The following is a 72,089-nucleotide window of genomic DNA, read 5'->3' as shown; positions in this document are numbered from 1 at the left end:
CATTTCGCGTTCCTCTCCATCTTTCAGCTCTCACATTCTTTCTACTTCCTCTTCCTCAATGCCCCCTGGATCTTTGCAGGGGGTTGATAAAGATGTCTCATTCATAGTTGAACACCCACAATGGTTTATTCTCAGCACTTTGACTAGTTATGCCTTTCTCCATGAACAGCTGCCCTGCCCCCCAGGAGGGGGGGGGGAGTCAGCAAAGTAAAGAGCTGTTCAGGTCCATGGATATAAACATAAGCATTTAGAAGGCAATGTGACGACATGACCATTAGACCATTAGCAAGATAACAATAGTAGGTCTCCCTCTAGAGCCTATGACCTCCACATCACTGAGCTTTTGGCCATGTTCACAGCACCAAGCACGAATTCCTTTCTGTGGAGCAGGCCTGGAATACAATCAGAAAGTTATTGGTTACAATGTAACAGTCATGCCACTACAGCCACTGCGGGCACATCTTGTGCTGACAGGTTATAGCCCTGGGCTAGGCAAGTCCATTGATGTCTTTCCCAACAGTAGCACCTTCCAGGCAGTAGAAAGCATCTGAGAAGAGGAGACATTTCTGGTCAGTTTGAGATTCATTTCTCTGTCTTGCAGCTAAAATGTGTGGTGTCTTCAGCAACAGGGTCTTATTGTGTAGTTATACTGGTTAACCAATGGTAATGGCAATAGTTCATATTGCTCTGGAGACCTATGCAGTTTCCCTGAGTGAAAATCTTTTTCAAGAACAATTATTTTTATTTAAATTTGAAACAAGCTCGTTTTACATGTCAATCCCAGTTCCCTCACCCTCCCCTCCTCCCCTGCCCCCCCACCAGTCCCCAGACCATCCCCTTTCTGCTCCCCAGGGAGGGTGAGACCTCCCAAGGGGGATCTTCAAAGTCTGTCATTTGGAGCAGGGCCTAGGTCCTCCCCAATGTGTCTAGGCTGAAAGAATATCCCTCTATGTGGAATGGGCTCCCAAAGTTCATTCATAAACTAGAGATAAATACTGATCCATTACCAGAGGCCCCATAGACTGCCCAGTCCTCCCAACTAACACCACATTCAGGGAATCTGGGTCTGTCCTATGCTGGTTTCCCAGCTGTCAGACTGAAGTCCATGAGCTCCGCCTTGTTCAGGTCAGCTGTCTCTGTGGGTTTCTCCAGCCTGGTCTTGACCCCTTTGCCTATCATTCCTCCCTGTCTGCAACTGGATTCCAGGAGTTCGGCTCAGTGTTTAGCTGTAGGTATCTGCTTCTGCTACTAGATGAAGAATCTAGGATGGTATATAAGGTAGTTGTCAGTCTTATTATCGGGGAAGGGCATTTAAGGTAGCCTCTCCACTATTGCTTAGATTGTTAGTTGGGATCATCTTTGTAGGTCTCTGGACATTTCCCTGTGCCAGATTTCTCTTCAAACCTATAATGGCTCCCTCTATTATGGTATCTCTTTTCTTGCTCTCCTCTTAATCCAAAACAATTTCCTAATCTCCCCTGACTGAATTCCTCTTTTCTTTATAGATACACCACCAAATTGTTGTCAACTCTTGAGGTGAGAACAACAAACTGTAGACTCATACAAGATGGAGTGTTCTAGAGGAAATGAGTCACATTCAATCACCTAAGAGCATGCTTTCTGGAGTCATGATTCCCCTGACCTTTCTGGATAAATGCACGCCTCCTCCAAGAGAGCAAACTGTCTGTGAGATCATGATGCATTCACCCAGGTGCAATACGCTTAAAGCTAGCTGCTGTCAACCTCCCTTTCTCCTTAGAGAGTGTCTCCAGACTCCCAGAAGGGTCTTAGCTTGTCTATTTGGTTTTCTGATTTTATTCTATCTATGTGTGTGCCTATGTGTGAAGGTCAGACGATTACCTACGGGAGTCAGTACAGATGCTCCTTCTGCTATGTGGGTCCTAGAGTTGGGCTCAGGCCATTCTATCTCACCAGCCCTTAGCTTGTTTTAAAATGTGGTCTTAAGTTTTAACAGCTAAGGCTGCAGAGGGTGACTGTGCCTCCTGCAGCCGTCTCCTCACAGTCTGACCCCAGTTGACTGCTTCAGTGATGACATCACTGAGGTATTATGGTGTTATTGCGCTCAAGCAAAGAAGCTGGCCCAGAGTTCACAAAGTTTCTTCGGAGGATGGAAATATCTTATCCCCTAGAGTTAGCTAATTCCACTATAATTAAAATAAGATTTAAAAAAAAAACTCCGTATTTCCAAAAATAGAATGCAAAGAAAATTCTGCCAGCTCCACAGTATGACTCTCTCTGTTCTACCTGGTCTCCCACACAAAATCAAGGTTCTCCAACACTCTGCACACCTGTCTGGGAGGCATCCATTAGTCCAAGTACGTCAGCACCGTGGCCCTCCGGCTGAATCCACATCTTTTTGTCAACATGAATGTTAGTTCCTTTAGTCTCTAAAAATAATGACTATCTGAATCTACTGAGATCATCTGTGCTGGGGCTCATCGTTAGTTTCCCATTGCGCCAGCCTTAAAAGACTCAAGCCCAAGGCCTAGTAAGCTCAGTGTAACTTCCTGACCCTGATTTGAGTCTCTGGCCAGCGACTTCCCTATCCGAGTGATTCCGCATAGCCTGCCCCCCGCCTAGCTCCTGCTGACATGGTGAATCATAATTGGCCCCAATACCTCACCCCTTCCTAAGGTTCACATCCCCGGCCCCCAAAGCTATATAAGCAGTTACCTGTTGTAGTAAAATGAGATCCTGCTTGGACAGACTCCTGGCTCAGTGACTGGGGAGGTCTGAGTCGTCTGACACTCACCATCCCTCTCAGCCCTGAGAAGGAAATCGGCTGGACCAGTCCTTAGCCCTACCTGCCGGAGGGTCTGGCAGATGCCTCGATTTAAGTGATGGTACTATTTTCTGAAGATCACAGAGAATCTAACCCGAATTAACTTGGGTCTAAAGTATGAGCCCTCTCCATCACCCCACTTCACATGCCTGGCACTGAGGTAGATATTAAGTAAAGGAAAGTAAAACTCAGTTTCGCCTTCGGGGTGGAATCTTGCAGATGGACCTTGAGCTCCTGGTGTGTCCTTCAGGTCATAAGGCTGGAAGGGGACAGGAGAAGGATGTGGGAGGGTTAGGTCAATAGGTAATGTGGCCATTGTACTATAGTAACAGAATTTTGTGTGATTTTTCATTTTGTTTCATCTTATTTTCTATCCAATGTGACTTCCTGAAGAGCAGGTTGACTGTTCAGAAAAGCTCCATTTTTATTATATCATTTAGGATATTTCAGGAGCAGAGGCGATGGCTCAGTAGTACAGTGCTTGCTGTAGAAGCATGAAGACCTGAGTTTGACCGCCAGCACCCACATAAACATCCAGGTACGGGAGCATGGTTGTAATCTCAGCACTGGGGAGGCAGATGCAGGTGCATCCTTGAAGCTGGATGGATAGTCTAACCTACCTGATGAGTCCCAGACCCCAATGAGAGACCCAATCCCAAAACACAAGATAAACAGCTCCTGAGGAGCAATGCCTAAAGATGACCTCTGGCCTCCATCCACACGCATACACACGCGCGTGCGCGCACACACACACACACACACACACACACATACACCATACACACACACACACACATACACACACACACACACACACATACACACACACACACACACACACACACACTAAAACCATTATTTAGTGTTTTTATATACTTGGCTTTTATTTCTTTTGACATCTATGAAAGACATATGCAGATTGGAGAAAAATTAAGATAGGGTTCCAAATCCTGCTCTCTTCTTAGAGTAACTCAACTCCCTAGCATATGGTCAAGTCACCTGTGATGATGGCAGGCACTACTTACTGGAAAAATACATTTAATCTCCCACTATAATAATATTATTATAAAATTATTATTTTTATAGTAATTTGGGGGTTGAAATTGTAACTACATCTCCCCATCGCTTCCCCCAACCGGCCAGGTTTTCCTCCTTTGCAGCCTACTCAATCCATATAATGCTATATGAGCTCAGGGCTGACCACTTGATATTGGATAACCAACTGGTTTGCTCTCCCCTGGGGAAGACTATTTCTTCCATCCTCCACATTCCTTAGTTCTTTGCCTACGTTGATGTCTCATGAGCTTTACCCCCTCCACACATTAGCGTGTCTATTGATGTCATTTTTCTTCCAGTCTTGTTTAGGCAGCCGTGTTGATGAGACTCCATGGGTGTAGCTTCTCTAACTTGACTAGAAAACACAACCCCAAAGGAACTTCCTGTTCCTTTGGCTCTTACAATCTTTTCACCCCCTCCACCACAATAATCCTGAGCCTTACGTATACAAGTTTTGCTACAGATGTATCAGTTGGGAGTGTGTTACAAGTAGGTTTCCCCCCCACAAGCCTGGTCCCTCAGCCGTGCCAGCCCCAAATACCACACAGAGACGCTGTATTAGATATAAAGCTGTTGCCCTGTTACTAGCGTTTCTTATGGGCTAGCTCTGTCTTAAATATTAATGCATTTCTAGTAATCTAAGCATTTCCACGTGGTCTTCTCTTACCGGAGAGTGGATCCAGAGCTCTCTCTCTCTCGGTCCTACATGTTGAATCTCCCCCTACCTTCTCCTCTAATCTTCTTTGTCTCCTAGTCATGCCTATCTTGCTTTCCTATTGGCCACCAGTGCTTTATTCATTAACCAATAAGAGAAATATATGTACAGAATGATATCTACCATCAGGACTGGGCTCCGTACAGTCTTTTTTTTTTTTTTTTTTGCATTTTTTTTTTTTTTGCATTTTTATCAGGTGTAATTTTTTTTCTGTAATGGTGAGCAGTCATTTATATTTTGTTTTGTTAGTTTGTTTGTTTTTGAACAAGGTTTCTCTCTGTGTAACAGTCCTGGCTGACCTGGAACTCACTGTGTAGACCAAGCTGGCCTTGAACTCACAGAGATACACCTGTCTCTGCCTCCTGAGTACTGAGATTAAAGGTATGCACTACTACCACTGCCCAACTATCATTTATATCTTGTAGTCACCCGGGATGGATATCGTGGCTGTTTCCTGCTTTGAACTAGCCTGAATAAAGCTTCTATTAATGGATTTTTATTTTCATTTACGGGGGTGGGGGAGGGGGGAACAGGTGCTTAGGAGTGGAGTGGGTCTATCAGAAATCGCCCAGAACATGCATGGAGTCCAGAAAACACCCCAGGCTCCGATTGCGCCAGACTTGACCAGCCGTTAGAATCCATCCCCTGGAGAGGATCATCTCTCTCCAGGGTCTGTTGCTTTTGTTTCAGTTGGAAACTTTCTCAAGAAGAAACTTACTAATGAAATATGTTTATCTGCTAAAGCAGCAGAATCATACACTGTAGCCCAGGGGCTCCAGAATAGCTACCCTGCATCCGGGGAGTCAGAGCCAACATGCACAGGAAATTAAACAAACATGCTTCTTCCTATTGTTGCCAGAAGAATAAGCCATAAGCACAGTTAAGTATATTTTGATAGTATCAATCAGGGGCTTGTTAGGAGCTTTCAGAAGTGATACCACCACATCAACACACCAATCCTTCACAGAGTTGGAGCACTCTCCCAGCATCAGCCCCTGAGCCATGGTTCTGAGTCTTAGGGCTCCCCCTGCTGGCGGGTCCATACCATCACAAGCTGTTGGTCCTTTCCGCTAGCATGAGGAACACAACATTGGAGGGAGAGTCTAGCACCAGACTCTCTTCCAAGTGTCCTGCCCTCAGGGATTGGGGGACATCAGAAATCTGTCACTGGCCTCGCAAACGATATTTCCCAAAGAACACAGCACTGGAGCTGAGCTTAAGGAAAGCGAGAGAGCAAAAATATTCTCCGGGGTGGAATTACTTCCCACACAGACCAGCTTCCTCACAACAATGGTCCACAAACTTCCCGACAAAACTTGTCAAAAGCCAGCTGCGAAGAACAGATATACAGATGTCACAGGAGAGGAGACCCAGGTGGGCCCTGTGAGTCTCAGGAGGGGAGAAAGGAAGACAGAGACAGACGAGACAGGGGTGTCTCATGTGGGAGTGGGTATTGAAATGTGTTCAGTCAATTCTGAATATGTGAAATCGAGCGTGTACAGGGGTATACAAGATTGTGTCTGGAGAGCACATGTGTGAGTGAGATGCCCATGCCTATGTGAGCACGCCCCAGTCAGCTGGCTCCCCGACAGAAATGATGGATAGGCAAGGGGAGCCTCTCCAAGTGCTGGCTATCAGTTTCCTTCAGTGTCCTTACCCTAAGCAGATGGAAGCAGCCACAAGTGTCTCTAGTGTCTCAGGCCCTCTGTTATCAGGACCCTTGGCAGCGGCTGGTGTTTCAGCTCTCGGAATATTAACCCTGAAAGGCTGGCAATTTTCTCTACTCCTCTGGCAACCAGGACCTGCAGATTCTCCTCTCTGGCTTCTTACAGGGTATTCTCCATTCTCTACAGGGTATTCTCTGTTCTCTGCTCTCTCTCATCTGCCTTGGCTTCTGAGCTTCTTCCTGCCTGGCCATTCTTAAAAACAAAAGCAAACAAACAAAAAGTCTTTTATTTATTCTTTGTGTCATCCACATCATGTATCTCCATCCTATTCATTTCCCCACCCGTTTGTATCCACCTTCTGTCCTTGAACCCCTTCCCCCGCCCCATAAAATAAAATTTAGGAGAAAAAGAAAACTCAGTCTCATCATGGAAGCTGTAGTGAGACAAGGTGAGTTAGGCAGTAAGCCCTTTTATGCGCATATCTTTACTTGCAATGGTTCATTGCAAAGAGTCCTTAGTCTGGTTTGAGGCCTATGGTTTCTGCTACACTGTCGATGCTGGGCCCACACCGAAACTCCTCTTGGATATCCCAATGTTGCCCTGTGTTGTGGAAATCCTACAGTCTTAGGTCCACAGGACCGGTCCCTTCACGTGTTCTACCAGATCACAGACGGGGTGGACTTATAACCCTGGATTTGGGCCTGGGGAGTCGTCGCAGGGTTGGTCAGCCCCCAGCGCTCCCTCGTCCTCACCACCAGGGGGAGCTCTCCTGCATTGCCCTGGCTGGTTCACCCCTTGCAGAGATGAGCAAGGGGCGGGGCCAGTTCAGCTTTCAGGCCCTCAAGGTCGGTTCTTCCATACCTGTGCCAGATGTCGAACTCTCCTTCTCCATCACCATCTGCCTGCACCCTGCCATGCTTCCCACCGTGACAATAATGGAGGAAACCTCTGAAACTGTAAGCCAGCCCCAACTAAATGTTTTCTTTATAAGTGTCACCGTGGTCATGGTGTCTTTTCACAGTGATAGAAACCCTAACTAAGACACTGGGACTGTCTCTTCAGGAACCAGTACGATAAGCTTCAGTCTTTTTGCATGAGAGTCTTGGGGTACTGGAGAAGTGTTCAAGATGCCTGTACTAGGACAGGAAAGATGGCTCAGTGGTTGAGAGTGCTTGATACTCTTGTAGTAAACCTGAGTTTGATTTCCAGCACCTGCATTGGGCAGCTTACGACCACCTGTAACTCCAGCCCTTGGGAATCTGATATCCTATTCCAGACTCCTTGAATACACACACACACACACACACACACACACACACACACACACACACCAGTGTAGACTCATCTGCTTGAATACTTGAATCTTATGGAACATTTAGGAAGTGCAGCCTTGCTGGAGGAAGTACATTGCTGAGAAATGGGCTTTGGAGGCTTACAGCCTGTCTAACTTCCTGCTTCCTGGGTGATCAACCAACTTCCTGCTTCTGCCTGTGTACCATGACTTCCCTGCCATTGCCATTGTGGACTCTCTTCCTCTGGAACCATATCTAAAGGAAACATCTTCCTGTTTCTTTACATTATGATAGTTTAACGCAGCAACTGAAAGGTAATTAATGCACACAATATTAATACAGGTAAATCTTTTGCTTTGTTTTTAGATGGCTATGCTGGCACAATATCACTCTGCTGCCTAATAGACTGCTTATTCTTTGGTTCAAGGAATCCAAACCAGCAAAGGGAAGTCTAACAGTTACCAATTAAGGAAGACAACTGCCCCTCTCCCCCCTCCCAATATCTTCACTTAGTTACAGGAAAATGAACATTCATTAGATGTATTTGTAGTTAAATAAATTCTCATTAGCGTTGGCAATTTTAATAGATTTTAACAATATCTAACACCTGCCCGCCGTCTTAAGACAGACAGCTTCCCCTGTTTTCAGACTTTTCTTTCCCGTCCACTACCAGTTCCCAAATAACCAAGATGGAGACTCAGTATGAATTATAAATGCTTGGTCAGGCTCAGGCTTGTTACTAGCTAACTCTTGCATCGAAATTAACCCATACTTCAGCTTCTTTATTAAGCCAACCACAGTGACATATATTCACCCAGTGTAAAGGGATACTCCACAGTCCCCAGTCTGTCTCATAGTGTGAGTGTGTGTCTGTCTGTCTGTCTAGCTGTGCACAGGATCTACTTCCAGCTCCCAGCCATCTCCTCGGCTCTTTTCCTCCACGTCAGGACACCACTGGAGCTTTAGTTCTAAGAAGCTCTCTGCTTAGAAATTTATGCTCGCCTCATCCACACCCGTTAGCAATGCCAGAGTTTTAATTTTCACCTTTCAGAGAAGGAAACAGGCCCGGGGATAGTAAAGAAAGGAAGCAAAGAGAAGGAGCAGCTCTCTGCTCTCTCCAATCTCTGGCCATCTACCCCTGGGCTGAGTGTTGCGGGTCCAAGGCGGCCCTTGGATGGGGATCTAGCCATTTCTCCGAACTATAAAGAGATGCCATTCCTACAACCAGAGGAATAAAGGTGCCATTTTCCCTCAGCCTCTCTGGTTGTATTCCCTCCAGGTGTGCCCAGAGTATATACTCCCTGTCTGGGGGAGCTCAGATGCTATGGGTATCTGACCCCCAAAGCCCCCATGAGGAGAAAACAGGTGCTTCTGTGTTAGATGAACCCTCATTCTTCCCAGACAGGGGGAAGCATGGTCCAAGGGATGTTCTCCTTAGATTCAGCCACTGGCATTGTCAGCCATTCAAGTCGCTTCTACTTCAGAATACCTCTCACTGCATTCTGTGCGTGTGTGATGCATTTTTGAAAGGCTTCGCACTCACCTGTCATGAATATGAAGGAGGCTTTTATCCCTTCGTGCACAGTGACAACGCCAGCTGATGCCACTACTGTATTAAAGACACTTTACAGAAAGAGGACAGACAGCATCAGGCCGGCCTGGAGCCTATAGGAACCACAAGACAAGCCACAGCAGTACCTAGCCCCACCCCAAGACTGATAATGGTGGTAAAATAAACCACTGGGGAAAGCAGCAAATAGATGCAAATGGCCTTTCTCCAAAAAAAAAACAAGCTGCAATTAGTACCCTGCTGCAGGGCAGAAATCTCAGCCCATTATAGGGCACGGAGGTGGGAAGTCCAACTCAGGCTTCTGGCAGGGTTGGCAGGATGCCCAGCTGCATCATCTCTGGTCAGACTCAATCTCAGCCACGAGGCTGGCCAGATGACAGGCTTCACATGGGGAGGAACAGAGATGCAGGGCCTTGCGCGTGCCCTTTGCCTCTGGATGAATCTGTTCAGATATTTGAGTGCCTGTTGTAAATCTGATTGTGTTCTGTCAACAGACAAATAATCAACAACGCTCATGCAACTTACACCACAGCGAGAAGAGACGCGATAAACAAGATAATGAGTAATTAGTGAGCGAGCAAGGCAGAGGGGGCCAGGAAAGAGGTGGGCGTTACATGGTGTGTCTGTCAAAAACAAAAAACAAAAAACCACAATCTTCTTGGTTGCAACGATGCAGGTGAGCCTGCAAGACTTTTTATATTAAATGAAATGGGCCACTGCTGTAGTTTGAATGTGAAACACCCCCACCCCCACCCCCAGGCTCACATGTTTGAATAACTGCTCTCCAGCTGCTGGCACTGTCCGGGAAAGCTGTGGAACCTGTAGTGGGTGGAGCCTGGCTGAAGGAAGTGGGTCACAGGGGATGGGTCCTTGAGGCTTTTAGCCCAGCCCCACTTCCTGCTCATGCTCCGTTTGCTGAGTGGTGATGCAGGTCCAGACACAAGCTTCTCCTACCCGCTACCATGATGGACTCTGCCCCTCCTCTCATAGTGCGATAAGAATAAACCCTTCTTCCATTAAGTTGGTTTTGTTGGGGTATTCTTATCACAACAAGGAGGAAGTACTTGAGAGAGCCGGACACAGAATAGCAAATACCATATGGAGCTCGGAAGGGCAGCGGACATCCCAACAGCATCAGAATCTGCATTTAAAAGGGAGTGATGGCAGAGGAAGAGGGGACGCCTCTCCATCCCACCACAGGCTACATGCGATAAAGTAGAACACACGTGAGAAAAGGCACGACTTCCAAATTCCAGAGACAGTGGGTACCACGAATATGACCTACAGTGGCTCACCACACTTGTGCCTGAGTAGTTCTAGCCTCAGACCTGCTCTCTAGCCAACTTCTATTCTCTGGGGTGCCTTGCTCCTTCCTAATAAAAGAACTATTTCTTATTTTTTTTTAATTTTTCTTATTTTACATATCAATCCCAGTTCCCTCCCTCTCCCTTCCATCCTCCCCCCAACCGCTCTCCCATCCTATTCCCTACACACACACTCCACAGGGAGGGTGATGCCCTCCAGGAGGGATCATCTAAATCTGTCATCATTTGGAGTAGGGACTAGGCCCTCCCTCCTGCCTCTAGGTTAAGGGAGAATCCCTCCATGGGGAATGTGCTCCCAAAGTCCTAAAAGGACTATTTCTATCACTATTCATGTGTCCCTAGTCCAGTTCTTTCTTCGGGGACACAAGAACCTGGAAATCTCAGCAGGCGCCCTCTGGACTCTGATCCAGGCCTGCAACATGATCTCATTCATACTGGGATTTTGTAGAAGTAGAAAGTAGATTGGTGGTCTCCAGGGGCTGGGGTGGGAATGGGGAGGTGGTATTGGCTAATGGGTACAGAGGAGCTATTAATGAATCGGAATAGGTGTGGGTGCCTTCCATACAGCAGGGTGGGCTGTCCTCAACAATAATGTCTCCTGATTCAAAATAGGTAGGAGATAATATTTGGAATGTTTTGCCCCAGGTAAAAGGTAAATGTTTGAGCTGTTAGATATATCCCATGCACCAAACACCACATTTTAACTTAGGAGTATACATAACAATGTATCCATTGAAGTAAGTTGTAGATTGGGGATGGGATGTCACTCAGTTGGCCAAGTGTTTACACACACTGAGCTTTAGGTTTGTCCCCAGAGTCAGATAAACCAAGTGTGGACAAATGTGCCTGTAACCCCAGCACTCAGAAGATAAAAGCAGGAGGATCAGAAGTTCAAACCCATCCTCCCACTGCATCTCAGGGTCAAGTCAGCCAAGGTTACCTGAAATATGCTTTTTTTTAAAAAAAGAAAAACTATTGGGAAGGGGACAGGTGCTGTCACTCAGCTCTAGATGTCTCGCCTAGGCTGAAAAGGGCTTTGCATTCCATTAGCAGCACTAAAGTGTGCATAGGTTTTCATGACACAGTGAACTCCTGAGACAGGGTGTGTGTGTGTGTGTGTGTGTGTGTGTGTGTGTGTGTTGTCCTTTCCACACTGATGAAATCAGACACACCTCCAGTATCTGCTCTGCCCAGGGAGAGCCATGACTTTTCAGTAACACCATCTTCTATTAAAGGGTTCCATTTTCTTTTTATTTTGAAGAAGTTTGTGCTGTCTTTGATTAGTTAGCCCTGTTGGCTTTTCATATATTGCATAGTTGTTTCCTTCATAATGAAACATCCCCTCCTCTAAGACACAAGGAGGTTCTTGGGGCTCATGAAACTCACAAGGAGCTAATTAGACTTTGAAGTGACCCCACACACACAACACATTTATATAAGCTACAAACAATAGCCTGGGAAGAAGTGTCCCACTTGCAAGTTGTACAGGGAACTGCAGAAATGCATCTTTTGTGAGCATCTCTCAGGCTGGGGTAGAATTTGGAGGGATACCAGCAGCCTTTGTTACCCAAATGAACTCATTGGTTCACCAACCGAGACTTGCATGGAGTTATTTGTCCACTCTGATCTTGCCCTTCCTACACCATGGAGAGAAATAGATGGTGCAGGAAAAGCGCTACAGGTTGTCACTATTTACTCTCATTGAAGAGGAAACCCTTGCTTTAGCAGAGGCTCTTGGTCCTCCTATTGCTTCCTAATACATGGGTGACCCCCACCCATAAGATTACTTTTTGTTACTTCACAACTGTAATTTTATAGAGCACCAGTTAGGAACAGTATCTCAGATCCTAACACCATGGGAAATGTGTGTGTGGTTTTTTTTTTCTGATGGTGGCAACCCACAGGTTGAGAATCAGTAATTTAGTAGTGCTGTAACATTGAATTCTATATTTTACGGTTATGATTTCAACGTTTGAGTAATTTCTTGTTCAGCCTCTGTTGCTCCCTCTGGAACCCATGGCTGAAACCACATTGATCTTACACCCCAACTGTCAATGACTTGTTATATTATTCCATGAATAAATATTTGCAGTAATAACATGACCCGACTATGCACACTGTCACAAGTCAATAAATGGAAGTTGCTAGTTTTGATGAGTGAGTTCTTTTCCCCAAAGGGGAACGCTCAAAAGAAATGTAATGAAGCAATCTTCTGCAAAGAGAAAAAGCCAAAGACAGAGACATCAATACTGGTGGAAACAAAAGATGCCCTGGATTTCTCATGAGGCTCCAAGGTTTTATTTCACATGAGAAGCCTTTGGGAGAGGTGAATCCAGGCATCGGACTCTGAGGTGGCAATGTTTTCGTTTTAAATACGACAACTATGTATGGGTGCTATGGCAACCACAAATGAGGTACCATGTCTGAGAGAGTCTCCTATGTATACTACAATGAGGGTCTCTTCCTCCATAGAATCTGTGGTCAGCAAAATGAAGGGTGTATGAAAAAGCTCTATGGAAGCCTACAATCTTACAACTCAAGTACAAAATAAAGGAGGAACAGAACACGTGTGATATTTAAAAATAGGGGTGACCAGGAACCTCTGGTTAGGATTAAAATGTAAAGCAGGGGTCAGGGAAAGGGTAAAGAGGTGTCCTGCATAGACAGACAATGCTTCTCCCAGACGATACGAATTACTAGATATTAAATGAAACCTCGGTGCCAGGCATGGATTACCACTCTACAAGGTATTGGTCAAGAAGATCCCAGAAGCTTCCAAATCAACAAATAAGTCTGCCATTACCCTTGGTTACCCACAAGCATAATAAAACCCTATTGCCCAAGATACCACACAGACAGATTGTTCAGCACTTACGAGCATGGCTGCTCTTCCAAAGGACCCGGGTTCAATTCCCAGCACCCACATGACAGTTCACAACTGTCTGCAACTCCAGTTTCTGGAGATCTGGCATACTCACACATGCAGGCAAACCCAAATGTACATAAAAATAAATGAATCTTTCTTTTAAAAGGCACCACAGGCCTTGGCTGCAAGATATGGAGAAATCCGTCTCAAACTGAAGGCTAACTGAATGGTGCCAGGCAGACCACTGAGAAAGAGGGGACAGCAGTGGCCTTCCCCTGCACTGGACCTTGCATGCTATAATACTGACCTGCAGACCTGCAGGTGTGTTCACTGGTGCAGTAAAGCATGGTTGTTATGGGAAGAATAAACTGCTTTCTGATATGCTTCACAGGAGGAAATTCATGACTGCTGCTATAAACCTGGCCAAAGCTCATGGCTGGGGAAGTCATAGGCCCTGTGGGAAGACCTAGTGTTGTTTTGCTAAGCAGTCATCTTGTCCAATTGCCTTCTAAATGTTTATGTTTATGGCTACCCTCGGCTTGGTGAGAGAAACTCCTTATTGCAGTGAGTAGCGGTTATCATAACTAACTGAGGAACTGAGAATAAATGACTTGCAGTGAGTAGCGGTTATCATAACTGAGGAACTGGGAATAAATGACTTGCAGTGAGTAGCGGTTATCATAACTAACTGAGGAACTGGGAATAAATGACTTGCAGTGAGTAGCGGTTATCATAACTAACTGAGGAACTCAGAATAAATGACTTTGCGGGCTCAGCGTCGTCCCTATCCCTTACCTCGACCATATCAGAAGAGGGACATAGAAAAAAATGGCAGCTGAGGGGTGGGAAGGAGTTAAATGGCTTCTGAACATGACACAGAGGTTGTCTGCACTAACTTCACAGCTGCTGTGGTTACCCGTCCAAGATCAAGCCAGTTAAAGATTCCAACATGGGGCGTGGAGGAACCTCTGAAGCTCCACCCCAACTCGGGAGCTATGGACAGTTGATGGCTGCTGGGGAAGGAAAAATCATTTTTATTTGGAGGTTTACAGCTGCTGGTGGGTTGCCCACGACTTTAGTGGTTGGCCCTGTAGTATTTTATTACTCTTTGGGGGCCCACCACCCAGCTCCCAAATAATCAGAGAGACTTATTCTAACCCACTAATGCCTGGTCTTAGCTTTAGCTTGGCTTATTTCTAGCCAGATTTCCTTAATTTAAGTTATTACCATCTATCTTTTGCCTCTGGGCTTTTACCTTTCTGTACTCTACATACCTGGTTCTCATCTTACTCTGTAGCTGGTTATGTGGCTGGATGGCTGGAGCCTGACGTCCTGTCTTGTCCCTGTTTTCTCTCTCTTTTTCTCTTCCCTAGTTTTCTCACATTTATCCTCTGCCCGCCGGCCCCACCTATTTCTCTCTCCTGCCTAGCTATTGGCCATTCAGCTCTTTATTAGCCCAATCGGCTGTTTGGGGGCAGGCAAAGTAAGAGAGCTTTGCAGAGTTAAACAAATGCAACGTAAAAGAATGCAACACATCTTTGTATCATTAAACAAATATTCCACAGCATAAACAAATGCAACACATCTTAAACCAATATTCTACAACATGGCCCACACTTGGGTGCATACGGGCAACACTAATTAGACTGGGTGAATTATTGAAAAAAAAAACAATAAGGATATGATGTTGAGGTGAGCAAAGGAAGTCGAAGGGTGAGGAGTGGAATGAATATGATCAGTATTCGTTGTAGAGATGTATGAAATTCTCAAAGAAGATATTGAAATGCTAATTTTAAAAAGAGTGTCTATGGTTATTGTTGCTGGTTCGGGCATATTATCCCATTAGCATATCTATTCTTGCCTTCTCTGGGTTCCTTGTCATCATCTATGAGGTCTTATATATTACAACTAGTCTTGATGTCTGAACTATTTTAAAAAGAAGAAGAATTTGCAATTTTAACAATTTCAAGAGAGAAAAGTCCAAACACAAGTCTCCCTGAGCAGGAAAGACACCCTGTCTCTCTTCAAACTGTGAAGAGATTCCAAGGTCGAGGCTGCCCGTGGAACAGAAAACACTTAATAAGGGGCTTGCTTACAAATTAAAGGGTTAGTCCATTATTATCTCGATAGGGAGCACAATAGCAGGCAGGCATGATGTTGGAGAAGTGTGTGAGAGCTACATACTGATCCACAGGCATCGGGCAGAGAGAGAGAGAAAGACACTGGGCCTGGTGTGGGCTTTGGAAACCTCAAAGCTCACCCCCCCCCCCCAGTGACACAGCTCCTCCAGCAAGGCCACACCTCCTCATCCTTCGAATCCTTTCCAAGCAGTTCACCAACTGGTGAATTAAGCATTCAAATACATGAGCACGTGAGAGGCGTTCTCATCCCAAACACCACACCCTCCACCCCGGTTTTTCACCCTGTTATCTGGAAATTGTCTGTTGTCAGAAAGAAGGCAAGTGTAGAGGTCATCAAAGGCCACCCTCAAAAGTGAGACTCTCAACGCGAAGAGCACCACTGAGCCCTACGGAAATGGTGAAAGAAAGGTAGGTCCTAAATACACAGCCACTTAAAGGTTTCTTAAAATGTCCCTAACTGCACCCAACAGATGAGAAGCATATCTTCAATACGGCCTAAAGCTTTGGCCGAGAGGCACACACAGCGATTCCTCTGGACTACAGCTCCACGTTCTGCAGTGTAGAGGCCCCATAGACAGCAGCAGAGTCCAAACACGTGAAATAAAATATTCAAGAAACAGCTGGATGTGGTGCCACGCCTTTAACCCCAATACTGGGAGTCAGAGGCAGGTGGATCCCTGTGAGTTCAAGGCCAAGCTGATTTACACAGCAATTGCTAGGCTAACCAGGCCTACCTAGCCAGGTATGGTCTCAGAAACAAAAAGAAAACAAAATACTCCAAAATTTAAAATGCGTATATGTTAAAGTTGTCTGGTATTCTGAATAAATCTCACATAGACCAGTTTGTTCAACCCTGTGTTCCACCTGCCTGTCTGTCACAGGGACTGTAATTTGGCAGTGCCAATGCCATCTCGGGTATAGGAACATGTTCATTTACTCAATGGTTAAAAAATTAAAAGCACAAAAGAAAGTTGGCAAAACCAAATTTTATTCATAACGGAAGTAACCAAGAAAAGAGAAACTGAAGCCAGAGTCCGTCCACCATCCCCCCCAACCCCCCCCCCTGATAATTTGGGCTGTGTGGGAGGAGACTATCAGGGCAAGAGGAGCTATCCGACCTGCTTCACCACCATTCCCCTTACAACGCCCAAAACTCATTACAAGTCCTCATGCCGCTGGGGGCATCTCACATAAAAGAATTATCCAAGCCGCTGGGTATTCCATCCCAAAGGAACAAGAACTTTCACTTTAAGCACAATAGTGAGTCTCTCTCTCTCTCTCTCTCTCTCTCTCTCTCTCTCTCACACACACACACACACACACACACACACACACACACACACACACACACACACACACTTCAATATTTTAATTAGAGGCGTAAATAAACAAGCACCTGAAGCCACACACTTTTACAAGCAGAGTAAAGAAATACGACCTAAGCCCAGCATGGGCACAGGTCAAATGTTAGCCCACAGGGATCAGGGTGGAAAGTCAGCAGTCCCTCCCACCCCTGTGAATGCTAACTAGCCCTGTGGTTGGCAGCCTCTGAAAGCCCCTCCCTGTCCCTGCTCCCTGTCTGAAGGGTGACAGAAGAGTCTGCCCAGTCTCCAAAATCCACAGAGGGGCGACAGGCTGATTCTTGTACAAGGAAATGAGTTGGCTCCAAACGCTTTCATCTTCATGAAATGTCACACGCTTGGGTCCCTCTTGTCACCATCAGCCCTGCATCCCACTGGAGATCTTTGACACCATCCTAGGAGACAGATCCCAATAAGAGGCACAGCACACAGGCTAGAAAGACAGCCCCAGAGCTTGTTTCTTTCTCTACACAAGCAGTTCCAAAGGGATAATCCAGGGTTTCAGAAAACTCAGCAAATGTCTGCCAGGTGCTCCAAACAGAAAGGAGCAATCAGAGTCCCCAAGGTGGTGGAGGGGTCTCCCAGGCAGTCTGGGTCTGGAAGACAGGTGGGCAGAAGCTTCAGGTTCAGTATGAGACCCTGTCTCACCAGAGTGAGTGATTGGACACCTCATGTTCTGCTCTGGCCTCCATACATCAGGGTACACACATTCACATATCACACATACACACACACACACACAAATAAAATAATTTTAAATAAGTAAACTGTTAGTCAGGTGGTGGATGCTCAGTGGGTAAAAGCTTGCTGTACTAGCTTCAGGACCCGATGTTACACTAACATCAGGATCCGAGTGGTACACTGGCATCAGGACCTACGTTTGTATCCACCCACCTACATAAAAAGTGGCCACGGTGATGTGTGCCAGCATTGTAAGGGGCAGAAACAAGCAGATCTCAGAAGCATGCTGGCCAGCCAGTCCAGCCTGATTGACAAACTCCAGGTTTAAAGAGAGACTCTGTCTCCAAAAAAAAAAAAAGTGAATAGCAATTAGGGATACCTCCACACACATGCACACAGGCATGCATACCTGCACATATGTATACATGTGTGCAACACATGTGCACACACTCTCGCAAGAGCATTACTCCTCCTCTACCTCCCTATTCTAGGGTGGGCTCCATTCTCCAGGAGGAAAAAGGAATGAACCTCATGCAGCATGCTTCGATTTTGAAGGCTGGGTATCGCCAGCTCACTGTGGCTCATTCCGCACTTATTGGGAGTTCATACAGATAAGCATCTATTCAAAGATTTCCTTTGGTTCTTTGGGTATTCTCTTTGTGGTGTTTCTAGCTACATTTTGTGCTTGTTTTAGTTTTTCTCATCTCATTTTACATGTCTTTTACTAAATGACTTGCAGGTTTTTGTTATGTTATATATATTAAGATATATTCTCTTATTTTTTTGTAGATGAGCTTTTCCTCTCTTTTTACTCAATTCCTTTAAAAGTCCTTAAGTTTGGAGCCTGGAGAGATGTTGTAAGCTATGCAAGCATGAGGACCTGAGCATGCACATAACAAGTCAGGCTCAAAGGTGTGCATCTATAACTTCAGGGCTAGGGACCAGAGACAAAGGATCTCTGTCCTTACTGTCCAACTCTAAGTTCAGTAAGAGACCCTGACTCAGATAGATAGATGATAGAAAGATAGATAGATAAATAGATAGATAATAGATGATAGAAAGATAGAAGATAGATAGATGATAGATAGATAGATAGATGATAGATAGATAGATAGAAGATAGAGAAGAGAGATGATAGATAAATATAGATGATAGATAGATATTGATAGAAAGATAGATAAATGGATGATAGATAGATAGATAGATAGATGATAGATAGATAGATAGATACAAGATAGAGAAGAGAGATGATAGATAGATAAATATAGATGATAGATATTGATAGAAAGATAGATAAATGGATGATAGATAGATAGATAGATGAAGAAGCAATTTAGAATTTAGAAAGACATAATGTTGACCTTGTCCTCCACTGTCAAGTGTATATACAAACACACACACACTTTTTAAACTCTTGTTTCTGACACATCAAACTTGAGCATGGTTAGGGATAATGTACGAGTTTCATACAAACAGTGTGTGATGAGCATATATGGCCAGGATTTCCACCTCCCTCCACATCTATCATTGTTTCTCCCTTGGAGACTCATATGCTTTCTCCCAGTTCGTTCGTTATAAAATATGCAATAAATTGCTGTGAACCATAGTCCCTCTCTGCTGTGCTACAGACCCCTGAAGAAACCTTGCTATTTAATTGTATTGATTACCCATCATTCAGCTTCCCCATCCTTCTCATCCTCTAGTGACCACTTTTCCAGTCTCCACTAACCTGAGATCAACTGTTTGGATTGTACGTATAAGTTAGAACATGCAGTATTATTCTTTTGCGATAAAAAAAAAAATTTTAAATTTTAATGTAGCCTAGTGTATCATGCTCTTCCTTGGCATCTACTACTTTGTTTTTTATTTAAGTAATTCTCAGTTAGGCACCTCAGCACACACCTGTAATCCCAGCACCCAAGAGACTAAGGGGAAAGATCTTGAGTTCAATGACAGGTGTGTGTGTGTGTGTGTGTGTGTGAGTGTGTGTGTGTGAGTGTGTGTGTGTGAGTGTGTGTGTGAGTGTGTGTGAGTGTGTGTGTATGTGTGCGAGTGTGCGTGTGTGCGTGTGTGCGAGTGTGTGAGTGTGTGTGAGTGTGTGTGTGAGTGTGTGTGTGAGTGTGTGTGAGTGTGTGTGTGAGTGTGTGTATGTGTGTGAGTGTGTGTGGTGTGTGTGTGAGTGTGTGTGTGAGTGTGTGTGTGTGTGAGTGTGTGTGTATGTGTGTGAGTGTGTATGTGAGTGTGTGGGGTGTGTGTGTGTGTGTGTGTGTGTGTGTGTGTGTGTGTGTGTGTTTCCGCCCCACCTAGGCTACATACTGAGGCCTTCAAAAATAAGTCAAACAACAGCAAAATACATAGGTGGGAGAGTCACATGGTTCCATGAATAGAGGTGATTGCCACCAAGCCTGACTACCTAAATCTAATCCCCAGGGCACACATGGTGTAAGAAGATAACCAACTCCTAAAAGTTGTCCTCTGACTTCAACACATGAGCCATGGCACATGTATGCTGTCATCTCCCAACACACACACACACACACACACACACACACATTAGTATAACTTTAAACCAATTTTCAAATAACAACAAATAGCTCTAATTAATCTTTTTTTAATGATTTATTTATACAGTGTTCTTCCTGCAAGCATGCCTGCTGGCCAGAAGAGGGCACCAGATCTCACTACAGATGGTTGAGAGCCACCATGTGGCTATTGGGAATTGAACTCAGGACCTCTGGAAGGTCAGACAGTGCTCTTAACAGCTGAGCCATCTCTCCAGCCCTAATTGAAATTTTTTTTCATTCCTAGTGTTTATTAACCCAATGAGTTACATGGCTGTACCCAGTTGTAACCCTACTGAGAAAAATGCTACCCATCTGCCCAGAAGTAAAGAGAGCCAGGCATCAGAGGACAAGAACTCTATTTAGTATACTCTGATTCCAGGAGTCTGGAAGCTGGGAGAAGACACCAGGATTCACAGTTGTGAGCCTCATAGGAAACCAGCAAGGCCTCCCAGAGAATGCAGCTGCTGAATGCGCCTGACCCTGGCCTTGCATCCCGCTCACTCACAGGCTTTGTTAGTGGCTACACCCAGCCCATTGGCCTCATCCTGGCCTGGGCAGCAGCCTTCCCAGACCTAGGTACACAGTGGTTGTTCGGACAGGAAATGCTGAAACTGTGTCTTCGTTCAAAAGTTCTAATTTTCCCTGGCAATGCTTAGCACTGAGCAAGTCAGTGCTAAACTTATTACAAGTAAATTGCCCTAGGTAATGATCTGGACTTTAAAAATCCATTTTCCATTTCTGAAATAAGAGCTCAATTTCTCCCACGTTCTATTTGTTTCATGACCCAGATTGGAAACAGTATCAATTTTCTGCCAGCGTATTAAAACATAATTTTATTAACTAGTAATTGCAGCGAGACTTAGAAATCAGCAGCAAAATGCTTCTAGAGAATTGAAAAATATGCATTTCTTACTTAGTTAATGAAAATTGCAACTCTGTGGCCGCTGTAGTTTCCCAGGTTCATACATTCTAATACACAGTTGCATCGAGGGAATTTTTTTCAGCCTCTTCCCATAATTTCAGTATTAGAGGAACCCAAGGTCATAGGTAACTTGACAATCACCCATAAGTACACTAACTGGACTTGAGATGAAGCTTGGTGATAATACACTTGCCTGCCATGCTCAAGGTTCCAGGCTTAATCCCCAAATACTACGAAAATAGTAAGTTAGAGTCCTATCAATTTATTTAAAAGTTGACTTTGTATCTGGAGAGATGCCACACAAGTTTGGAGACCCAAGTTTGGAGGCCAAGCACTCAAGTAAATAGACATGTGTGACGGCACAGCACACATATGTGATCTCAGCACTGGGAGGTGAAATTGGGTCGGTCCCTGGCCAGCCTAAACTCATGTGCTCAGGGTTCAGCAAGAAACCCTGGCCACACTACAAGGTGGTGATTGATTGAGTAATACATAAAACACTAGACATCAACCTCTGGCCCTACATGCAGTGGACAGTAGTTAACACAGAACTCACAATTTATATGGTATGGTCATCAAAGTGGACTTGGATCCTTCAATTAAAACTGAAATACGTCCTTTCTCCTTTAAGTTGCTTTAAAAATAGAAAAAAAAAAGGACACCAACTACATTCCTGCCTAATTCCCTATGTATCCAACAGTGTCTTGTAGGATTTTATGGAGGCAAAAAAATGAGTGGCATTATCTTATGTTAATGCTGCTGGCTGCGCTTCAGCTCATGAATACCAAATTCCCAGTGACAGGCGAGATTTCAAAACCGACTGGGTTCCTATCTCTGCTGAAGCTGGTAAAATATTTATAGTCCTGAAAGCTATAGCACCATAATCCCAAAGTCAAAACTGGAAAAAGATTTGAAAATTTGAGAACCCAATTAGTTCTCAATTCACCAGAATTTAATCAGGAAAGAAAATTGAACCCACCCCAAGACAAGGGAACATCTGATTCCAATACAGATGTATTCACACCCACACCTGCATACACATCCCCTCTCCATCAGGTGTTCATGCTATCACAATATCCCCAGCGTGATGGACTCAGGCTGCTGACTATTCATCTATCGATGTGTTGGCATTAGCATCGCTATTATCATACCTAAAACCTTATTTGTTTTACTTTAAAAAGTTGCCTGCAGTGGCCAGGCATGGTGGCCTTTAATGCCAGCATGTCTCTGTGAGTTTGAGGCTGGTCTGGTCTGCACAGCAAGTTCCAGGACAGCCAGGGCTACATCGTGAGATTCTGTCTCAAAAACAGAATTGCTTTTTCTTTCTACTGTATCTTTCATGAGGTAAATTTTAAGCTAGGGAAGGCGAGAGAGACACACAGAGAGAGTCTTCAAGGATATCCTTAATCTCACTGGGGAAAGAGAAGGCTGGATTTACTTTTTAGTGGAGAGGGAGCAGCTAAACCCTCACACTAATGAGAAGCTTCCTGCGTGTTTTTCTTGGTTTTGTGTCATTACACTTCATTTCCTGAAGTGAGTAAAAACAGACAAGGGTGGAAATGACCACATCGTCTGGTGTAACTGAGCTTGTGGGGCCCTGCACTCAGGAAGCAAAGGCAGGTAGGTTTCTGGGAGTTCCAGGCCGGCCTGAGCTCTGATGTTTGGGTTTTAGCTACCAAATTGTTTAGGTATAAGACCCTTTAGTACGCCAAGTATAGCGGCGTATGCCTTTAATCCCAGCATTTGGGAGGCAAGGCGGGAGGAGATCTCTGTGACTTTGAGGCCAGCCTGATCTACATAGTGAGCTCCAGGACATCCTGAGCTACATAAATAGTGAGACCCTGTCGGGTGGGGGTGGATTCTCATCTTTCCCTCAGAGTTCTAAGGAACCATGGTGAACATCTTATGCGATAAAGGATGTTTCCCTCCGTAGTTCCGGCTGGACCCACAACATTCAGCTTAACCACGCCCTACATCCCAGACACTCAGTCGCTCGCGCTAAGCCAGGGCCGAACTCTGGCATAAGTTCTAGGACACTCCTTCGCATCCCAATTCCTTCTTCATCTTAAGACACCGGCATCCGTCCAACCGTCCACTTTAAATCTAAGGTGATCCCCGCAAACCTGACCCTCTCTTCCTGTGTAGCTACTGTTCACAAATTGTCATTTTCCTAAACTCTTCCCCTTTTGTCCTCTAGTACCAAATGCTTCCTGAGTATTTCCTCATTTGTCCCTGGCGAGGACTGTAAGTGTCACATCGATCACAAATACAGCCCTTTTCCTCCAACCAGGTGCGCAACTATAGACAAGCTGTCCTTTCTGTCACACTTCAGCATCTGCAGAGGCTCTTTCCAGAGGCCCTTTCCCTTCTTCAGCATTGGGCACTCGGCTTCTCTGGTTCTCTAGGCACAGGTTCTACTTCCCGTGTGTGAGCAGGGAGAAGGCCCGGCCTCGCGTGTGAGCACGCTTTTCCTGCCGTGGGAAGCCACCATAAGCAAAAGCTGAACTTCTTGAGTCTCGGTGTCAGGACTGCTCAGCAAACTTCAGACCTCCTACCTCATCAGACTCAAGTTCACCTGCAGCCAAAGCTCACTCAACATACCCTTTCCTCGATGCCAAAATTCTCAGAACTAAAAGAAATGAAAACCCATAGGTACACACCCACGTATAAATACTTAGACAATTGTTTTATTCAGAGAAAATTTGGATGCAAATAGACACAGTTATTCTGGGGTAAACGGTTAGCTCTGTCCGCATGGAGTGAATGGTCTTCTACAGGTCATTCCACTTATGATAGTAACTACAACAATTGCACTCTGGTAACGTTAGTTTCAATTCACCATCAAACTGGTTGAGTTCCGCCTTTGTCATTCCTTACCTTCTATAGTGACACAGGAAGTACCCAGCACACTCATAATGCCATCTCTGTCCCCTGTCCCCTAGCCCCTTCCTTACAGCACAATCATTTGTTTTCCTAAATTATAAACTTAAAATTATAAAACCACTGTTCTCTAATGAGCGTAGCTTGGCTTCTGTTGGCTTAGCTTGTTAAAATGGCATATTATCATCGATTTAAAAAGTGAACTGAGGGTATAGGGCATTCTTAAGAAAACAGCAGGGCTGAGAGATGATTCAGTGGGTGTGGCCGTTTGGATGAGGGTGGCCCGCACAGGTTCATTTATTGAAATGCTCACTCCTCAGTTGGTGGAACTGTTTGGGAAGGATTAGGAGGCGTGGCCTTATTGGAGGAGGTGTGTCACTGGGGTGGGCTTTGAGGTTTCAAAAGTCCACAATATTCTCAGTTCTCTCTCTCTCCCAGTGCCTTGTATTGCGTCACTTTCTGGAATGCAAGTGACCCACGAGCTTTCGGTTTAGTCTAGCCTGCAAGATGCTAACTATTTATGTTGTCTGCTAGGGAACTATACAGGTGAGTCAACCAATGTCCCTTGGGGCAATGGTGGCAGTCACACTCCAGGTGGCTGCAGTCAGGTCACTGAGTCTGTGCAGCAGTTACGTGGCCCCTCCCGTTAGCCAAAGCCCTTCCTCTGGGACATGGGCATGTGTGAGAAGCGCAGGTTTATATGCAGCAGCTGGAATCCTTTCTTCTGCCAGCGACGTCACTGTAGGCACCTGGGAACCTGTACAACGTCAGGGATCCCTGTGCAGCCCTGCCTCTGGCTTCCAAGTAACCCACAGTCCATGCCAGATAAGAACGTCAGTGCTGTTAAAAAAAAAACAGCACTGGAAACTGGAAAGGGTGTGTTCACGATGTCTGGAATTATGTAAAACAGCACTCAATTGCAGTCTGTTCTATTTAAAAATTAGGAAATGGGGGCTAGAGATATGGCTCAGCTGTTAAAAGCATCCGTTGTTCTAGCAGAGGCTCTCGGTTCAATTCCAGGTCCACAGCTATCCAGAGCTCCAACTCCAAGGGATTCAGTGCTTCCTTGAGATCTTCAGGGACACCGAGAACATATGTGATACACAACCTGGCAAAGCATGTCCATAAAGAAAACAAATCAAAAACTAGGAAAATAAAAGTCATTAGACTTTAAAGGAAAATAAGTAGAGAAGCATTCAGTGTCAGCTAATAAGAATTCTACCAGAATCGCATCCTCCCAAAGAGCAATGGCATTCCTGTGGGCATTTCATTTCTGACAGCAGGAAGGACAGGAGGCTGATCCTGTGCTGAGGGGATGATTCTGTTGGTAAAGTGTCAAGCACAGAGACCTGAGTTCCATCTCCAGAATCCATGAAAATAATAACATGCTTGCAATCCCAGTGTTGAGGAGGGAGAAACAGGCCCCAGGACTCACTGGCCAGCTTGCCTAGCCTACTTAGCAAGTTCTAAGCTGGTGAGAAACTCTACCCGCAAAATGGGAACAGGACTATCTGGACATGGTCAGGAGGCAAAGGCAGGTGGGTCTGTGAGTTTGAAGTCAACCTAATCTACAACGTGAGTTCCAGAACAGCTGGGGTTGCACAGAAAAACCTTGTCTTGAAAGGCAAAATGGGAGAGGAGGACACACTCCACACATGCACCCTCACATGAATGAACCTGCAAACACGTGTGCAGCCATACACACATAAACATGCACAGGCACACACAACAGAGGAACCATAGCCTAAAACATCAGATTCTCAACAGAAGCCTTGAGCTCACAGTAAGGATAGTGTTCTTTACTTTTTAAGGTGTATTTGGGAAGTAAATAGATGTCATATAGTTATAATTCACAGACACCTCTGTGTATATTTTAACTGATGGACAAGAGATGTATTTCCCAGTGGCCTTGTTTAATGGTCCTAAATTACCTTTTGTCTCCTTTACTGAGGAGATGATTTAATTGTCTCTTGGCAGTGAGACATGAGCTGAAAATTAGTTCGAACAAGTTCAGTGAACACAGACTCATTTTTCAACCTCTTATTAATCATATTCCAAAAAGAAATGAAATTGTCTGCCTGAGGCCTTTCCAAATTCCTTTCAGTGTAGATTTCTGATGCCTGTTTGAAATTACTTGAGAGAGTGATTCCTAAGAAGGGAGCCCGCTATTTACTGTTTTAGTGCCTAGGGAAGCTGCAAGTGTCCCATGATTAAACTACTTGAAAAGTCCTACCGGCTTGGCTCCGACACTTGAGAGGAATTGAATTGGGCCCTGGCTGGTAATCAATTTTAAAAGCACTAATACTGAAAAAAATAAAAGTCACATTTGCCCATGTGTCTATCTTCCAAAGGTCTGTGTAATTTCATGTTCTCCTGCCTCTTAAAGAAACTGGGGCTGTGGGAGGGGAGTAGAGAGACGGTTCAGCAGATGAGAGTGCTTGCTGTGTAAGTCTGGGGACCCGTGTTCGAATCCCAAGCACCCACAGGAAAGCAGCATCTGTAACTCCAGTGCTGTGGAAAGCAGGGACAGGAGAATTGCTGGGGCTGGCTGGTCCCCAGCCCAGTTCCAGGGTCAGTGAGAAGCTCTGCCTCAAGGGAATAGAGTGGAGAGGGTTAGAAGAGGACTCAATCTCAGGCTAGAGGGAGCTCTTGTTCCCTGGCTGGGCCCGGAAAGGATAATGGTTAGTGAGGGTGGAAAGACACTTTCTGCAGTGGCAAAGCCGCTAGTTTTTCATGTGCTCTGGTAAACCGCTCCAATAAACTCACTGGGTCGTTGTCTTTTTTTTTTTTTTTTTTTTTTTTTTTTTTTTTTGATGAGCCTAGATAAAGAGAGGAGGGGGTTTGTTCCTGCCTTAGCTTGATATGCCAGACTCCGTTGACTCCCCATGGGAGGACTCGCCCTTTCTGAGGATGGGGCAGAGGAGGCTGGGGGGACGGAAGCAGAGGGGGAGGGGACTGTGGTTGGTACGTAAAATGAAAAGAAGAAGCTTAAATAAATAAAAATTTTAAGGAATAAACGTAACCAAGATTATATTCCTTTTAAAAAATGGGGGAGGGGATTGGCATGAGGTTGGAAAGGGATGGAGACCAGCAGGAAGAGGAAGGGAACACGGTGGAGATGTGGCCTGAATAGGATCATGTATTATACACATGTGTGGAAAGGCTGGAGAGAGCGCTCAGCGACTGAGACACTTGCTGCTCTTTCAGAAGACCCGAGTTCAGTTCCCATCACCCAAAGCCATGATAATTCTATCTCCAGGGGATCTAGTACCCTCTTCTTAGCTCCCTGGACACTAGACACATGTGTGGTACACATACATACATACATACATACATACATACATACATACACACATACATACAGGTAAACCACTCATACATAAAATCAAATTTAAAAGTCTTTTAACAAACATCCTGATGAAATCCATTATTGTGTATAATTAATACATACTGATCAGTGAGGGAGATGGGGTCAGCCAACATCAGATACTGCTGTGAACAGGCACCCTTGCAGAGTGCCTCAGTCACCTATCTACCGCTGTGAAGAGACACCTCGGTCAGGGAATTTATAAAAGGAAGACTTTTAATTCAGGGTTTCACAATTCCAAACGAGTCCATCACAGCAGGCAGGCAGCCAAGCCACTAGACCAATAGCTAAGAACTCACATCTTGGTCCACAAGCAGGAGGCACAAGTCCAACCCCAGTAAGACACCTCCTCCAGCAAGGCCACGCCTCCCAGTCCTTCCCAAATCGTTCCGCCAACTGGGGAAGGAGCAACCACTACACGAGGTGCTTCCCTTTTCTTGTTTTACGATGATGTTGATGATAAATATACGTTCTATTAACATATAAATTAGGGTACAAAACAATGGATCGCCTTGTAGCGTTTTCACGCGAACGTCACACTTGGTTGTTTCTAACCCTGACCCGTTCTTCTCCCTTCTTTGCCTGGACATCTTTCCATGGACAGCCTCTTCTACCACCCGTATTCCCCTTCTACTTTCATATAATTTGTCTTCTATTACCCTCCCCAGCCTTTCCCCACACTATTTCCACATAAATACATGCGCAAAAAACCGAGAAGCGAAGATCCTCGTGTGAAGGACATTCAGTATTTTGTCTTTCTGGGCCTGGGTTACCGAGATTAAGAAAGTATTCTTCGCCTCTGTCCTTTCTTCCTTACCGAGGTACTCTCTAAATAAAATTGCAAGGAGGACTTTGTTCAAGGCCATGGGTTTAGTGGAATCTCCTTCAGTGATCCCTGAAGCATTTCACACAGGACAGCCCCTCCTTCGTGTCCGGTGTCTCCTTTTGTCTGGGCGTGGCATGGTTTTTAGACACGGTCTCTCTACATCACCCAAACCAGTCTTAAATATCTGGGCTCCAGTGACCCCTCCCACTCTCAGCCCCCCCCCCTTCAAGTGCGAGGACAATGGGCACATGCCATCATTCCTGCCCAGTGATTCTTTCTCGATGTGACAGCTCTCACAGGAGAGAATGGCACCAGGTGGCCCATCATGCTTTCCTACTTTTCCTGGGGCTGCCTAAGCAGCGTGAGCAGATCCTGTCTTTTACTCTGCCAAAGCCCAGGGCCTTCAGAGCAGTTCTGGTCTCCCCCAGGATCTGCTGGTGATTATAGAATCCCACGCAGCCCCCCCCCACCCAGTCCCCACATCAGCCTCAGCTTGACACCTTAATGAGCTCCCCAGGCACTTGGGGTTCTGATTCATACAGTCTGACGCCACATGAGACAGCCTGGCCTACAGCTAGCTTGCTGGCCTCTTGGCTCCTTCATAACCAGGACGCGTTTTTCTGAGAGTTGCACCACACCACTGCATGGGTTCTCTCCCAGGGTACCTCTGACCACCCTGGGTCTTCTAGAACTCCTAAATGGCCTCTCTTTGGTGCCCAAGGACAGGGTGAAAAAGCAGTCCGTGGAATGATAGGATCTTTGGTAGACTTCAGAAGAGAGGAGAGCTATCCACTGCCTACCTGTCTTTGCTCGGATGCCTTTAAAAATGTGCTTTGTGGGGGAGGGGGTTTTAGCTCAGCCAGTAAAGTAAATGCAAGTATGAGGCCTTTTGTTCCCCAGAACCCACATTCAAATGTCAACTATAGTGATGCATACTTATAATCCCAGCACTGGGCGGGGGGAGTAGGGGGCGGAGCAGACAGGCAGATCCTTCTACTTGACAGCTAGCCAAGTGTTCCAGACTAGTGAGATTCTAAAATAAGTCTGTGGCTTCCTGAAGAATATGGTCAAAGTTGACCCCTGGCTTCCACATACACACATGTGCACATGCACACACAGCTACGCACATGTACACATCCATACCCAGGGACACACATAGACATGCACAGACAGGTACACACATGTACACAGACACCCATGGGCACACATGTGCACATGCACACACAGGTACACATCCATACACAGGGACACACATAAACATGCACAGACAGGTACACACATGTACACAGACACCCATGGGCACACATGTGCACATGCACACACAGCTACGCACATGTACACATCCATACCCAAGTACACACATATATACATGCACAGTCAGGTATATACATATATACATGCACACACACCCATGTATACATGCACACAAAGGTACGTACGAGTACAAAACATATTACATGAAGCAGAAGCAATCGTGTGAGGCAATGAGGGACTTGAGGGAGGCTTATCCATGTTTTCACAGAAAGGGCCATCTGAAGCCAGGCTCTGCTCCTAGGAAAGACACCTTATGGCATTCCAGAGTTGCTATGGTAGAGGACATCAACCTGAGAAAAAGATGTTGGGAGCCCATAGAAGCGCTGGGAGGAGGTAGTGGCGGATGGATACACGTTGTAAACGTTTTGAAATTTTCAAAGAATAAACATACTATTTAAGAGCGTGGTGTTGAATTGATAACTTGACAGACTCGAGAACCACCTGATAGAAGATCTTCTGGGCATGTCTGTGGAAGGCGTATCCTGATTTCATTGATTAATGTGGGAAGACTTGCCCACTGAGGGTGTCACCATCCCCAGGCTGAGATCCTAGACGGTGTGCATGGAAAGGAATAGCAGTGTGCATTGGTCTTTCTGTTTCCTGGCTGTGGGTGTGACGCCATCAGCTGCTTCAAGCTCCTGCCTTGGCCTCCCTGTCTTGGTGGACTAAACCCCTGAACAGGGAACTGAAATAAACCCTGTCTTCCTCCAGAAAGGCGTTTATCATACAACAGAAAAGTAACTAAGGTAAACATAATTTTATCTGAAGTCACTTATTGTGGGGCCTGATACATGCTAAGCAAACACACTGCTACAGAGATGCATCTTTCTAATTCCCATGAGTTATTTTATTTCAGAAGTCTGAATCCCAGAAATCCCCAACTCCAGGACTGTCATAAACTGCAGAGAATTCAGTGAGGAGAAAGCAGGTTAGATCAACAGAGACAAAAGACATTCCGGAACTACAAGACTCCTCCCGGGAGCCTCAGTCTCTGAGGTGCTGGGCTACAAGAGACCTTCCTCTAGAGACCTGCGCTGCTACTGAGACAATTGTTAAGTGAGAAAGGACATCATAGACCTCAAAAATAGCATCTGTCACTTATGGAGAGACCCAGAATAATGCAATGTGCCTGCCATGTGGCTGAGTTTGTCTTCCACTCATAGACACAGGCAGGACCATTGCTAGCTAGTATGTTACCTTTGACACACATGGGCTGTGCCTGCAGATTATACCATGAGAGACAATGCAGAACAATACACTACAGTATAATAAGCAGAACAGAGCTGGGGACATAGCCTAGCCAGGAAAGTGCTTGCTTTGTTTGTATTCTCAGTACTGGTAGATCCCTGGAGCTCACTAGACAGTCAGTTGTCTAAATGGTGAGCTCCAAGCCAATGGGAGACTCTCTCTGTCTCTCTCTCTCTCTCTCTCTCTCTCTCTCTCTCTCTCTCTCTCTCTCACACACACACACACACACACACACACACACACATCTAAAAAGTAAAATGCAGGCCAACGCAACCCGGTATCGAATTGGATACACATTGCCTGTCTTAGTCCCTTTTCTTGTAGCTGTGATAAAAACATCAAAGTGATCTCAGGTGATTCTATTTCCTGTTAAGTTGACAGCACCATCACAGTGATTCAACGCACAATATTTTCATTTTATGATAGTACAAATGTGAAAGGCATTCAGGAGAAGGCACAATACTCCAAATTAGGAGGTTTGAGCTGTCTGGAGGATTGGGATATGCGGTCACAAGACTTTGTGATCCACTGGGTGGCAGCAGTGAGCCACATTTCCTCCTCAGCCCAGCTATCACCAAAGGAGGAGCCGACCAGCAAATGGCTGCATGCTGTGTGGCTGAGCTGCAGCGCCCACTGGGTTGCTGACTTGGATGAATTTCCACTTTTGGTGGGTTCACCAATAAGGGTGGAGCAGGTACACAGGATGGAACCCCACGTAAATGGGATTGCAGCTCAGTACAGTACAATCCAATGCAGGGTGGGGTGAAGTACTTACCTTTCGAGAGATCCTGAATTCAGTCGCAAAAAACCCTGCATTTAATAGCCAAGCATAGCTTGGAAAGATGGCTCACTGGTTAAGAGCACTTACTGCCCTTCCAGAGGACCTAAGTTCAGTTTCCAGTGCCCACGTTGTGTGCCCCACAACTGCCTATAGCTCAAGCTCTGCGGAATCCAATGCCTCTGGTTTCTACAGACACCTGAACTCATATGCACACGCACACGCATGCACAAGCACACACACACACTCACACAGGCTCGCATGCGCACATACACAGCTGCATGCATGGACACCTGCCTGCATACTTATACATACACACAAAAGAAAACCACACTATAACACACAACCATACCTTGCAACACAAAATAGCAAGGCACAGTGTGTGATTCAGTCTATAAGGACAAGCAGTTCAGTCCCTCTCCATGCAATAGGACTTAACACCACACAGCACCACACGGCTCAGCACAACCCGGTACAGTATTTGTTAGTATTCAGGGGGACAGGCTATGATTCAAATCCTGACTGCCAGGAAGCCCCTTAATATCTCCAGTCCTCAGTTTATTCATGTGGAAGATGAGAACGGCAGGAAGGACCACTTCCAGAGTTCAAGGCAAAGAGTGGGTGGGAGCCCCGTCTTGTGTCAGCCTGCTACAGCACCGCTCTGTGCTTCCGTCCGGGAACGGAGCCTGTGCCCAGGATGACACAGGCTCTGCATCTGAGCTCCCAGATGCCCCTCACACCAGGTCACCTGGCCAATACTCACTTTCTTCCTATCCCTGCTTCCTTTCTATGCCGATGCACTGTGGAGATGCATAACCCTGACCCCTTCCCAGTCTCTGAAGCATGCCTTGGGCCTTTTCCTGTTGCTTTGGCCAAGTTTCTCTAGAGAAGCTGAACCAACAAAAGAAGCGTATATTATAGCGGGGACTTATTAGATTGGCTTACATAATGTGTCCTGGCTATCCCAGCAATGCCCTTCTGCACGCTGCTGACAGTGAGAACTGGGAGCTGCGCAGTCCATAAGCTGTGTGCTTCTGGGCTGAAGGCTTTCAGGAGGGAGGGCAGCTGCAGTGGCGGCAGCAGGGTAGATGCACTCACCAGCAAGGATGGGAGGGCAGGCAGATGTAACGCTGCTTTTCCCTGAGGCCTCTGTATCTGGGCTGTGCTGCCCACTCAAAGGGGAAGTCTTCCCCCAGTTAATCCTCCCATCAAATGGCCTCACAGACTCACAGCAGTGTCTCTTAGTTGTTTCTAGACCCAATCACAACGACAACCAATATCAATCACCACACCTGTCATGCTGAGAGCTGTACAGCCTGAACCTCTTCAGTGCCAACTCCAGAAACTTCCCTGTCCTATAGCTGTGGTGAACTCACTCCTCAAACTAAGCACCAAGCCTCAGGCCTGAACCACGCTCCATTCATCACTCTGCCTGTGTTAGAATGGGTCCATTTACATAGCTGGAAGGACCTTCCAGAGGGAGGCCGCCATCCTTCAACAGTATTTATGAGGTTGTCACCCAGTGATGCACAGACATTCACAGAGATAAAAGGGCCTGCCTCCTGACACCTCAGCATTGCAGTGAGCTACAGAAGCAGACAGCTTGAGAAATCCTTCTGACATGAGGATCAAACCAAAACTTTTCCACACTTATGCACAGTGACGTCTCAAAGTCATCCAAAAAGAGTTTCTTCATGATATCACCAGCTCCAGGAGAGACTCCCCTGGTCACTGGGCATCCAGCACTGCCCTAGGACAGGGATGCCTAAGCGATGAGCCAGTGCACAGTGCCCCATGCCAGGCTCACAAACCTGCAGCCACACCTGGCATGGCAGGTCCCCAGAGTACTCAGGACTTCACAGATGCTGCTATCACACCTGGTCTTTGAACCAGAGTAGAGGGCCAAGTCTCTGCCCTCTACTTCCATTCCTGGACCACCAGCCTCCCCCATCCCAACTCCCCCTGCCCCAAATGAGCTCATGTCAAAAACTGGGTTGCAGCCATTAGTGAGGTTCACAGTGTCTCTCTACCCTAAACACCCCCCTCAGTGGATTCCTATTTCAAGGGAAGTCTTAAAAGAAAGCTTACATAAACAGATAAGAGTGGTATCTCAGAATGGGGACTCCTGGAGCTCTACAGTGAATACCCTCTTCCCTCTTCTGTGTCCATGATGCTGTCAACATATAGTTGCAGAGCTGGGGTGTACTGTCTATGTTACCATGAATATCACAGCATGATGATTCCCATCCCAGAACATAGGCAAATACCTTATGGGATGCGCTTGTGGGGTTGCCCATGGAGCTCACAAGTGAATGGCTCAGATTCATTCTTTGGACTCTGGACGATATCCAAACGGTCCTTCCACAGACCTACATCTATGGCCAGAGTCCTGGCACAGTCTCCCAGATCCAGCCTCTGCCAAGCACATAGATGTCTCACAAGTCCACCAAACCTAGATGGGCCTCTGAAGCTTACTGACTCCACTGAATGAACTAGGAATCCCCAACTTGCTCAAAGAAGTATTCTCTGAGTAAGGGTTACAGGGGCAGAGTGCAGCCACCCTGCTCATCCCAGCTTCCTTCTCTCTCCTGTTTATTATGACAGACTTGCCTAGGACAAGCAGGGACAGGCAGCCAAGAACATGGAGGCAGCTCTATCACAGAGCAGAGATGATTCTGTATGTGGGTATATCTATGTGTGGATCTGCATGCCTCCCTATGTGTGCATAGCTCTGTTTCGGGAATGTATCTGCTTGTGTTCCTATAATATGCATATCACCAAAACACACAAATGTGGAGAATAGCCTCCACCATGTCTTTTTCTTGTTATAATCCTCCTTACATAAGAAAGACGTTCATTCAGGCTGAATGGCTGTCCTCTTCCCTTCAGTAAAGGCCACATCGCAGATGCCACTGTTTACAAGCCTGTCCCATACATACTTTCAGCAATTACAACACATTCTTTAGTCTTCAGCCATCTCTGAAGTGTCTCCCTACCCTACAGGTATATCCTGTTCACCAGGGACACATTCCACTTCATACCATACACAGGAAGATGACGGCCACCCCAGGTATTTCCATGAGGGACATGCCACTCTGAAATGGCCCTGCCTTTCTTGCAGGTCTTATCACCCACAGCAGAGGCCAAACAATGGCTTCTATTGCAAGAGGGCATGACACTCCGCATCACATGGGAAAAGATGGTGTCATGCCTTCAATAGGAAATGTTCTCTGTAGACTCCTGTGTTTCAACACCTGGCCCCTAGCTGCTGGCACTGTTTGGGAGGCTGTGGCGCCTTCAGGGGGTAGAGGCTCACTGAGGAAGTAGATCACTAGGAGTAGACTGTGTAGCCCAGTTCTATGCTCACACTCTGCTTCCTGGATGTGGGTATAAAATGACCAGTGGCTCACATACCTGCTGCCAGGCCTTCCCCTCAGTGAAGGACTGTGCCCTAGGAATGTGATTCCCTTCCTTACATTCCTACTAAGGTTTCCCCTCCCTCCTCCCCTCCCATTCCCTACCTCCTCTCCCCTGCCCCAACTCACTCCTCTGTGTCTGCTCAGAAAGCGGGAGGCCTCCAGTAGGCTGGGTGTCGAAAAGGCATGGATATCAAGTTGCATAGAACTGATTACCTCCCCTTGCATTAAGGATGTGCATGGGCAACCCAATAGGAAGAGTAAGTTCCCGGAAGCCAGCCAAAGCGCTAGGGACAGGCCCCGCTCCCACCACTAGGAGTCCCACAAATAGATCAAGCTACACAACTGTCACACATGTGTGCCACCACCACCCTTCCACTCTGTTTGTTTACTAGGGTGCTATGATCTTCACAGACTTTGTTTCCACTAATTCTAAAGTGGTTCTTGGGGCCATGACCAACTTCCTTGCCATTACTAGAGATCTTCCAACTGTTCCAATAGGATCTTTGTGTATAAGACTTTTCCTACTTGGAATTAGTTTTCTTTTTCTTTTCTTTCTTTCTTTCTTTGTTTTGTTTTGTTTTTGTTTTTCAGGACAGGCTTTCTCTGTATCGCTTTGGAGCCTGTCCTGGAACTAGCTCTGTAGACCAGGCTAGCCTTGAACTCACAGAGCTCCTCCTGCTTCTGCCTCCCAAGTACTGGAGCTAAAGACGTGTGCCACCAATGTCTGGCTGGGAATCGGTTTTTAAGATGGCAACTAGAAATAGATGGTCGTGGCTGGGGATGTAGATTAGTTGCAAGGACACTCACCTCGCAGGCTCTAAGTCCTGTGTTCAGTCGTAGGAAACCAGGAGGAAGGGCTCACTTCCCGGGACCAGAAGGGGTACAGAGTTCAGGTCACCAGCAGCAGTGCAGGGGGTGCCTGCCACCTCAGCCCTCCCACTCCCTCTTCTCTTCTTGTGTGCTAAGCCTCCAATGCAACCCTAGGCCACTCAGAGAGGATAGGTGTTGCTGTGCGGCAAGAAAGTCTTTTCCTGGGGCCACTCTGACACCTAGTGGCAGCTCCCAGAAGTGGCAGCTGCCCGGAGGAAGAACGGAGAGCCGGTTCGGGAAGACGCCCTTGTCAACTGGTTTCTCCAGCTCGCAGCGGAGCCTTGCTGATCCTGGTTTGGATTCAGGTCTGATGGCTTCTCAGAGACTACAGAGCTACGGGGCTAGGATCCCTGGGAACCACGGGCCGAGGAGAGAATCTGTACTTACTGCTTGCCTGGGAGGTGGGACCATTATACAGAGCGGGGAAGCTGAGGTGCGAGGCCATGCTCATCCAGGTCTAGACGAGCAATGGAGGACTGAGTTCGAGACCCCCTAAAGTACACTTGCCCCAGGCAGCCCTCCCTGTAGATTGCACTAGGTAAATGGAGGCAGCTTCTGAAAAGGGACAGAGTACTTGCTTTACATGCCTAAGACCCTCATTTAATCCCCTAGTAATGAAAAAATATGTAAATAACCCATGAATGGTCACACACACACACACACACACACACAGCCACTTTGGAGCCTACATCTGGTTGACAACTGGCAGTTGACAGGTGATTTGTGCTACCAGTTTTACTAATCAGCAAATACTATCAAAAGGAAGGGTAATACAAACATGACTTCCATTAAAAAGTTGAGAGCGGTGAAGATAATTGTGTTTCTAAAAAAGTGTGTGTGCTTGTGTGTACTCAAATGCATGTGTGTACTGGGTACACACATATACTCATGGACGTGTTTGGGTGTAAGTGTACAGGCCAGAGGGCAAGACAACCCTCCAGGGCTATCATCAGGAACGCTGGCCATCCCCTTCAAGTCAAGGTCTCTCACTGGCCTGGAACTCACCAGTTAGGCTAAACTGTTGGCCAGTGAGCTCCAGGGATCCGCCTGTCTCCTTCTCTTTAGTCTGGGATTATAGCTGCACACCAAACAGCCAGTCTGTTTGTTTGTATGATGTATTTGTTGACTTATATTTTGATCACATTGTTTCCCTTCTCCCAATCCATCTCACCTCCCTGCCTAACCCTCCCCACTTCGCGATCTTTCTCTTAAAAAACCAAGATGCCAATAATGAACAAACAAACAAAGACCCTAAATAACAAAATAAAACAAACAAAGACCATGGAGTCCGTTTTGTATTGGCCAAATACTCACAGGCACATGGCTTGCCCTGGAGTGGGATTGATAGACCCAATGTCTCCACTAGATAAAAATGATTGTCCTTCTCCCAACAGATATCAATTGCAAGTCGTTTCTTGGCTAGCATTGGGGCTCTGTGCTTGGAGTTTTGTCTGGCTCGGACCTGTGAGGCCCTGCGTGTGCTATCACAGTCTGTAAGTCCACGTGTGTCCCAGTCCCATTATGTTGGGAAGAAACTGTTTCTTTGGAGCCATCCATCACCTCCTGCTCTTCCGATCTTTCTGCCTTCTTTTCCTCGTAGATCCTGAACCTTGAGCAGTTGGCTTTGACAAGGACATCCCAAAGTCTCTCACTCTGCGTTGTCCCATTGTGAGTTTCTGTGTTAACATCTACTGCAGGAAGTAGCTTTCTCTGAAGGACCAAACAATGCACTAATCTATCTATGCCCATCTTTTTTATGTGCGTAGTAGGGATCAGACTTAGGTCATACAGACCCATCTCCCCAGGTCCTTGTTTTATTGCTTTAACAAATATTTGAAAACTCCTCTAATTTCTGAATAGCCCATTTCCCCCAGGCAGCTTTCCTGCTCATCTCTCATGCTATCGATAGTGACATTGGTCCCCATATGAAAAGTGAGCACAGTAGCTTACACCTGTGACCTCAAGGCTGGGAAGAGGGAAAGAGATCAACCCTGGAGCTCTGTAGCCCGGCAGTCTAACCCAATCAGTGACTCCAGGTTCAGTGAAACCCTGTCCCAAACATTAAGATGGAAAGCCATTTATTTAGGAAGCCACCCAATGTTGACTTCTGGCTCCCACATGCACAAGCACAAATGAGTGAACACAGGCACATACAAAGAAAAAAAAAAACCAAGTTATTGTTAAGCACTTTCTATTGGTAAACTTTCGAGTGCTTACTGCTTGAGCCTAGAAACTGCCTCTGAAAGCGGGGATGCACCATACTTTTTTCAGACCCTCACGTTTGTCTAAAGTGTCCTTTGTGGCCCCATGTCTATGAGACAATAGGCAAAAGAGTCCAAGAGTAAAATCAGTGAGCCCTTAAAAATAACGAGAAGGCAAACAGTTTCCAGCAGAGGTGTGTGGTTATTGTAGATTCCCTCAACCATGCAGAACATGCAAGTACCCACAGAAATTAGTTAGCAGGGACTCTGTGCCAATTTGATCTGCTCAAGGAAGTTTTCTAACAGCCATTGTAAAAGTGTGACCACCCCGGCTACCATGTGCTCTTGCACAAATCATACACGGTGTAACACAAATGCAGACATGAGCTAATATTACTGACTTCCCAGATATAACCTGAACAAAACTTCCCTTACAGATAACTGTAAGAATTAGTGAGTTGGCTGGCAGTGGTGGCACACACCTTTAATCCCAGCACTAATGAGGTAGAGGCAGATGGATGTGTGAGTTCCAAGCCAGCCTCGTCTACAAATCAAGTTCCAGGACAGAACTGTCACACAGAGAAACCCTGCCTCAAAAATAAACAAGTAAGTAAATAAGAACAAAAACTAAAAACAACAACAAAAAAGAATTACGGAGTTAGGAGCTGGAGCTGAAGAGATGGTGTAATGGTTAAACGCTTGTACTCTCTTGCAGGAAGACCTGAATTTTACCGCCTAGGACTCCAGCTCCAGGGAACCCAATCCCTCCGTCACCTGTATCCATGCACACATACTCTTCTACATGCACATATAAATGCACACAATTGAAATAACAGTACTCCAGGCATGGTGGCACACATCTTTCATTCTAGCACCCAGGCAAGTGGATGTCTGTGAGTTCAAGGTGAGCCTGATCTACATAGAAAATTCCAGGACAGCCAGGGCGACATAGTAAGACCTCATCTCAAAAAATAAAATAATAAAAGTTAAGTCTTAAAAAGAATTATACATTTCTTCTTCTGAAGTGACAGTGCTTAAATACTTAAAAGTCCTGAGTAAGTGGAATCCTCACTGCTGGTAACAGAAAAAGCTGACGTGTTACTATTTTTTTTCCCCCTATGTGGTCCCAAACTGGCTTCAATTTTATAATATTCTTGCTTTCCCCTCATTAGGGCTGGGTTTGAAGGCATGTGCCACCATGGCCAGTAATTTATGTGTATGTGTTTGTGTGAAGACCAGCAGTTCATGTCAGATGCCACCATCTATCACTCTCCATGTTATCTTCAGCGACAGGGTCTCTCAATGAAGGCAGAACCTGCTGGTTGGCTAGAAGGCCAGTCAGCAAGCTCTGGGGGGGGGGGGCGCTGTCCTTTCTCCACGGCTCCGGTTCCATGATTACAAATGTCTGTAGCCAAGCTCAGCATTCCCATGGGTGCCAGGGAACTGATCTCAGATCCCCATGCTTGCATGGACAGGCACTTCAACTATCTCTCCAGTCACCCTCAAATAATTTAAAACTGCAACAGAAATCACAACGAAACACGGTTTCAGGTTAATGATCATTTAATATTTTACCAAGTTCATTTATAAACATACCATGTGCACACACGGGGAGAAAATAGGCTCTGTAGACACCACAGAATAACAGAAACACAAAAGCAATCACAAAGAAGATTGCCTGTGTCCTCTGCTTTCATCCACATAAACTAGAAGGCTAAATGAAAGGTTACATAGGAGCAACAACACATGTAGGAAATAAGTCTGGATCATCATGTCTCAACCACAGGAACTTTCTACACTCCAAAAGGCTACTGTGGGACCCGATGATCCATAAAATATGCAAAGTTGGGCCTTCTTGACAAGTGATGATCTGAGATCTGAACCTCTGGCTTCCCTCTTTCATGCGGAAAGTTGTTATCAAGGAAAAGAGCAATGGAGCCGGGCATTGGTGGCGCACCCCCTTTAACCCCAGCACTCGGGAGGCAGAGGCAGGCGGATCTCTGTGAGTTCGAGGCCAGCCTGGTCTACAAGAGCTAGTTCCAAGACAGGTTCCAAAGCCACAGAGAAACCTGTCTCAAAAAATCAAAACAATACAAAAAAAAAAAAAAAAAAAAAAACCAAAAACAAAAAAGAGCAATGGAAATCAGCCATGCACAGTGTCAGCAGCCATCCTCTTCCAGCCTTGGGGTCATTATTTAAAATTATCCATGGTGGAGAAATGCCCCTCAACCCTGGATAAGCAGTCCCCAGAAACTCACGACACACATGACTGACAAGAGGTGCAAAATGACATGGCTGAAGCAAAGCATCTAAAGGACAGGGGCCAAGGAATGAAATGCCTGAGTCCATGTTCATACCCAGAATGCATTTCATTCCAGAATCAAGCAACTGGTGGCAAGAAATGAGCAGGCTCAACGCTGGCTGCCTGTTAAAGCTAGTCCCACTGGGGCTAAGGTCTCGTCAGGGCACACGCACGGGACAGTAGGAGATAGCTCTGTTTCAGGGGCATGACTCAACACTCTCTGGTTCCAGGAACCGCAGAAACTACATTCGAAATCAGCATCCCTATGCATCACTAAAAACCGAATTTAATGGTTTGTAAGTAAAGCATGGAGCTTTAAGGATGATAGCGCTGTGAGGCCACTGTTACAACACAGGATGTAAAACTCAACATATTCACTAAGGTCACACTACAAACCATCAGAACCGTGTTGTGGTACACAGCCACCTACCAGGGATGACAAAGCAAATTTCAGCCAGAAGTGGGCAGTACTGTGTCAGCAAGTCCTCCGGGAGTGGCTAGAAAAACACGGTGGGCAACATCACATCTCCTTGGCAACTGTCTCACATGGAGATAGGTTCAAGACTTGAACTGACCAAGAGGAAGCTGCCAGCACGCATGCGCTGGGCTGGGCACATTCAGTGTGCCTAGCGGGAGCATGCTGGAGAAACGGAACTAAGAGACCTTTGTGAAAGGCACTGTTTAAAGCATGCCCGACACAAAGCTGGAAATGGGAGCTTTACAATGCATGAACAGAGAAGGTTTAAATATCTGGAACATCCTTCCCCTACCCTCCCCCCTCAGAAAACAGGACTGTGGGCTTCCTAGAGCATCTCACATTCAGGGACTAGAAATGTTTTAAGCTTTCCTATCATGATCGAGTCGGGAATGAAAACGAGGCTGGGTCCCCACTAACACGAGGGATTAGAACAAACCCCTGAGACTCTACCCAATCTCATTTCTCACTCAGAACCTGAGACGTCTCCGCCCAGGTCTGGTTCATCCCCACACTCTGGACAGCCACAGGGCCCCACCATGGCTAAGGACAAGCCCCTCCAGGAGTTAGACAGTGTCCTCGTACAGCTTGGGACCCAGAAGGCCTGAGACAGGGACATTATACTAAGGCTTTCCCCCCAGCCCCTCACCATACTTCCTTTACAAGTAGAAAAATAGGCTATAGACAGACTGAGCCGGCAATCGATACACCGAAGCAAAGGCTGAAAACACATCACAGTCTAGCTCCACCCACTTGACACTCGCTACTCTTCGTTCAGCAGGGTTTAAAGGTAAAGCTTCAAACGCTCAGGCTCAAATCAACTCCCACCTTGAGGCTCTTTCCAATTATTCAAGGGAAAAGCAAACAGAAGAATAACAAGAGGGTACAACTGGGCAGATCCCTGAAACATAATTTTTAAAGGGAAGGAGTCTCTATTTTCGTCCCGAGCAGTCAATCTTATAGGTAGGTACCAGGGAGCTACGCAGGGGCGGATGATAGGGCTCTCACACCACTGCCCTGCAGGAGCCACTAGGCCACAGCTCTAGCGTAATATGCAGTCAGGTCAAGGGGGGGGATTTCACAGTTAATGTACAAGAAGTTGAATTCTCGCCACACTCACTCATATCCTCATCCACCGGCATTATTATTGGCATAGCAGGGAAAGTCATCCTTTAGTTAAGTACCATACCTAACTAAACAGGAAATGCTCCTTTAAATGGGTGTGTTTACACAAGGTCGTCCATGAGCTCCCAAAGAAAGACTCGGTGCAAGTACCCTGAGGAAATCCGGATCTCACTCACAGCATACTTCCAGGCCCTCTCTGTGGTACCACGCCGTCAGTCACAACCGTCAGATTACCATCTTCAAAAGAACTATTTAAATTACTATGAAAGACACTTGTCACAAACAGAAATGCCCTGCAAATCAATTATTGCACACAGGACTAACAGAAGCGATGCACAGGACACTTTGGAGGCTCTAAAAGACCCAGAACAGAGAGCCCAGGGCCATGCCTGTGGCTGCCCCAGCAAGCATGCCCAGGGCCAGGTCACTGTCATTGTCTCGGTACCGCTCACGGATGATGACCTGATTGGCAGGCTGTTGTCCATAGACTCCTATAAGAGAGAGAAAGAGATCTTTGAGATAAATTGGAAATCTGACAATCGTTGAGAAGATGGTGCTGTTGCGGGATATTTGACCACACTCTGTGAAGATGTATCTGTCCTTCCTCACCTGCCTAAGGCACCTTCTGATTGCTTTAATAAAGAGCTGAATGGCCAATGGCTAGGCAGGAGAGGATAGGAGGGACTTCCGGGAAAAGACAGGAACTGGAATGGGGGGGTGGGGTCTGAGAGGCAGGGATTTGTAAGCAAGACGCAAAGTCTGACATACTGCACCGTACTAAGGAGAGGCTCGGAGCCACGTGGCAGAACATAGATTAATATAAATGGGTTAATTTGAGTTTTAAAAACTAGTTGGGAACAAGCCTAAGCTAAGGCCAAGCCTTCATAATTAACAGGCCTCCATATCATTATCTGGGAGCTGGCAGTCCAATGAAAGTCTGGCTATATGATGCCCTTTACTCTCCATGTGACCAGCTTGCTTACCAGTCGACCTTTGACGACCCACAGAAAAGTGTTAATGGGTGGCTCCAGTGAGTTCAACCCAAACCTCTCTAAACCCATCACATATGTGCTGAGGAAGACACTGTTGCAATTAATAAAAGATGAGACATGAGGGTCTGGAGACTTGGCTCAGTGACTAAGAACACTTGTTGCTCTGGCAGAGGACTTGGCATCCACATGGTACCTCATAAGCATCCATAACTCCAGGTTCAGGGGATCCAATCCTCTTTTCTGATCTCTGCAAGCATCAGGCATGCACTTGGTACACACACACACACACACACACACACACACACACACACACACAATCTAAAAATATATATTTTAAAAGATGATCCATGAGGCCTGGCATGGTGGTGCACACCTTTAATCCCAGCAGGGAGGTAGGGAGAGGAAGATATCTGTGAGCACACAGCCAGCCTGGTCTACACAGTGAGACTCTATCTAAAAGGCAGAAGGATGGTGGTACACGCTTGTAAAGGGAGGAAGCTGGTCATCCTTCGGGAGAATTTTATTAGAGGATGGGGATGGCCCCCATAGGTTCTCATGTTTAAATACTTGGTCCCTAGCTGGCTCCCCAGTTGAACTGTTTGGGAAGTACTGGAAGGTGTGACCTTGTTGGATGGAGAAGATGTGTCACCAGTGCAGTCCTGAGTCTCTGCCTCCTTTTTGTGGATAAGGATGTAAACCCTCAGCTACTGCTCCAGCATCACGCGAGCCTGTACCCTTCCATGATAGTCATGGACTCGCCTTCTGAAACCATAGACTCAATAAACTCTCCTGTATAGGTTGCCTTGGTCATGGTGTTTCATCACAGCAACAGAAAAGTAACTAAGACAAATACAGCAACATGACCACTGGGGAGGATACCTTCAGTTCCTTTCTGTTCTGAGGAAACAAAGGGAGTTTCGTACTCATAGGTTTCCAGGGAGCTGGAAACGTGACCCAGCCACGGAGGCATTGATATGGAAGAGTAAAAACTCAAGGCCGCCTGGGATTTGGGAGGGAGGCAAGCTTGCAGCTGCCAGCGGGAAGAAAGAACTCCACTGTGTAGGAGAAGGTACAAGCATCAATACTGAGCTCTGAACAGACGGTGACGGGGCCAGCTAGAGGCCCGGGAACCTTACACGCGCCTCTTCCTAAGGACTTACTGACAGATCAGGGTCCTCTGCTTGCCAGGTCCAAACCCCTTAACAGTGCAAAGATCAGAGCACCGATAAACAGGGCCTGATCCTACGCGATAAAGCTACCCCGCTACCGGAGGTCTGCCTCTGGTTTCCATGGCAGCCCTCCCCATCGTGCCTGCTGGGATGACAGACAAATGGGAAGACCGTGGGAGAAACAGGGCAAAGCCTAATGAAAGATGAGTCAGCAGCCAGGCATGGTGGCTCATACCTGCAGCCACGGCCCTTGGGGTTTTTCACCGTGCACCAGTTAAGCCACCATCAAATGCCAAGACAGGTCTCTCCTGAGGGTTAATTGGCTTTTTTGATGAGGTCACTGCCCTGACTCTGTTACAGACTTTTTGACTACACTCATGCCTAAGCTAAAATATTGAAAAGAGGCGTCTCATTCACAGTGTGAGCTATGTGCACCTTCCTCTCAATACTCCCAGCGCCAAAACAGTCACTTCTTCAGCATCGAGGATACCGGGGAACTTCAAAGGTCCCAACATCAGAGATATCATCAAAGAGTGCAAAGAATGTGGCCTGTACACACATGGTGCCAGAACTATGGAGCCCAGGAGCCAGAAGAACCAAAAGATACCATCTTCACATCCTTAATCTACAACCAAGAATGTCATGCATACTCTTACGATTTTGCAGAATGAATTATGTAGGCTCCAAGAAACCCAGAAGAGCATGGGCGGGGAGGGTGGGGGTGGGAATCTTCTTGTCCAAATTGCTAAAATGCATCACAAGAAGCTACAAATGCGCCTGCCTGCACTCTAACCTGGGGAATTCTAAGCTATTGCTTCCTCTCACAGTACCACGGCCATCCAGCCATCCATCCTGTGCCGCCTCCTCCCTCTCTCTGCCTCCTCACCCCATTTCCTCCTCCACCAGTCCCAACAGCCTCGCTGCTCAAATGATACAGTCCTATAAGAGCACAGCAGGCTGGACCACTGACTAACACAACACATAGACTCATCCATGTAACATTAAAGAAGCCCCAGATGAAAGTAAGTGGAAAGCAGCTTAGGCCACCGGTGAAGCGGGTGGGTGGGACTCACTAGTCCCCAACTGGGACTTGCCATGAGTCACCATGAATCCTAACACCGCCGGAAGTACTGGCAACAAACCAGAAGCGTCTTAATTGTGCATGGTAACAGCTAGATATCTGTAGAGAAAACTAAGGGAGTTAGTTAGAGGGGGTGAATTTGGAGAGATGCCTTAGTGCTCGGATCTGAGCTTGGTTCCCAGTATTCAGGTTCATTGGTTCACAGCTGCCTATAACTCCAACTCTGGGAGCCCCGAAACCTCTGGCCTCTTCAGCCATGTGTACACTATCCACCCACACACAGATAATTTAAAATAACCTAATTTTCAAAAAGAGAGAAGAGGAGAGAGCTGAGGGAAAACTCTCCTCCTCACCAATAAAGAAAACAGGGAATCAGCAAGAGAATTTCTTGCTGGCTCACTCTAGAACCGAAACTCCGTCACTTAAATAAATAAATAAATAAATAACTGTTCAGAGGGAGTGGGAGGGAGGGGGAACTGGGATTGGGATGTAACAAGTAAATAATTTTTAAAAACTGTTTATTTATTTGGGGGCTAGGCATGCACCACAGAGCACGCACAGGAGTCAGAGAACAATCTGGGGGAGTTGGCTTTCTCCTTGCACGGTGTGATCTTAGGAACTGAACTCACGTTGCCAAGCTTGGTGGAAGGCGCCTATACCCACTCAGCCATCCCAACCACCTTATCCCCGACACTTCTTACAAGCACCTTTGATGAACAAAACTGATGCCAGCTGGGCGTTGGTGGCACACACCTTTAATCCCAGCACTGGGGAGGCAGAGACGGGCAGATCTCTGTGAGTTCGAGGCCAGAGTGAGTTCCAGGACAGGCTCCAAAGCTGCAGAGAAATCCTGTTTCAAAAAGCAAAACAAAAAACTGATGCCAACTCTGCCTGATGCCCAGAGGTGACCCATGTACTATGAGGACAAAAATCACCAAGTCTTTCTTAACGAGGCCGTGGTGTCTTAACTACTTTCCTGTTGCTGTGATGAAACACCGTGGCCGAAAACAACCTGCTGGAGGAAGGTGCAATTGGGCTTATGGTCCCAGAGGGATAAGAGTCCATCACCGTCACACGGGAAGCATGGCAGCAAGCACCAGGAACAGCTTCGAGCTCACATCTCAGAATGCAAGCATGAAGCAGGCAGTGAATTAGACATGGCATGAGGCATCTATTTATTTCTTCTTCCTCTAATTCTTTCTCCTTCTACTTCTTCCTTCTCCTCCTCCTCCTTTTTCTTCAGGGGAAAGTACAAAGCATCCCCCCACCACAGATTATACAGTCGACTTTCCCGAATTTGGGGAAATCGCAGGGGTGCACAATTGGAGCGCAACAGATAAGCCTTGCCCTAGGAAAGCCACCTTCACGATTACGGTATTTCCCCTGCCAGGCGAGTATGGCATGAGGCTTTTAAAACCTCTAACCTCACCGGCAGGCAGTGATGCATTTTCTCCTGCAAGGCCCCAGCCCCTAACCCTCCCTGAACAGTGCCACCACCTGCGAGCCAAGTATTCAACTGGGAATACGGGAAGCACCTCATTTGAACCACCGCACTCCACTCCCCGACCCCCTCAGTCTCACGGACACGTTATAATACAAACCTCATTGTATCTAACGACTCTGAAAGTCCCCAAAGTCTTTCAGTCTCAACGCTGTTTAAAATTCCAAAGTCTCCTTGGAGACTCCAGGGATTCTCCTAACAGTAAATAACACTACTGTTGTATAATGGCACAGAGCATGTATCACCATACCTAAAGGCAGGAAATGGGGATTATGAGGAAATACTGGACCAAAGCAAGACCAAATAGCAAATCCCAATCCCACGGTTCATATTTTCATACTTAGGTGGTTCTGCCCCTCCAACCTTGCTGCCTGTAAGATCTCTCTCTCTCTCTCTTTCTCTCTCTCTCTCTCTCTCTCTGTCTGTCTCTGTCTCTCTCTCTCTCCCCTCCTCACTTCCACATCTTCACACAAGAGCCTCTCAGGGCCTCCAAGCAAAGACTTCCTTCCCACATGCTTGGCCTTAGTGGCTCTCTGTAACCATGGAAGAGGATTCAACAACCCTTTTACTCATGAATCTGTCAGGACTCTAGAGCCAGCGCCCTGAGGATCCAGGCTGCCAGTTGTCACTTTGATAAGAAACCGAGTCACCTAGTCTACTGGAGTCAGAGTCACATCTGCAGTAGCTTTTGTTTGTTCCTTACCAGCTGGGTGGGGTCTTTTGGCCTAGGGCACCCTTGCCTTTATCCCAGTGTGGGCCCCGCAGGCCACTTTTTAGTCTCCTTATCTCTTTCAGCACAAGCCTGGGTTGCAACATTAACTTTCCCGGAGATCTGTTTTCTTTTTCGTTACTACCCAGCCCAGTAGCTCACACCAGTAACTCCGGCACTCAAGGGACCAGAGAGGAGAAACTCAAAGTGGAACTCAATCTGGGATACATAGTGAGACCCTGTCCCAAAACAAATAACCATAAGTCTCCTGGATTTTCTTCTCCTTCATCCTCCTTTTCCTGTTCGCTTCTTTTGAGACATCGCTCATGTCATCCAGGACAGCCCCGAACTTACTCCACAGCTGAGCAAAACCTCCTGCCTCTACAACAACCAGTTTTATATCATGCTGGGACTTTGTACACACCAGACGTCCTCTAGATTTCAAGTCTGAAGAAATGAAGCAGAACCTGCTCTAGCCAAGGACAAGCATTTTCCAAAAGATTCCCAAGCAAAGGCCCAACATCACCCTGAGGTACATAACAATGGGTTGCCCCTCAAGTTGTCCTATGACTTCCCCTCGTGAACTGTGAAACACATCCATCCGCACACACGTATCTATGAGGCACGCACACAAAATAAATGAAGTGTAATTTTTTTAAAGATTAAATTACTCCAGCACCGCAAAAGTAGTCCAAAAGACTATAAAGAAAACAAAAGCAAAAATCTGAGTGACAAAGTGATTCGGGCGTCTCCAAATAGAAAGCACAGCTCACTTAACTTCAAACTGAAAAAAAAAAAAAGAGTCCCCTTTGCCCCCCACTGTAGGCAGAAAGCAGCCAGCGTGAGTTAGTTACCTGCATATGGGTACTGGTATCGCACAGCATACGCCTGCCCGTTGGGAGCATAGACAACTTGAGTTCCTGCTGGGTATGCGCCACTGTATGGACCATAGCCATAGACCTGAAAAAAAGAGAAAAATCCTGTGAGAAATACAATTTTGAGGGGCAGGGGATATGGCTAGGGGGGTAAAGGGGTCTGCCACTAAGCCCGATGATGACACGCATTCTGCCCTGAAACTCACACTGTGGAAGGGATGAGTAAGGGTTCTCTGAGCAGGGGCAGGGGAGCGTGGGGATGCAGTAGGGTGACACAAATGGGAGGTATTGGGGGAGGAAGGAGGGAGAAGAATGATGTGATTGTATTTTTATTTACATTCACACATACATATGCACACATACATGGTGTTTGCGGACCTCAACAGGCACGCCATAGTGTGTCCTATATTGGATCATGGAGAAGCTAGTAACTCAGAAATCCCAATGAGTACAGACCAAAAAAAAAAAAGCCCCAGGATGGGGCTGGAGAGATGGTCCAGTGGTTAAGAGCATTGACTGCTCTTCCAGAGGACCTGGGTTCAGATCCCAGCACCCACATGGCAGCTCACACCTGGGGGATCTGATGCCAATGCACATAAAATAAAACTTAATTTTTCTTTTTAAAAAGGCCCCAGGAAAAGTCTGCTTTCTCTGCCCAAAGAATCAAAGAAAAGACAGCCTAGCAAGAGGGAGTATTTTCAGACAGTAACTCCTCCACCCATGCAATTATGTAAGAACCACCTGTAGGAACTCCCTACTCCTATCACCAAAGGTCAGAGGTGAACACCCTAAATGGCATGCTCAGCGGCTACAAGCCTCTCCTGTTTCCTTAGAGTACAGCCAGAATAGGACGGGTGAGGAGCAGGTGACTTCATCCCTGTCAGATGACAGGACACCTGCCTACCAAGCAGCAGACCATGGAGTGAGCCAAAGTCCACCGTGGCTGAGTAGGAGCAATCTGCCCCTCTCGTCCCCTTGGAATCAATAAAGGCCTGACGGGGAGTGAGTCCGCTCGATGGAAGCCATGCACCTGTCCGTGTGTCTCAGACACAGGGGGTCGGAGAAACCTAAACTCCTGAGCTGGAACCCAGCCCTGGCTGTGGGTGAGAAACTGGACTTCTATTCCCACTTGGCAGGAGATCCACCCAAACACATGATTAAAATAAAGCTCAGAATCTCACAGGGTTTCAAATGTCAAGGTTCTGGTCAACAATCATTTTTCACACAAAGGGCCAAGAGCTTAAACAGAATGACAACATAAAACACCCATACAGGAAGAAGATACTGGATTCTCTGCTCTAGCTCTCTCTCCATACCTTATTCCCTTGAGACAGGGTCTCTCACTGAACAAGGTATTTTTGTTGTTGTTTTGCAAGTCTACTTGTTGGCCTAGAACCCTTTATGTAGGCCAGGCTGGCCTCAATCTGTGTGGTTCTGCTTTCTGAGTACAAAGATTAAAGGTGTGCACCACCACACTCAGCTCCGGAGTTGTTTTCTGTTTGTTTGTTTTTAAAATTTATTTATTTATTATGTATGCAGTGTTCTGTCTGCATGTATGCCTGCAGGCCAGAAGAGGGCGCCAGATCTCATTACAGATGGTTGTGAGCCACCATGTGGTTGCTGGAAACTGAACTCAGGACCTCTGGAAGAGCAGCCAGCACTTTTAACGTCTGAGCCATCTCTCCAGCCCCATAAAAGAGCTTTAAAATAACTATTATAAAAATGTTTTACTTAGTAGTTATGAAATGAATATAAATTATGTGGAAAAAATAAAAATGCTACCCCAAATAAAAATTTATAAGAAAAATCAGTATAAAATATATTCATATTTTTATATATTAAGACACAAAAAATACAAATTTAGCCAGGTGGTGGTGGCTCATCCCTCTAATCTCAGCACTAGGGAGGAAGAGGCAGGAGGATTTCTATGAGTTCAAGGCCAGCCTGGTCTACAAAGCGAGTTCTAAAACAGCCAGAGCTGTTACACAGAGAAATCCTGCACCTTACTACTTCACTGCACAAGAAAACATAAAGAATACAGATTTTAAAACTAGCCAGGGCACAATGCTCCTACACACCTGTAATCCCAGAACTTGGGAAGTTGAGGGAAAACGACCAAGAGTTTACAGAATACAACCACTTGAAAATAATGAAACACTTAGACATCTAGCAATCATGTATAAAATGACGATGCTGAAAAACGGTAAAACGCTGACAAAAACCAAGAATAAAAGCAAAGAGGAGACAAACAGAGAAGCTCACAAAGCTCAGGGAAGGAGACAACACTTCTCTCTAAACGTGATCCATCGGCTTACAGGAGCTTCTGTCAAAATCCTTGCAAGACTTCGCAGTAAACATAGATGAACAGACTCAGGCCTGGCCAGATGGCTCATCGGATAAAGGCGCTTGCCTCCCAGCCCAAGGACCTGAGTTTAATCTGGATGACTCACACAATGGAAGGGGAGAACCAACTTCTACAAGTTGTCCTACGACCTCTACCTGCTTACTGTGGCGTGTAGGCACTACACACACACACACACACACACACACACACACACTCATACACACACACACATTCACATGCTCATACATACACATATACTGATACTCATAGACACACAAATAAATGTGTTTATATAAAGAATATATTTATATATATATGTATATATATATATATATATCCTTTAATTAATAAGTAAGTCTATAAATAGTGGGTGAGATCTCTGTGGAAAAGAACTTACCTAGCTTTGAGTTCAAGCTCCATCACCCACAAAAGGACAAAAAAAAACTTTACAGACAAAATATTTGAATATGAAAATACACACAAAGATTTTTGTTTACTTTGAGACAGAATTTCTAGCTTAAGCCTAGCCTCCTATGTAGCCAAGAATGATTCTGATCTCCTGATTGTCCTGTCTCCGCCTCCCAAGTGAGAGAGCCCAGAGTATGCATTGCCACCCCCAGCTTATGCAGTGCTGGGGACTGAACCCAGGGCCTCCAGTTTCCCAGGCAAACACACTGTCAACTGAGCTACACCACCAGCTCTAATAAGATGTGATAACAAGGAAAGATTTAGAGTGTGGTTCTAATTTCCCTGATACGGACTCAAGGTCAAGAACAAAACCACAACCAAACACAAAAACGGCAAAGCAGCAGAGAGCCCAGCCTCCAGCTTGCAGGGTCTCTGCTCAGATCTGCTCCCTACCTCAGGGGTCGGTGCAGCATAGGCAGCATAGGTGGGTGGAGAGGCGGCCACGGCAGTCTCTTCAGACAGGATTGCTGAGCCAACATAAGCCTGTGTGAGACAAGAGAGCACATTTACTCAGCAAAGCAATGATCAGCTCTCTAAGAAGGAAGGGCCTCCTGCTGGTCCAGGGGTAGCTTCCAGCCTCGCTAAAACACCCTCTAAGTGCAGCAGCAAGGTGGCCAGTCCTGGCTTAGCCTCCTGCCAGGACAGAGCGAGCGCTCCTGGCCTAGGAAGATGCCAGGGGCCTCACGGTTGTCAAATGCCGTTTAGACCAAGAGTCACCTCTCTTATCGGTCCATCCGGCCACAATCAGAAGTGTGCCATGAGCATGCTCTTCCCTGTCGTTCAAAAACTGTGCTCCAGCGAAAGGGGGGGGGGGGCTCTTTTTAAAAATCCCACACAAAGAATTGCACTGGGTGGAATTTTGCTGACTATATGGACCAGTAATACTCATTTCATGGGGGTCTGTTCACAAAACAAAGACAACCCGGGTCTGCAGCGAGCTTAGAGGAGAAGTATCTCTGGCTGCAGGGGCAGAGGACTGAGGTCTGTGACCTGCACAAATTCTTCTGTAAGCTTATCTACTTTTTTCCTTTTCTTCCTTCAAAGGTATTGCAAAAACAAAACAGAGCCCCATCTAAGAATAAAAATGGTGACCACAAAAGTCTTGGACACAGGAGGCTCTGCCAGGGTTACAGCAGTTTATGGTTTCTGTGTCTCCTGAGGTCAGAAATAGAATCAGAGACAAGGACAGGAAGGCTTTGGTTTCATAAGAGGCTGAGATCTTATGGATAACGGGGGCTCCATGGTTCTCTTTGAACCTTTACTTCAAAATACAGCAGAATCCACGGTGACCTGAACCCGGAAGAGGAGACCAAAGCCTCCTGCCATAGCAGGAGGGACCTTGTCAAGGCTACTTTCTCGCTACTCTGGCAAAATAACCCAGTGAGGACAACTCAGAGGAGAAAGAGTTTGGTCTGGTTTCCAGTTCTAGAGGGAGACAGCCCATCACACGCGGCAAGGCACGGCAGCAGGCAGGCAGGGAGGACGAGGTGTCAAAAGCAGGAGGCAGCAGGTCATGCCATTGCATCAGGACCGAATAGGGTGGGGGCAGGCTCACGGCCCGCCCCCGGGGACCCCCGTTGACCCCTATCCTCCTAAAGGTTGTTTAAGGTCCCCAAACTGCTCCACCAGCTGGGACACATGTTCAAACAGGTGGGTCTATGGGGGAAACTTCACACTCAGAGACAACAGGTACCCCCTCTCAAAATCTAGCATGATCACACCCTGTTCAGTTCACGGAGCAGGGCTTGGAAGGAGGCCCCTTCCATTTCCTTCTCCCCAGGAGACCCGGCCCCTTCCATTCCATTTCCTTCTCCCCAGGAGACCCCGCCCCTTTCATTTCCTTCTCCCCAGGAGACCCCGCCCCTTTCATTTCCTTCTCCCTACCTCCTGTCCTCCAGTTTGCTACACAGACCCAGGAGGTGCAAACCGGGCTGGAGCCACCCTGGGCAACTTACTGTGTTTGTTCTGGAATCCTGCAGTGTAAACTTCCATGCCCTGGAGAAAATAAAAACAGGGTACTCTGAGGTAACCCAACATTCCAACGAGTCTTAAATCCTGGCTAGCATCAGCATTCCTGAAAAGGCTTGTTTATAGAGAGACATCTAGCCTGTAATCCCAGCACCTGGGAGACCTAAACAGGAGGCCTACTAACTACCATGAGCTGAGGCAAATCTGTGTGTGCTGCAGACTAAGACCCTGTCTCCTACCACCCCACCCACACCACAATAAACAAAATAAAACAAAACCAGGCCTTACCCCAAGACCTACAAACCATCTGCTCGAGACAGGAACCAATAAAACATGTCTGTCTATTTAAAGAACAGATTTATAGTCTATACCGTTAAAAGCATAATGGACAGCATTTAATATTTTCTTCTTATTAATGCATGTAAGCTGTCTCGTCAGTAGCCGGCACTGGCTGGAAACCCACTGTGTAACCCCCGCTGACCCCAAATTCAAGATCCTCCCACCTCCGCCTATGGAGTATGGGGATTCGGGTGTATGCCAACACACTTAGTCTCTACATCATTTTAATGGCTATTCTATGCCCTATGGTATGAAGAGATTTCAACTGTCTTAGTTAGGTGTACTACAGCTGTGATGAAACTCCATGACCCAAAGACACCTGGGGAGGAAAGGGTTTATTTCCATATAATGTTTCTGCATCAAAACGGGTAGGGCAAAACTCTAGAGAGAGGGCAGGAACCTGCAGCAGGGGCTGATGCACAGACCATGGAGGAGCGCGGCTTTTCTCAGGCCAGGCTCCCTCCCATCCAGTGTCCAGCAATAAAACCAGCCAGCACACCAGTGGCAGAAGCCATCCTAGGGAATAGCACATCGGTGTGTAGCTCCTTAGATGGCAAGGCCCTTTGGAGAATCGCATCCACTGGGCAAGGACCCACGGAGACAATACTGCAAACCCCTGCGCTGACCTTAGGGCGCTCATGGCCTTCGGCTTCTCTAACTTTTGCTATGCGTCTACAGAAAAGCTAAATTTCTCTGATCTGTTACAGAAACCGGTTTCTCCAGCCATCCCTGGCTGCAGTCATTCTGAGGAAGCAGGAGGGACTCACTAAGGTTGATGCTTATTCGGTTCCAAAAAAGAGATAAATATATTCCAAAGAACTTACGAACCAAGAAAATGGTTTCTCAAAAGATGACATTAAAAACCTTATAGGAACACAAAAGAGATAGGACACGAAAGGTCAGACATTTCTCTGGTACTAGAACACACAGATACTTTTCCAATATCAAAGTATCCATGAAGGTATCTAAAACTCCTAGTTTCTCTTAAAGAAGTACACTTGGAAATTGCCAGGAAGAATAAAGAAACATAGTCTCAATAGGTAAAGAGTTGGGTATTAATCATTACTGTTTTGAGAACTTATAAAGGATACAATAAAAGTGACATACAGATTGCTCAGAAACTGTTATACACATGAAAATGATACTCAAGGCATTGTGATATATTCAGCTGATCTCATACCGTTAAGAATTAACCACAGGGCTCAAATCCCTTACTTTGTAGGCTCATGTTTTGCTGCCGGCTAGGGAACAGTATGACTAAGATGTACCTAGCTAGATATAAACAGTTGGCTTGCTATACAATGGTATAGGGCAAAGGTCAACGACATCGAGGGAGTAGGAAAGAAGAGAAACTGAAATGAATAAATGGTAATGATTCTTGGAGAAATTATTTAAAACTGCTCATGCTTGAATGCACTGGAACCGAGCTGGTCAGGGCCATCAATTTGAAAGACAACCGATGGTCAGACTCCTCATTTTTCACCACACATCCTCCATGGGGCACAATAACCCCGCTGGAGCTGGACTCCGGCACCCTGGCAACATTTTTGCCATCCAAGAGAATGCTCCCTGCTACCTTTGTGCCCTTTTTTTGTGTTTGAACTCCTGACCCTCCCACCCCAACCTCTCAAGTGCTGGGTTGACAGGTGTACCCGAGCATGGCCTGCTTCTCTTGTAGCGTCTGTAAATATTTCTAGAGGATGATTCGTAATGAAGTGCTCAGCCACAGAGAGCACCCATTGGATGGATGGATGGATGGATGGACGGACGGACGGACGGACGGACGGACGGACAGACAGACAGACAGACGGAGAAGACAATCCATGCTTATTTCCCCATCTTTCCTCAGAAGTCTCTATAATGGATTGAACTATGTGCCTTCAAGAGACATGCTGAAGTTACCGTCCCCAGTGCCCATGGGCGTGACTCACCAGGACATAGGGTCTTTCCACATGAAATCAAATGAAAAGGCGGTAAACTCTCAGTCCAACATGACCAGTGTGGGCACAGATGCAACAGGAGAAGGCTGTGTGACAACAGAGGCGGAGGCCACACACACACACACACACACACACACACATCAATTTTAATTAAAAATGTAAAAATAAACCCTAAGAAAGCCTATCCAGGCATTGTGAAACATACCTTTAATACCACAACAGGGCGGCCATGGTAAATGGATCTCTGTCGTGTTTGAGGTACACAGAGAGTTCTAAGCCAGCCAGGGCTACATAGTCAATCAGTCTCTCTCTCTCTCTCTCTCTCTCTCTCTCTCTCTCTCTCTCTCTCTCTCTCTCTCTCGTACCAGGCTAGTATGAGTCTATCAATGAATAGCACAAAGCGGCTGCTAATGGGTTTCGCCATTCCCTATGGGATCCTGCCTGTCTTAGTCACTTTTCTATTGTTGTGAAGAGACACCATGACCGTGGCAACTCTCAGTCTTAAAAAAAGAATAAGTATTTAATTGGGGGCTTGCTTATAGCTTCAGAGGTTTAGTCCGTTATCATCATGGGAGGGGATCACAGCAGCAGGCAGATGGCGCTAGGGAGTAGCTGAGATCTCCATCCTGATCCACAGAGGCAGAGACAGCCTGGCATGGGCTTTTGAAACTTCAAAGCTCGAACTGCCCCCCACCCCCACCCCCAGACAGTTCCTCCAACGAGGCCACACCTCCTAATCTTTTTTTCAAATAGTGCCCCTCCCTAATGACTAAGCATTCAAATATCTGAGTTTGCGGGAGGGAGCATTTTTATCCAAACCACCACACTGCTTGAGCAAGAGGGACAGAAATCAGAATAAAGGGGGCTAGGGTGATGGCTCAGTGGATAAATGTGTTGGCCATCAAAGCACAGGGGCCTCGGTTTGAATCCCCAGAACTCATGTAAAAAAATTCCGATGTGTAGCACTAAGATATATAACCCAGCACTCCTACGGGGAAATGAGAAATGGAGACGGAGAACCTCTGAGCTCATGGGAAAATACAATGAAAAACAGACAAGACCCTGTCTCAAAAACAAGGTGAAAGGTGAGGACCGATACCGATAATGTCTTCTGACCTCTATCCCTGCCGTGGCATACATGCACACAGGCATGTATATTATACATGTACACACACACACACACACACTTCCTGACAAGTGGAAACCAGAGCAGAAAATACTTTGTCAACTAATGAATCGAAATGAAATCAAAACTCACAGGCAATCGTCTGTGCTCTCTGCACAGAGACTGATGGTTTTCCCGTCTCGGCAGACGATCTGCAGCAGACAGTCTCTGGGCTTCCCATCTGGAGGCTGGATATCTAGGAGAAACACGCAGAATGAAGGCCCACGCCGTAGCTTGTCTTTTTGTTCGTTTTTCCGCCTTACATACTCTTAGAAATAACAACCCACAGACGTGAAGAACAGGACAGTATAGCGCTACATGGGGAGATAACCTGGGGCCTAAGATCAAACGAGAAGCAAGCAAGCTGGCTAGGAAGACGCCATTTGTTCCCTGTAAAGTAAGCATAAAGGATGACTGACCCCAGCATCCGAGGTACTTCATCGTGGTTTCAAGAGACTGACCAGAGATGACAGCATAAACCCAGTGTCTAAGTCAGGAAATCAGCATGACCTAAGTAAGAGGGGTTCCACCTTTCTTGGGGTTGCTAGCGGTCTAGTTCCTTTTCCAACGATGAGGGGATGCATGCTGGGTCCAACATCAATGGGGGGAAAAAATCCATCTATCATGGCGTGAGTGCCCAACCCCCACTCTGTCTGCCTGGACAGCGCCCAGTTTGATATTGGAAGCGGACTCATTAAGGAAGGGAGGCATGGCGTTCTGGGCACCGCTTACCCCGGCACTCATGGCCCATGCGGATATTGATGCAGTCCACTGGCATGTGGACCTTGTCCTCTATGCTCTGCCGAGTCTGATCATCATAGTAGAGCAGGTGACCATCGGACCACAGGTCAAACCAATTCTTCTTCCAGCGCTTCAAAATGGTACCTGGAGGGAATCCGGGGAAGTTGTCTTTGGCTTAAATCAATAAAGGTTGTCCCCAGTGCATGGCAGGCAGAGGACACTGGCCACCCCCACAGAACTGATGGAAACAGACATGGTCTGACCACTCCTACTTTAACAGTGCAAGCACAGGAAGGCTGTCAAGCAAAGCCCAAGTCGAGCAATAAACAAGAAAAGGTAGACTGCAAATTAAGACTGTGCCCCTCCAAGGGAGCATCACGGGAGAGGGACAGGACACATGTAAAAGCCAAAGGATGGAGAAGGGCTCTGTGGGACCCTGCTGTCTGGATACACAGGCCACTGGGAATATGCAGCAGGTGACAACTAGCATTCAACTGGCCGACCCACCAGCTAGAGAAGTCGAGCCTAAAGATAGAGAAGAAATATTTTCTAAGTTGCTCACTGCTCTGAGAAGGCGTTCTTTTCATTACCCTGGGTGGAATCCTGGGATCTGCAACAGGGTACACACGGCCAACGTACTCATGAACACAGCAGCTATGGATACTTGCACAAGACCCACCCAAGACTGGCCCTTTCAACAGTCCATCATGGATTGGGGAAAACATACGTAAAAATGATAATGACAACTTAAAAAAAAAAAAAAAAGAGGTTTACCTTCCCAGAGCATGGCAAAGGACAGTCAAAGGACTGGCAAAAGACTCATCCTCAGGTCTGAGCAAGGAGCTTTATGCCACCTGTCTACAGGAGGTTGGGGGAGCAATGCCCAAGAAAAGGTAGCCCTTGGGGACTGAGACTACCCTCTGAAATACCCTCAGGTAAAGCCAGCATTACTGGCTCTGTCTAGGCTAAGGCTACCCACAGACCTGGGAAGCACAGCACAGCTGGCTCTGTGTGCTTTACAGCTCATTGGAGTGGCAGCCTAGGAGACCAACAGCTTCAAGGTCCACAGCTTCAAGGTCTAGGAGATTGGGGCCTCAAGCCCAAAGAACTGAGTTTCCTCTGGAAACAAAATGTCAGTGTGCGCATCCAGGCAAGTCTCCCTACTGATCCTTCTCAGGTCCCACACAGGCCAGGTATTTCCCCCACACAGAGGGCAGGTGTGGCCAGGCTCAGCAGCCTCAAGTCCGTCCTTAATAAGAAAGCACATGACTGAGGAAGAGAAGGGGAGGGGCCTCCAAGCTTCCTGGATCCCCACAGGCAGGCGTTTTCACAGACAGGTCCCACAGCTCTGAAAATTCCCAGAGGAAATGCAAGGCAACGGCATTGACAGACACGATGACGGTTTGGACGACGGTTTGCTAATGTGACCCGCGTTAGCAGACTCAAGTGTCTCTACTCACTCTGTCGGAGCAGCCATCCACTCTTCACAAATGCCATCTCTCCAGCTGCAGGAGAAAGGGCACACAGGTTCAGAATTAAGAACAGCCACGTGGCTAGTTTCACTCCCCACCCCCCAGTGTGAGTGGAGGAACCATCCAAAGACATCTGACCTCATACGACTCAATCTTTATCAAATGCCTCAGCCACAGGTCTACACCACCCACCTCTCCTCCCACGAGGCAGCTCCAGGAAGAGACACTCTGATAAGGACCTGGACTTCTCACAACAGCCCAGTGTCCCGGAGACAGAGTCCAGCTGCCTCAGCCTAACTGCTACATGTTTCACAGGCTAACATGTCTGGTCATGCCTGAGTGGTGTTAGCTGACTGAGAGGTTAGATCAAGGCAGAAAACCTTGGGTCTTCAAGAAAAATACACATATTTAATGCCATAAAAACAGGGATCTTGGGGGCTAGAGAGATGGCTCAGCACTTTTATCCCTGCAGAGGACCCTTCATTTCCAGCACCCACGAGGCGGCTCACAACCACCTGAAACTCCAGTCCCAGGGGATCAGATGTGTTCCCAGCCTCATCCTAGGCACCAAAGACTAAGATTGCTGTGTCTGTTTCCCTTACTTTCTAGGCATGTATTCATGCTACGGAACCACTCACTGATCGAGTTAAAAAAAAGAGAAACCAGAGGGCTGATCTGGGAAACTGATTCCAGGCCAGCAGAATCCAGATTCAAAGGGGGGCAAGATGGGCACTTACACAGTTAAAGATATATGCTTCCAAAGTGTTACAGAAAAGGAAACTGGGGTCCCTGGCTAGGGAGGGGGCTCAACAGGGTTTGCCATGCAAGCGTGAGGGCATCTGGGCATGGTGGCCCACTGTAACCCACTGCAGAGGTGGAATTGGGTTGCCCAGAGTAAGCTGACTAGAGAGACCAGTCAATCTGGCCAGCTCTGGTTCAAACAAGAGACCCTGCCTCACCGTCTCTGGCTTTTGGAACCCTACTTCTCATAATGGGTCGCCTTGCCTAGCCTTACTTAATACACGGGGAGGTGCCTCGTCTTACTACAACGATACGCTATGTCTTGTTGATATCCACAGGAGACCTGCCCTTTCCTAAGCAGAAATGGAGGAGTGGGTTGGAGCAGGGGAACAGAAAGGGATGGGGGGGAGGGACTGAGAGGAGGGGAGAAGAAACTGCAGCGGGACTGTAAAATAAATAAATAAATAAAACGAAGGGGCCCTGCTTCAATGTATAAGGCAAAGAAACGTCAAGAAGATTCCTCATATACTCATCTGCAGAAATGTGTGCCCTCACACAAATATACATACACATGCAACTATAACACACACGCACGCACAAAACCTAAAAATAAATAGGGAAAAAAGGCATTAGCTGTAGAACCTGCTCTTTATGTAACCCAGGGTCCCACACAGAGAGCCCTCCCACACCAATCATTAATCTAGACAATTCCCCCCACAGATTGGCCACTCTGATGGAGACAATTCCCTAGGTGAGATTCCCTCTTCCCTTATGTCTAGGTTTGTGTCCAACTAACAAAAATCAACCAACACAATGTATTACAGAAAAAAAAAAAAAAAAAACCCTCATTTCACTATGAGCTTGATTCCATAAAACTGAAGTAAATGGAAAACAAACAAAAAACAAAACAAACAACAACAAAACCATTCAGCACGATCTTTAATTGTATATCATACCATCTAGATAATTAAGTAGCTATGTGTTGAGAGGGGTGTGTGTCATATTTACTATTTAACATGTTAAGATGTACATGTTAAGACAAGACCAGACTTCTGAGTGGGGGGCTCAGGTGTCCTGAAACTGGTAACCAGGAAATGCTAGGAGCAGGCTTGAAGACAACCTGGGATGATGCTAAGCAAACAGTCCTGGAGAAATGCCCCTTGGTTTCACAAGCTGAGGAGGAATGTACTGAGGCTTGTTAGACGGGCTCTTACACACTGTCCACAGAAAGGTCAGAAGAAGCCACATCAATGGCAGCACTCTGTGGCACCGATGGCTCTTCACCCAGGTCAGAGAGGGTGGTCAGACACAGGGCATATGAAGCTGGGGCTCGAGGTCATGTGACTCAGCATGCAAGAAGGAAGTGTGTGCCGTCTTCTGGTCTCCCGGTACCACCACATGCAAGCACTGTTTACTATCTACCGTCAGCAGCATCCTACCCTGGCCTCTGGCTGCCAGGCCAAAAGCAACATGTGATGGGCACAGGCCTTCCTCACCAGAGAAAGACAGTTAAGATAGGCAGGGAACAGTCCTTAGTAAACACTGCAGATGGCCACTACATCCTGACCTCCACCCCTGACCACAAAGCTTTGAAAACAAAGGTCTCTAGAGAACTGGAACTTTCTCACGCTGGAAGGGAAAGGCCCAGTTCCACTAGAGGGGAGGCAAGTCTCCCGGAAAGAGAATCCATCCGCTCAGCTCTGACTTGTCAGACCACCCTGTAGGAGACCGGAGCTCAACCAACGAGCCAATGGTGCAGACCTTGCCCAGAACTGCTTAGCTATGCACACTTCCTAACCTATTTCAACCTAACCTCAGGGCTGCACAGAGGGCTCAGTAGTTAAGAGCAGGGCCTAGGTTCAACTCTCAGACCCACATGGGGGCTCACAACACATCCAGTCACAGGGCGTCCAACACCTCCTGGCTTCTGAAGGTACTATATGCATGTAGTATACCAATGCACACAAACACCCTTATATGTAGAACAAAAGTAAATAAATATAAAAATAAATAAATCTACACCTCGTACCAGGCCCTAAAAAAGGCAGAGGTGGTGGGAGAGGGTGTGTGGCTTTATCACTCACTACCCGTGTCTGTCTGGCTTGTTAGTGCTGCCAAGGCCCAGGCGCCTGCCACAAAAACACCAGCATCATCACCCACTGTCCAAGAAATAACACACACTGTATCCCAGAAATCAAGAACAGGATGTTCTAAAATGAAGAACATTTGGAGCTCTGCGTTTAAATGACCACAATCAAAAATGCACTGGGACTGGGAACAGCTCAGTGAGTGGCAGGGCACTTGCCTGGAACATGGAACATGTGTACCCTGGGTCCCATTCCCCAGCACCAGAAAAGGGGGGGGGGTGGAGGAAAGGAAGACAAAAGAGGTGGGGAGGAGAGGGAGGGAGGCGGGAAAGAGGAAGAGGAGGTGGTGTTGTTGATGGTATCTTTTTCTCAGAAAGAAAAAAGAGGGCACGAGAGATGGTTAAGGAACAACAAGGCCAAGCTTGATGACCTGAGTTCAGTCCCCGTTCCCAGGCCCTAAAATGGTGCAGAGAACCAGTTCCCTCCAGTTGTAATCTGATTTATATGTATGACATGTATGTGTCTCCAGAATGCTAGGATTAATGGTGTGTACCACCACTGTCCAGCTTAAATAAAAATTTTAAAGGGGGGGGGGAATCTGCTAGGAACTAAGGTTACAGCCCAGTCATAGTTCTGGACTAAACCTTCAGCATCACTAAATAAATAAAAATAGCCTGCTTATATGATTTCGGAAACAAACCACAGAGAAAGAGCAAAGAAATAGCATGAGACAAGAGTTTTCCAGAACAACAGGGTGGTAGATCTCTCAGAAGAACTTTTAAAAGATGCTTGGGGCTCTGGAGGGAGGGCAGACAAGATCAGAGTGCAGGGAGGCTCAGCAGCCGAGAGTACACACGGGTCTTGCAGAGTTCAGTTCTCAGCAGCCAAGGCAGCCAGTTCACAATCACATACAAGTTCAGTTCCAAGGGATCCTATGCCCTCTCCTGGGTCCATGGACACCTGCACGTTTGTTGTTGCTGTTATTTAAACTAGTTGAGCTTGTGCCTTTATTCCTAGGATTCTACCACCTAAAGGCAGGTGGATCTCTGCAAGTTTGAGGACTTCTTTTGGATATAGTAAATTCCAGGCCATTCAGGACTATGCAGTGAGACACTGTCATAAAAATAAGTAAGCAAATAAATGAATCCTCAGTAAAATAGATGAATAAAACTTTGGAATACTGAGGGGAAAATACAAAGTCCCACCAAGGAGTAGCAATCTGCAAGGCACAGGGCATACAGGACATCTTCATCAACAATGCTAGAAGCTGGGGCTGAAGAGATGGCTCAGAGGTTAAGGACGTGTATGCCTTTGGTCCCAGCACTCAGCAGGCAGAGGGAGGTGGATCTCTGTGAGTTCTAGGCCAGCCTGATCTACAGAGTGAGTTCCAGGACAGGCTCCAAAGCAATACAGAGAAACCCTGTCTCAAAAAACAAAACCAAACAAACAGAACACTATCTGCTCTTCCAGAGGACCCAGGTTCAATTCTCAGCACCCACATGGAAACTTCATGCAGAGAATCTGACACCTTCATCTTTCCTCTGTAGGTACTTCACACACATGATGCACAGACATCCTTACAGGCTAAGCACCCATACACATAAAAACCAAGACTGAAAAGAAATTAAATGCTTTTTAAAAAATACAGTGCTAGAAGCTGAGGGGAAATGAAACTTCACAGTGATGAGCAAAAATGGATCATGAGGCCAAATTCCATACCTATTTTTAACCAAGGAAATAAAAGACATTGACATGGGTGCATTCTAAGTACCCTGCTTTATAATCCAGTAAAGAAGATACTTGATCAAAATGAGAGTAGACACAGCAGAGCAAACACATCTACCCAACCTGGAGCCAAGAGCAAGAAAATAACCATTAGATCAGAGAAAATAGTCAACCCAGGGAAGGGGCATTCTAGGGAGAAGGAGGAATGGCTACTTAACAGTTCTTGACTGTAACAAGCAAACTGAAGAATGTTTCCTGAGGCAACATAAGGCTCACATGGAGACATCAAAAGATGACTGGGGATTATGACTCAAAATCAGAGCTCTTCCCACATCCTGGGGTTGGTCCCCAACACACACAAATACAAACTCAAGAGAAAACCGCATATCAACATCAACAGACACTACCACATATCTAAAAATAGAATTAGACACTACATCAAAAGGGCAGCTTAAAAAGGTGGAAATGGTTGTTCTAGATGGTGTTTTACTCCACTAAAGCCTAAAGTAATGCTAGGCTTTTCAAAGTACATATACATTGTCTCAATACATAAAAACACTGCTGTGAACGGCAGCTCCCAGAAAGAAAATAGTACAGATTTACTTTAAAGATTCTATAAGGCTGGTGGACTAATTAATTAAGACTCTCCTACTGTGGAACATTCAAGACAAATCACCTTAGGCAGCTTAAGCTCCCATTCACCTCCCAAGGCACAATCAACATCCTTTAACCAGGTGCAACAATGTTGCAGTGTTGACTGAGCAGACCACTAGGTGTCTCATTTTCCCGAGTGCTCTAAGCTGCCTAACTTAGCTCCCTAATTTAGCTCCTGTTTCCCCTCCTAGGCGCAATCAACATCCTTTAACCAGGTGCAACAATGTTGCAGTCTTGACAGTAGACTATCAGGTGTCTGGTTTCCCTGTGTGCTCTAAGCTGCCTAATTTAGCTCCCGGTTCCCCTCCCACGGTGCAATCAACATCCTTTAACCAGGTGCAACAATGTTGCAGTCTTGACTGAGCAGACCACTAGATGTCTAGTTTTCCCGGTGTGCTCTAAGCTGCCTAACAGATGTTCCACCAATGTGCCTGAACTTGAGACTTTGTTCGGCTGGAACTTGTCACCCAGGGAAAAATGATTCCATATCCTGGGGTCATGGTAGTTACTCATATTCATCTAAGAACAAACCATCATATTCCCTTTGAGGCAAGAAATAGTTTTTGCACTGTCACATCAAAATTACCTTCAAATACACTGTCTTAGGGTTTCTATTGTTGTAGTAAAGCACCGTGACCATCACAACTTGGGGAGGAAAGGGTTACTTTGCTCACAGTTCCTTCCACATCATATTCTATCATCAAAGAAAGGACTCTGACCACAGGATACCAAGCTTCAATTTCTCTCCATGATCCCATCAATCGCTGGGTATCTACTGCAACTGAGACTATACCTGCATGAATAGCCTTTCCTGACTTCTCACAATCAGAACAGGAACTCAAGGCAAAAACCAGAGCAGAAGACAATGGAGAGGGCATTGCTTACCATCTTGCTCCTTGGTGGCTTGCTCAGTCTGCTTTCTTATACAACCAAGACTACCTGTCCAGGGGTGGCACCATCTGTATCAGTCATTAAGGAAGAAAATTCCCTTCAGATTACTTACAATCTGAAGGCATTTTCTAATTACAACCAAAACAACTACCCCTTGTCAATTTGACACATGAATATAACACTATGAAACAATAACCTCCCTTTTTTGTATGTCCCCAAAGTCTTGTATTTAATGACAACAGCACAATGTAAAACATTTCAATTTTTAGAAGTCCTATGTCACTAAAAATTCAACAATAACAAAAGTACTAAATTTCCTTTTTTTTTTTTTTCCAGACAGGGTTTCTCTGTATAGCTTTGGAGCCTGTCCTGGAACTCACTCTGTAAACCAGGCTCCCTTTCAAACCCACAGAGACCTCTATCTCCCAAGTGCTGGGATTAAAGGCGTGGGCCACCACTGCCCGCCTTTGGGGGAGGGTTCAGAGGCAAATTTCTTAGAATATTCAGTCTCTCTAAAAATCAATTCTCTCTAATGTTCCACAGTATCTTAACTATGGGCTTCTGATGAGTCTCAATTTATGTATGGATCCTATAATAGGACATACAGTGACATACATAATACATAATAGTGACATGCAGGGACAAACTATGGTGCATGTGGAACTCAGCATACCAAGCAAAGAAAGGAAAATATTTCTGTTCTTTCGGAGACTGATTCCGTCAGGTACCCTGGAGTTATTCTCCCCAGCCTCAAGGCAGGTATATTAGTTTTCTCATTGATGTAACAAAATAACGGACAAAAACCATTTAAGGAGGGAAGGATTTATTTCAGGTCAAGGCTGAGGGGATAGAGTCATCCGGACAGGGAAGCCAAGGCAGTGGTGATATGCAGCACTTGGTCATCTGTTGTCAGGAAGCAGAGAGAGGCAGATGCTGAGCTCAGTCTCTTTTGACTCAATCCAGGACTCCCTCCCATTGGGTGGTACCAAACACATTTAGAGTGGATCTTCCACCTCAGTTAACCCAATCTAGACACTCCCTCACAGGCCAGCTCAGAGATCTGTCTCGTAGGTGATGCCAGATCTTGTCAAGTTGACAGTATTAATAATCAGTGTGTATGTCTGAAATTGACTCTCACAGTACTTATAACTTGCTGTAGAAATAGCTACCTTGGGTTGAGTTTTTCTGTTGGGTACTGTGTCGAAAACTTGTACATTATTTCAGCCATCTTTTTGGTAACCTTGACGAGTAGATGGCATATTTTCATTTTACAGATGAAAAAGCAAGGTTCAGAAAGCCAAGGAAGCTGCCCAATGTGATGAGTTGAGACCGGATTTGAATATAGGTCTTCTGGGTCCAAAGTCTATACTTAGAAACAATAGTTTGTATGAATTTTAAAAATAAATGATCATAATCATGCTTCCTGACTTTCAGTTGCTATAATTCGTCACTAAAGTTCATCCCTCCAATTTGAAGGCAATGAGAATTATTAGAAAATAAACTACAAGTAAGTAGATTTCATCTAGGTTGGTTTTGTTGTTGTTTGGGAGTATGTGCTGTTTTGGTTTTGCCAATTTCACACAAACTGGAGTTACCTGGAAAGAGGAGCCTCAATTGAGAAAAAACCCTCCATCAGATTGCCTATAGGCAAGTCAATAAGGCATTTTCTTGATTAATAATTTGATGTGGGAGGGCCCAGACCACTGTGGGTGTGGCTGTCCCTGAGCAGACATCAATCTGATTACAACTTTCCTCTTTCAGCTTGTACTGTGTAAGTTTTGGGTAGTTGCCCACACTAATCAAGTAATTCTTTAATGTGTCTGTCATCCACTAATACAGAAGAAAGGCTGGAAAAAAGGAAGGAAGGAAGGAAGAAAGGAATCACATATGAATACCAGCTAAACGCCCAGTCAAGTTTTCAGGAGTCAAAGAGAGCCTACTTCCCATCCACCCACTCACCCCATCTCTAGCTAGTGCTACAGGAGCAAATTCCTGTGCAGCCACTCTGACAGGGGAGAGGATGCAACAAATGGCCAAAGACTGCCGTTTTTTATAGAGTGTGCTTCATAAAACAACAACAAAACAAAACTGTTGCGATTTCACAAAAGGTTAAGACAGTTCCTAACACTATCTCACAGTTCATAACACTATCTCTCGGATGAAAACAAAGCACTCAGGGAGTTTCTTCAGCTCTGATCCAGTCTTCTTGCCTCCTGGCTCCCGGGCCCGGGCCTCAGGGAAACTTGGCTGGTTTTCCTTTACCCATCTCATCAGCCTAACTGCTAACTGTTTGTTGTAAATGGTATGTTTATGCTAGGAGTTCCTTACGGGAATGAAAGGCACGGCAGCAGGGTGCGGCCGTCCATATGATACAGTACTCACAGGTATGACATCACTGACAATAGGGAATGATGAGGGACGGGAAGGGCTGATACAGCACTTTTATCCTCTATATTTTAAGGACAGTTGGTAACATGTATTGTAGAAAGGAATCTGCACACACCCCTGTTCACGGTCTGCTGTTCCGAGTTAAGCCCTGGCCCAGCAGACACTGGGATGAACACAAGACGTGGTATTTTAAGAATGCCCAAGCCCAGTTAAGCAGAGACTGTAATAGAGTAGGGCAGACAATACGGAGGGATGCACAGACATCATAAGCTTCAGGGTCTAGGCCGACCTCCTGACTAGAAAGAAGGTCAACAAGCCTGAGGCTGCCTGTTTCCCCTCGCTACTTCACCTGCCAACTGCAGCTGACTTATCAAAGCTACGGACACTGCCTCCCTCTCAGAGCACCGGCTCTCTGCATGAACTACAACTTGAAGGTTCGGTTTCCAGAGATTGCTAAGAGATAGAAAGGGGTTGGGGCAGACAGACAGACATTCTGAGAGGGAGGCCACTGATGTCCTAAATTCAGTCTTTACTTCCAGGGAATTTACTTACGAAGGTGTGCTAACACCCTTTAATTTACTGAACACCTACTGTGCGTCTGACAGGAAAACACCTTAACAGCTTTGATTCCTGCCCTGAGGGAGACCAGTGGGGAATCTCTCACACAGAGAATAAACATCAGACACTAGAGAAACCCAGGCAAGCACCTGCCTGGCTAGAGGGTCTCTTTCTTAGGTCATCTTGTCCTACCCATATCCTACGGACCACCCAGAGTCAAAGCTTCCTGAACCCAGGAAACACTCCAAACACCCTAAGGAAGGAGCCAGCAGCAACATCACTCCCAGCTCATGCCCTTCTTCACTCAAGAAGGCAAACACACAGCACGGGCTGTGGGACATACAGCCATGTTTGGTCAATGATTCCTTCAGCAAACACTCATCGCCCTAAGTCAGCAGGCAGTAAATCCCAGCTGCCACCTTACTGTTTCCTGTAAAGAGGGACAAGTCACTTCCTGCCCTGGTTGCCTCCAAAGACCACAGGAACACAAGAAACCAGCCTCCCTATCCTAGTACACACACACACACACACACACACACACACACACACACACCCCTTCTTTGGAGGAATTAACCAGTGTGTTCTGAATTAGCCAGGCAGTCTCTAGAATCTTCCCACCAACTCTGAAACACTGGGGATTACTCCATTTCCTCATGAGGTCTCTTTGTAAACCACTCTGCTGTCTCAGAGTTAAGACACAAACGATTTCTGCTTACCCCCAATAAAATCCCTGACCTCCCAAGGCCTCAATCTAGCTGCACAACAATTAAATGTAACAAGAAGGGAGTTATGTTTGTTCAGTCAAACACCTAGAACTATAGACAGTGTAAGACCACAGTCCATGGACGTGCAGTAGAACAGGAGGGCCCACCAGAGCCAAGCAATGGCAGGCGGAAGGTAACCCGAGGGTCTTAGTGAGACAGTAGCGGTCCCTTGCGGGGGAAGGAGCCCGAGAGGTCCCATCCTCAGCAGAGCGCCACCACCACCACCTCACCCGCCATGGGTGGAGGAGGGGGGTCAGGACTAAGCGGCTCTACGGAAGGTACCATTAGGACAGGGGACACGGGGAAGGGATGCGCTGCTGCTTTGGGGAGGATACAACCAGGCTGTGCGCCTTTGGGGAGCCAGCCGGGAAAGGACTCTAGGAGAAGGAGAAGGGCAAGAGACTGGGGCCAGACAGACGTAGGGCAGGAAGATTATGGTGGGGAACACTGGGGAAGCCCGTGGGGACCCAGAGAAAGGGGGAGGGGCGCGAGGCCAGACAGAGCGTTTAAGAAAGACTCCGCAAGGAAGACAGACGAGGATGGAGACAAGGAACGGGGAAGGGGGGAGAGACGGAGGCCTCGAAGAGGGAGGGATGTAACTGGGATGGGGGACACTGGGGACAGAGGAGACAGGAGACGGAAGGGGCTGAGGAAACACAATCAGGATAGGGGACTCCGGAGAGGCGGGAGCTGGAGGGGGGATGCAATCAGGAAGGGAGACTTTAGAGAAGAGGGAGGGGCGTGGGTCAGAACCGAGACCTTCGAGAAAGGGAAGCGAGCAAGAACGGGCGGGGCGGCGGGACTCTGGGGAAGGGAGAAGGGACAGGGGCTGCGAGGGGTCACCGAGGGGAGAGGACGTGAGGCCGAGGAAGTGGGCGCGGCCAGCAAGGCTGGAGTTCCTGAGAGCCGGGCTTGGAGAAGGGGGTGCTGGCGGAGCGGGTTACCCCCGGGGGGGCGTGGAGCAGGACCCGACCGGTACCCCGACAGGAGAGGTCCCGGGAAGGGGTCGCACGCGGGCGCCGTGGGGCACCGCGGGCCCAGTCACCTGCGAATGCTCGGTCCGCTAGGCTGGAACCCGGCAGAGAGTGCAAGGTCGCCGGCTTCTTCTGCTCTCTGCTGAACGCGCAAGTCCAGGTCCTGCGTCACCGCCCGGTGCGCACGCGCGGGAGGCAGGTGCCGGCCCGGGTGCAGGGACGTCGCCGAATCTGAGGACTCGCTTAGTGACCAGCTCAAAGGCGTTTCCTGAACTTGGCCTCTAAACACAGCTTCCCGGAGAAGTGCATGGCCGCCTGACCGGGGTAAACCAAGGGCAAGCTGAGCCTGGAACGTCCCGGAGCCAGAAATGAGGCCCGGCGTGCTGAAAAAGCTGCAAAATGGAGATGTGGAAACTGAAACAGCAACCAAGGAACAAAGCTGGAAGTCTTCGCAAGAAGTCACGTAGAATTGTTTATGGCTTAGAATATAAAACTGTAACGATTAAAGAAGGATCCGGGTGTGTTAGTACAGGACCCAGAACTGCGGAGGCGGAGTCAAGAGAATCATGAGTTTGAGGCCAGTCTGGTAACCACTGTCACAAAAACAACAAATAAGTTTTTTAAAAATTCATAAAGAGGGCGTGGTGTTACACAACTGTTCACAACTGACATAGCACACAGCCATCCTTGTCCACATAGTTAGTTCAAGACCTGTGTGGGAATCCATGAGATCCCATTTAAAACAAACAAAAACCTACGATACTTGTTGAATGATAGTGCCTTGTGTGTTGCACAAAGCACAGAACAAACGTAGTGGAAGTGTACATTCATTTAAAAAGAAAATGTGAGCCTTGCGTTGGTGGCGCACGCCTTTGGTCCCAGCACTCGGGAGGCAGAGGCAGGTGGCTCTCTGTGAGTTTGAGGCCAGCCTGATCTACTGAGCGGGTTCCAGGACAGGCTCCAAAACCACACAGAGAAACCCAGTGTCGAAATAATAATAAATAAATCAATAAAAATAAAAAAAAGAAAATGTGTAGCGTGTACTCCCCCAGAATGGGAACAGGCCTGAGCAAGCCTAAGACTCAGGACCACCACTAGCCACCCCACCCCAAATACTTTTGGAGCATTCCTTTTATGAGTTTGGGGAGAGGAAAGAGCAGATTCCCTGGAAGGAATTAGGTAGCCCTCCTCCCGTGAGTGACAGATGGTCTTAGTGTTAAATAGCTTTGGACCATCTTTAAGTTGGTGTGTTGCATGTCCTACAACTTTAAGCACATGCTTATACATGATACAGTGAACAGGACTTTCCTGTTAGTACTCCAGTCAAGGAAAACCTTGCCCTGGTTTAAGATGGACTTGTTTATCTGCTCTTCTACTAAGAAATGCCTGACCCCAAATGACCTACAGGAGAGGAGACACTGGGTGCTGCCCCCATGGGCAAGGAGACCAAGGAAGATGCTAGCAGGGTGGCCAGGCAGGCTGTGCTCACCTACACAAGCAATATAACTGTAGATGCTGCCCTGGTTAGTTTTCACGGCCTTGACACACACTAGGATCGTCTGGGAAGAGGGAACTTCACCTGAGGAAAGACGACGCCATCACATTGACCCATACATAAGTCCATAGCAAGCATGAACTTCACTGCGGCTGGGGGGAGGGGAGGGAGCGTGTACACCACAGCACAAGTGTGGGGGTCAGAGACGGCGTTCCAGCGCCCATTCTCTTCCACAGTAGGTTCCCAGGATTGAACTAGTCACCAGGCTTGTACAGTGAATGCTTTTACCAGCCGCCATCTTGCCAGCCCTGGGCTATAATTTTAAATAATGGCTGCGCTTGGGAAATGGCAGAAACTTATCCTCAAGCTCATACAACCATGAGCTCAATTTCCTGTCTCCCGGTGACGGACAGGCGCGTCTCCCGGGGACAGGTGCGTTGGTGCCTTGTTTCAGGCTAACATCGGCCCAGTTTTTATGAGCATTTCTGTACAAACCTTTGCCTGACTGTATGGTCCCATTTCTTTGTAGCACAGTTTGTAGGATGATCGTATAGATGCATGTTTAGCTTTATAAGAGACAGCCAGACTTGTTCTGAAGGGATTATGGCCCTTTTTGTACTTCCAGAAAAAATACTGGATTTTTATTGTGCATCTAATTTTAGACACATTGACACGATTCAAAGCTGTAAAGAAAACCATGGTGAATATTATCTTCCTCCTGATCCCACCCCCAGCCTGCTGCTCAGGTCCCACTCTATCCCAGCCTCACCACAGGCGATTGATGCTATTTGTTTTTTAAATGTCACAATGTTTTAAATTATATAAATATAATCTTTTCTTCTGCGAATGGTGTACTTGGAGATATTTCCACCTTGACATGTGGAAAGGCTCCTTGTTTCTTTTCTTTTCTTTTTCACCCTTCCCTTCTTGTTTGGTTGTTTAGTAGAATGGTTAAGTACTAAGTTGTTTGTGCTTAGCAGGATGAGATTGGCAGGCTTGTGGAAGAATTCACCAAGAGAGAAGAAGGCAGAAAGTAGGGGAGATATAAGATATATGGTAGGATGCAGGGCAACCCTGTCTCAAGACAACAACAGCAGCAGCAGCAGCAGCAAAAATGGTATCACAGTCATAGCAGGACAGAAGAAACTGTCTTCCTGGAGACATTCTCTAGGGCAGGATACTAGGAGGCAGGGTACCAGGCAGGCAGGCAGGCAGGCAGGCAGGCAGGGTTTTTTATGTCACTCTGCTGACCTGGATGAGGATCTATCATAGGGTGATGT

The 72,089-nt window shown here is 46.6% G+C and overlaps 1 protein-coding gene and 1 non-coding gene across 2 annotated transcripts; both read right to left on the bottom strand.

The window, feature by feature from the left end:
• Positions 1-39,411: 39,411 nt before the first annotated feature.
• Positions 39,412-69,524, bottom strand: Plekhb2 (pleckstrin homology domain containing B2). Its single transcript, XM_051204278.1, has 8 exons — positions 69,386-69,524; positions 58,521-58,565; positions 57,052-57,204; positions 56,413-56,515; positions 52,863-52,902; positions 51,301-51,390; positions 48,075-48,180; positions 39,412-42,259 (listed from the first exon to the last, which is right to left on the bottom strand). The coding sequence occupies exons 2-8, from the start codon at positions 58,555-58,557 to the stop codon at positions 42,123-42,125; spliced, it is 666 nt and encodes a 221-aa protein (XP_051060235.1). The 5' UTR covers positions 58,558-58,565; positions 69,386-69,524; the 3' UTR covers positions 39,412-42,122.
• LOC127236821 (U1 spliceosomal RNA) lies at positions 46,252-46,408 on the bottom strand. The gene has a single exon (XR_007835803.1). It is a non-coding gene; the product is annotated as a U1 spliceosomal RNA (small nuclear RNA).
• Positions 69,525-72,089: the final 2,565 nt, after the last annotated feature.

Source organism: Phodopus roborovskii, unplaced genomic scaffold, assembly GCF_943737965.1.
Source record: "Phodopus roborovskii unplaced genomic scaffold, PHOROB, whole genome shotgun sequence".
Taxonomy (NCBI): Eukaryota; Metazoa; Chordata; class Mammalia; order Rodentia; family Cricetidae; genus Phodopus; species Phodopus roborovskii.
The sequence above is the reverse complement of the archived record's forward strand: the minus strand, read 5'-3'. Positions and strand labels throughout refer to the sequence as shown.

Excerpts from the sequence above, each read along its gene's own strand:
- Plekhb2 (XM_051204278.1), bottom strand. The coding sequence starts at position 58,557 with ATGGCATTTGTGAAGAGTGGATGGCTGCTCCGACAGA. Across the intron at positions 52,903-56,412 it reads GAGAGCACAGACGATTGCCT|GGCATGGAAGTTTACACTGC; the intron begins GTGAGTTTTGAT and ends TATTTTCTCCAG. Across the intron at positions 42,260-48,074 it reads ATACCAGTACCCATATGCAG|GAGTCTATGGACAACAGCCT; the intron begins GTAACTAACTCA and ends TCTCTCTTATAG.